General features: G+C 33.1%; 5 protein-coding genes across 11 annotated transcripts in view; 3 read left to right on the top strand and 2 right to left on the bottom strand.

Annotated features, from left to right (window-relative positions):
• LOC119606921 (membrane-associated protein Hem) overlaps positions 1 to 2468 on the top strand; it is a 3927-nt gene extending 1459 nt beyond the window's left edge. Inside the window, exons 1-3 of the mRNA XM_037960588.1 lie at positions 1 to 43; positions 114 to 1302; positions 1370 to 2468. The exon at positions 1 to 43 is cut by the window's left edge and continues 1459 nt beyond it. Of these exons, the coding sequence (XP_037816516.1) occupies positions 1 to 43; positions 114 to 1302; positions 1370 to 2372 (2235 nt within the window). The 3' untranslated portion in view covers positions 2373 to 2468. The remainder of the gene's footprint in view (positions 44 to 113; positions 1303 to 1369) is intronic.
• Positions 2469 to 3079: 611 nt separating this feature from the next.
• Positions 3080 to 7381, top strand: LOC119606917 (membrane-associated protein Hem-like). 3 transcript variants are annotated; one of them, XM_037960583.1, is made up of 4 exons: positions 3090 to 3167; positions 3284 to 4584; positions 4681 to 5869; positions 5930 to 7381. In XM_037960583.1, the coding sequence occupies exons 2-4, from the start codon at positions 3405 to 3407 to the stop codon at positions 6930 to 6932; spliced, it is 3372 nt and encodes a 1123-aa protein (XP_037816511.1). In that variant the 5' UTR covers positions 3090 to 3167; positions 3284 to 3404; the 3' UTR covers positions 6933 to 7381. The 3 variants fall into 3 exon arrangements, with proteins under 3 accessions (XP_037816510.1, XP_037816511.1, XP_037816512.1); XM_037960584.1 differs by having other exon boundaries at positions 3160 to 3189; XM_037960582.1 differs by having other exon boundaries at positions 3080 to 4584.
• Positions 7382 to 7387: 6 nt separating this feature from the next.
• LOC119606918 (transmembrane protein 161B) lies at positions 7388 to 10645 on the bottom strand. The gene is made up of 8 exons (XM_037960585.1): positions 10441 to 10645; positions 9893 to 10276; positions 9732 to 9811; positions 9442 to 9657; positions 8462 to 8719; positions 8232 to 8406; positions 7867 to 8163; positions 7388 to 7802 (listed from the first exon to the last, which is right to left on the bottom strand). Exons 1-8 carry the CDS (start codon positions 10441 to 10443, stop codon positions 7683 to 7685), a joined length of 1533 nt encoding a protein of 510 aa, XP_037816513.1. The 5' UTR covers positions 10444 to 10645; the 3' UTR covers positions 7388 to 7682.
• Positions 10646 to 16656: 6011 nt separating this feature from the next.
• LOC119606927 (heat shock 70 kDa protein cognate 4) lies at positions 16657 to 24775 on the top strand. Its single transcript, XM_037960597.1, has 3 exons — positions 16657 to 17238; positions 17322 to 17546; positions 22904 to 24775. The coding sequence occupies exons 2-3, from the start codon at positions 17342 to 17344 to the stop codon at positions 24622 to 24624; spliced, it is 1926 nt and encodes a 641-aa protein (XP_037816525.1). The 5' UTR covers positions 16657 to 17238; positions 17322 to 17341; the 3' UTR covers positions 24625 to 24775.
• An 11866-nt stretch (positions 24776 to 36641) lies between these two features.
• LOC119606925 lies at positions 36642 to 68807 on the bottom strand. Of its 5 annotated transcripts, none has more exons than XM_037960591.1 (7): positions 66972 to 68807; positions 56501 to 56647; positions 56062 to 56223; positions 52757 to 52933; positions 52352 to 52522; positions 45028 to 45350; positions 36642 to 36991 (listed from the first exon to the last, which is right to left on the bottom strand). In XM_037960591.1, exons 1-7 carry the CDS (start codon positions 68200 to 68202, stop codon positions 36761 to 36763), a joined length of 2442 nt encoding a protein of 813 aa, XP_037816519.1. In that variant the 5' UTR covers positions 68203 to 68807; the 3' UTR covers positions 36642 to 36760. The 5 variants fall into 5 exon arrangements, with proteins under 5 accessions (XP_037816519.1, XP_037816520.1, XP_037816523.1 ...); XM_037960592.1 differs by having other exon boundaries at positions 52352 to 52507; XM_037960595.1 differs by lacking the exon at positions 52352 to 52522.
• Between the last annotated feature and the right edge of the window lie 3282 nt (positions 68808 to 72089).

Here is a 72089-nt window from a genome sequence, read left to right as displayed (position 1 = left end):
TTGCTGAGACATAATGATAATCCTCCATTGTTGAAAAATAAAGGTAAGTGCACTGAACACTCATTGAAACCAGTTAAAATTGTTTACAAATAAATTAATTTCCTAACGCTTAGGCAAAAGTAATGAAGATCTTGTGGATCGTCAACTACCGGAGCTATTATTCCATATGGAAGAATTGCGTGCTTTAGTACGTAAATACAGTCAAGTGATGCAACGTTATTATGTGCAATATCTTTCGGGTTTTGATTCTACTGATCTAAACATACGCATGCAAAGTTTACAAATGTGTCCCGAAGATGAAAGTGTTATTTTCTCTTCACTCTACAATACCGCTTCCGGTTTGACCGTAAAACAAGTTGAAGAAAATGAACTGTTTGACTTTAGAGCATTCCGTTTAGATTGGTTCCGTTTGCAGACGTATATGAGCGTTAGTAAAGCTGTTTTACGCATACAAGAACATATTGAATTGGCTCGTTTGTTAGACTCGATGGTGTTCCATACTCGAGTGGTCGACAATTTAGATGAAATTCTAGTGGAGACATCAGACTTGAGTATCTTTTGTTTCTACAGTAAAATGTTTGATGATCAATTTCACATGTGTCTAGAATTTCCAGCACAAAATCGTTACATTATTGCATTTCCTCTAATATGTTCGCATTTCCAAAATTGTACCCATGAAATGTGTCCGGAGGAGAGACATCATATACGAGAAAGATCTTTGAGTGTGGTGAATATATTTTTAGAAGAAATGGCCAAGGAGGCTAAGAATATAATAACCACCATTTGTGACGAACAGTGTACAATGGCTGATGCTTTGTTGCCAAAACATTGCGCCAAAATCTTGTCGGTACAATCGGCTCGTAAGAAAAAAGACAAATCTAAGAAACAATTTGATGATATAAGAAAGCCAGGAGATGAATCGTATCGCAAGACACGTGAAGATCTAACAACTATGGATAAATTACACATGGCTTTAACAGAATTATGTTTTGCCATTAACTATTGTCCCACCGTTAATGTATGGGAATTTGCTTTTGCACCACGCGAATACTTGTGCCAGAATTTAGAACATCGCTTTTCACGAGATCTAGTTGTAATGGTTATGTTTAATCAAGAGACAATGGAGATTGCTAAACCCTCCGAGCTATTGGCTTCAGTAAGGGCCTACATGAATGTTTTACAAACTGTGGAGAATTATGTTCACATTGACATGACACGTGTATTTAACAATTGTCTTTTGCAGCAGACCCAGGCTTTAGATTCTCATGGAGAGAAAACTATAGCTGCTTTGTATAATACTTGGTAAGTTCGACAGGTTGTTTTGAACCGTTAAGCATGTTGACTAATTTATAATTTATGTTTTGTACAGGTACACCGAAGTTTTACTTAGACGTGTTTCAGCTGGCAATATAGTTTTTAGCAACAATCAAAAAGCATTTGTACCCATTTCGCCTGAAGGTTGGGTTCCATTCAATCCCCAAGAATTTTCCGATCTTAATGAATTGCGAGCTTTAGCCGAATTGGTTGGTCCCTATGGCATTAAGACTCTTAATGAAACTTTAATGTGGCATATAGCTAATCAAGTGCAAGAGCTAAAGGCTTTGGTGGGAGTAAACAAAGAGGTATTGATTACTTTACGCACCAGTTTCGATAAACCCGAAGTAATGAAAGAACAATTTAAACGTTTACAAGATGTGGATCGAGTATTACAAAGAATGACCATTATTGGAGTCATTTTGGGTTTTCGCAATTTAGTACATGAGGCTTTAGTGGATGTGTTGGAAAAACGTATACCTTTCTTATTGAGTTCGGTAAAAGATTTCCAAGAACATTTACCGGGTGGTGATCAAATACGCGTTGCCTCCGAAATGGCGGCAGCAGCTGGTCTTATGTGTAAAGTAGATCCTACTTTAGCGGCAACATTAAAAACGAAAAAGCCCGAATTTGATGAAGGAGAACATCTCACAGCTTGCCTTTTAATGGTGTTTGTAGCCGTTTCCATACCCAAATTGGCTAGAAATGAAAATTCATTCTATCGTGCCTCCATCGATGGTCATTCCAATAACACTCATTGCATGTCAGTGGCTATAAATAATATTTTTGGTGCACTCTTTACTATCTGTGGGCAAAATGACATTGAGGATCGTATGAAAGAGTTTTTGGCTTTAGCCAGTTCTTCTCTTTTAAGATTGGGTCAAGAATCGGATCGTGAGGCTACACGTAATCGAGAATCCATTTATTTGTTGTTAGATGAAATTGTTAAGCAATCACCTTTCTTAACAATGGATTTATTGGAGTCATGCTTCCCTTATGTTTTAATACGTAATGCTTATCATGCTGTCTATAAACAGGAACAGATATTGGGCCTTTAAGTTGAATATTGAAACGAAATAGTATTAAGATTGCAGTACACAAGAAAATTAATTATGTATCAAGTTTTTTATATGATTTAAATTTAAGAATCACTAGAAACACTTTTTTTAATTGAAAAATAAGATCTTTTCATTTCGTATTTGAAAAAGAACGGAGAATGATATAATAATGAGAATAAACTTTAAAATATTTAAAATATGGAGATAATAACGGAACAACCAGCAGTTTTAGAGGAGTTGCTTTTGGATAAAATTCGACTCCTTGTCGAAATTCTTGTTCAATGGTTTAAAGAATAAAAAATGCATAAATAAATCTGTTGGCAAAGAAAAGACTTGTAATTAAAACATTATATAACCTAATTAAATATCTTTACACGTTAAACTCCTTTTAATAACCTAAAAATGTTATCACTACAAGCATTTTTCAAAGCTCTCTATATAAATAAAAAAGTATTACACAAATTAAATAAATGTGTTCATAATTCAGTGTTTTAGTAACCAATTTTTTTGCATTTGTGCTGCTTTATTATAGACTCTGCTATATTTTTATGCAATCCTGATTTAAATCAAAATATACTATAATTCTACAAAAAGTGCTTATTGGGTTAAACACAAAGAATAATTTTTAGCACATAAATTACAATATTTATTAATCACCCTGTGTACAATGTTTTGATAAACTGTAAACAAAACAACACAGTTACTCTCATATACAGAGAATATTTTGATACAAACGTCAAAATTTTGTCATCAATTGTTTATGTGCAGTAAAAAATTATTTTTCTTGAGAAAAATGTAAAATTTACCATTTAAATAAGTAAATTAGCGAAAAAAGTTATAATAAATATGTTAACACAGTTATAAACTATAAGAAAAACAAATAGTTTTTAAAAATCGTTGTTTTTTTTTAGAAAACAGTGCAAAGAAACTTTTCAAGGTGGGGCCGGTTGACAATTGCGACTTCCGCAATTTATGTGTATCATAATAAATTTGCAAAAAAAAACTTAATTGGAAAATAAAATATTTTGCACCATGGCTAGACCAATTTATCCCAATCAGCAAAAAATTGCTGAAAAATTAATTATACTCAATGATCGTGGTTTGGGTATATTGACTAGAGTCTACAACATCAAAAAAGCCTGTGGGGATACTAAATCTAAACCTGGGTTTCTATCGGAAAAGTCTTTGGAATCTACGATAAAATTTATAGTGAAAAGATTTCCCAATACCGAAGTTAAAGGCTTAAATGCCATTGTGAATATAAAAGCAGAAATAACCAAGTCATTATCTTTATATTATCATACTTTTGTGGATTTGTTGGATTTTAAGGATAATGTTTGTGAATTACTTACTACCATGGATGCTTGCCAAATTCATCTGGATATTTCGCAAAATTTTGAACTAACCAAAAACTATCTGGATTTAGTAGTTACTTATGTTTCTTTGATGATTCTTTTGTCGAGAGTTGAAGATCGTAAAGCTGTTTTGGGTCTTTATAATGCTGCTTATGAATTGCAAAACAGCCAGTCTGATCCTGGTTTTCCTCGACTGGGTCAAATGATTTTAGATTATGAAGTTCCCTTGAAAAAATTGTCGGAGGAATTTATACCCCATCAACGTCTATTAACAAATGCTTTGCGTTCTCTGACCACGGTTTATCCACTGCGTAATCTTTCGGCTGACAAGTGGCGTGAAATGCAAAAACTTAGTTTAGTGGGCAATCCAGCTATTCTTCTTAAGGCTGTGCGCACTGATACAATGTCTTGTGAATATTTATCTTTGGAGGCCATGGATCGTTGGATCATATTTGGTCTACTTTTAAATCATTCTATGTTGACTCAGTATCCTGATGTCAATAAAATTTGGATTTCTGCTTTAGAGTCTAGCTGGGTTATTGCTCTCTTTCGAGATGAAGTTTTGCAAATACATCAATATATACAATCATTTTTCGATGGCATTAAGGGCTACAGTAAACGTATAAATGAGGTCAAAGAGGCCTATACAAATGCTGTACAGAAAGCTGCACTCATGCATCGTGAACGTAGGAAGTTTTTACGTACAGCTTTAAAGGAATTGGCATTAATAATGACCGATCAACCGGGCTTATTGGGTCCTAAAGCTATATTTATATTTATTGGTTTGTGCTTGGCTAGAGATGAGATTTTGTGGCTGCTGAGACATAATGATAATCCTCCTTTGTTGAAGAATAAAGGTAAGTTTGGTTGAAACTAAAATAAAAAATCATTGAACAAGGTTTAAATTAACAAGATAAAATTGTTTACAAATAAATTAATTTCCCAACCTTTAGGCAAAAGTAATGAAGATCTTGTTGATCGCCAACTGCCGGAGCTATTATTCCATATGGAAGAATTACGTGCTTTAGTACGTAAATACAGTCAAGTGATGCAACGTTATTATGTGCAATATCTTTCGGGTTTTGATTCTACTGATCTTAATATACGCATGCAAAGTTTACAAATGTGTCCTGAAGATGAAAGTGTTATATTATCTTCACTTTATAATACCGCTTCCAGTTTGACTGTTAAACAAGTTGAAGAAAATGAACTTTTTGACTTTAGAGCATTCCGTTTGGATTGGTTCCGTTTGCAGACGTATATGAGTGTTAGTAAAGCCGTACTACGCATCCAAGAGCATATTGAATTAGCTCGCCTGTTAGACTCGATGGTATTCCATACTCGTGTGGTTGATAATTTGGATGAAATTCTAGTGGAGACTTCAGATTTGAGTATCTTTTGCTTTTACAGCAAAATGTTTGATGATCAATTTCACATGTGTCTAGAATTTCCAGCACAAAATCGTTATATTATTGCTTTCCCTCTAATATGCTCGCATTTTCAAAATTGTACACATGAAATGTGTCCTGAGGAGAGACACCATATACGTGAGAGATCTTTAAGTGTGGTGAATATATTTTTAGAAGAAATGGCCAAGGAGGCTAAGAATATTATTAATACAATATGTGATGAACAGTGTACTATGACAGATGCTTTGTTGCCAAAACATTGTGCCAAAATTTTGTCTGTGCAATCGGCCCGCAAGAAGAAAGATAAATCTAAGAAACAATTTGATGATATGAGAAAACCAGGAGATGAATCTTATCGTAAAACACGTGAAGATTTAACAACTATGGATAAATTACACATGGCTTTAACAGAATTGTGTTACGCCATTAATTACTGTCCCACCGTTAATGTATGGGAATTTGCTTTTGCACCACGCGAGTATTTGTGTCAAAATCTAGAACATCGCTTTTCTCGCGACTTGGTAGGCATGGTAATGTTTAATCAGGAGACCATGGAGATAGCTAAACCCTCTGAGTTGTTGGCTTCTGTAAGAGCCTATATGAATGTTTTACAAACTGTGGAGAATTATGTTCACATTGACATGACACGCGTATTTAACAATTGTCTTTTGCAGCAGACCCAGGCTTTAGATTCTCATGGAGAGAAAACTATAGCTGCTTTGTATAACACTTGGTAAGTTAGCTAGGTTGTTTATGTGGAATTAAGAACTAAAGGCTTATGATTTATTTTTAGGTACACCGAAGTTTTACTGAGACGTGTTTCAGCCGGCAATATTGTTTTTAGCAATAATCAAAAAGCATTTGTACCCATTTCCCCGGAAGGTTGGGTACCCTTCAATCCCCAAGAATTTTCCGATCTTAATGAATTGAGAGCTTTAGCCGAATTGGTGGGTCCTTATGGCATCAAGACCCTTAATGAAACTTTAATGTGGCATATAGCCAATCAAGTGCAGGAGTTGAAGTCATTGGTGGGTGTAAACAAAGAGGTATTGATTACCTTACGCACCAGTTTCGATAAACCTGAGGTTATGAAAGAACAATTTAAACGTTTACAGGATGTGGATCGTGTTTTACAAAGAATGACTATTATAGGAGTTATACTGTGTTTCCGTAATTTAGTACATGAGGCTTTGGTGGATGTATTGGAAAAACGTATACCTTTCTTGTTAAGTTCGGTAAAAGATTTCCAAGAACATTTGCCGGGAGGTGATCAAATACGTGTTGCTTCTGAAATGGCGGCAGCAGCTGGTCTTATGTGTAAAGTGGATCCTACTTTGGCAGCAACTCTAAAATCTAAAAAGCCAGAGTTTGATGAAGGAGAACATCTTATAGCTTGTCTTTTAATGGTGTTTGTAGCGGTTTCCATACCCAAATTGGCTAGAAATGAAAATTCTTTCTATCGTGCCACCATTGATGGTCATTCCAATAATACACACTGCATGTCGGTGGCAATTAATTATATTTTTGGTGCTCTCTTTACCATTTGTGGACAAAACGATATGGAAGATCGCATGAAGGAATTTCTGGCTTTAGCTAGTTCTTCTTTATTGAGATTGGGTCAAGAATCAGATCGTGAGGCTACACGTAATCGTGAATCTATTTATTTGTTGTTGGATGAAATTGTTAAGCAATCACCTTTCTTAACTATGGATTTATTGGAGTCATGCTTCCCTTATGTTTTAATACGTAATGCTTATCATGCTGTCTATAAACAGGAACAGATAATGGGTCTTTAAGTGAAATATTTGAATATATTATTAGTATTAGTTTTGTGCTACACAAGGAAATTAATTTATAAAATTTTTTAGTTAAGTCGAAATTTAGTTATTAAACAATGAAAAGATGAAAAAGAAAACAAACTAAAACTAAATAGTAAGTGCAGTAGAAAAGTACAGCAAACTAGTTGGCCAAAAATAACTCCAGTGTCAAAACTAACAAAATTAATAAACAATTATTAAACTATGCCAAACTATGCTATATGCCAAATCATTAAAAGCTCGAAATTTTTGAAATTTATTAAAAAATTATTCACTTTTTATAATAACTTTTCTCTTTTTATATACATTTAAGTATATAATTAAAAAATTATTAAATATAATCATATCGTGTCTAAGTAAAATATATATGTCTAAAATAAAAGCCAAAAAAAGAAACGTACATTAACGAACACAATTTAAAACAACAATTTGCATAAAATTTTTATAATTATAATTCTTTTATGTATGAAAATATCTTTTCAATTTTTATACAAAGTATAAATAATAAATAAAACACACAGAATATATGGCAAAGATTTGTTAAAAAGGACTTGTTTACAAATGTTTGATTTGATGAAATTTAACAAATGAAGAAGTTAAAACTTAATCTCAAATTTTTTACTAACTAATGACTTTTTTTCTTTAAAATTTGAAGTGTTAACTTTACAAATTCTTATAAAATAAATTATGTATTGCTTTTCGGGAGTTGGGAGATGGGTTTAAATAGATTTAGGTTTTGTTGAAATAGGACTGATAAACAATGCCCAAAGATGAGGTGGCAAATAAGGTGAAATAACTCCACCAGGTGGCAAAACCCAAGAAACCTTTATAAACCTCTGTGCTGAACACCTGAAAATAATAAAAGAAACTTATGAGATATACAGTTAAATAATTCGTAAAAAAGAAAACTTACATTCTTTAAACTCATGATAGAGTTTTGTAGATTTTGTGCCGATTCTAAAATATTAAATTCATTATCAGTTTCTTCTGTTAAGAGAGGCGCACCGCTGCCTTCCATAAAGTCTTGTGACATGTCCAAAGCAGGTTCTAGATCTGCTGAACATTCATGCTGTAAAACTGATTCCGTAAATATGCCAGTCCAGCTATAGCCACCCAAACTCTTGTACATTAAAGTAAGATACAGGCACAAAATCAAAGGTGCCGCAAATTGTAAAGTAACCACACATAAATAATAGAAAATGGAAGAAATCTAAACGAAAAAAAAAACAAACTTCAATAAATTAAACGTTTCCATTTTTAATCCCTTTAAAAACTAACCTTTTTCTGATATTCGAAATTAGTTATACGTCCTGCTTCTTTGCGTAAATCCATAATTTTATCATGAGCCAAATTGAGATACGATTGCAAATAAATGGGCATTAAGGCAAATCGTAATATCACCACAAATACTACCAATAACAAGCGCAGGGTTTCAAATATATGAGGTTTAAGTCTAAAAGTATAGTTTTATTAATATCAATCCTTTTTGAAAAGCTACTAATACTTACAAAGGTTCTTCCATTCCTTGAAATACACGCACCGTTAGGTAATCTCTACTAATGGGTCTAATCCATAGGATTACCAAAATGAAGGGCAAAACAAAACTGATGTTTAAGAGTATTTGTAAAAATTTATTTTCACGACAATATCTCAAAGAATCCCAATGCATTTTTGCCATACGCAGACCGGGAAAGGTAAATAATGAACCCAAAACACCACAACCCAGAGCCATAAAGAATTTAACAACTATTTTTGAGGCAGGACCACTGAAAGAAAAGTATGATTTTGGCATAAAGTTAAAATATATAATAATTTCGACGGTAATTCAATCCAAAATACTAAGTGTCACACTCTATAGCGTGCTAATGCCCTCGCCACACTCCACTGAAATCTACTATCTATAAAACGATTGGTCGGTGAGTTGTAAACTACGCAGCGACTGTGCGGACTCCGAGAGTTAGCGACTCACAGGAGAAGAAGCTCCAAAGCTGTCAAAACACAGACCTTAGAACCCTAACGGGTTGTATCCAACTGACGTTAGAGCAAATTATGCATGATGACATGAAGACGTTTACTGTTAAGGAAACAAACGACTCGGCTACTAGTTTTAGGCCTGATTTGAATAACCAGAGCAAAAAAGAAGAACTGTAGCAAGTACTTCCCCATATCAGAAGTGTAAGAAGATTTCTAAATGAAATTTAAATCTAGCGAAAGATTTCTATAGGAAATTTGAGGCTAGCGAAAGATTTCTATAGGAGATTTTGATATAGCGAAAGATTTCTATAGAAAATTTTGAAGCGAGCGATAGATTTCTAAAGGAAATCTTGAAGCAAGCGATAGATTTCTATAGGAAATTTTGAGCTGCCGATAAATTTCTTTAATAAACTTTCTGATATTAGAATGTAGTCTGCTACATACAGCCTTATATGAGTAACACTTGTAAACATCATCTATTTAACTCACAACTTTGAAGAACTGAAATACTTACGATGATTGCAATCCCTGTTCGCCTAAAAATTTGGAAGCATTAGCATTAAAACTAGCATAAGCATCTTCTAAGCCTGTCTCCAATATACTTTCATCTATAATTAAAACAATCATGGCTATTAGCAAATAAACCAGACAAGCAACAATGACCATGGAACGTTCACCGATAGATTCTTCACTTTGAAAATATAAAACGGTCAAAGAAGACAGCAATTTTCTAAAATAACAAAAAATAAACAAAAATATAACAGATTTCTATCAGAAAAAGATAATGATTACAAAATAACTTACATGGCAAAGAATATCACCAACAAGCACCACACCATACTTAAGTTGACCTCGTTCTTAAGAGGAACGAAATAATGATAAACCTATAAGATAAAACAAAAATAAAAAGCAAACATTTAATTAACAACATTATGAGAAATACGTTTGTTTTTTCTTTAACTTACCTCTGAAATTATATAAACTATAGCTGCATATACGCTAAAATCCACCAACCATTGATATTCGGTAAAATATCTTAAATATATAACATCCTTAGCAACCACCGGCGTGGTTTCCAAATCAATCTCTATGCTACGTGGTATATGAAATTGACCCTCTTTACTTTTAACCGTACCATTCTGTTGATGTTTGTTGCCTTTATAGCCGCCTTTTTGTGGTTTCTCCTTGGGCACACCTCCCTTCGTCCTCAGTTCATCGTCGGTGGGGTGTAAGTAACGATATAAGCCGGTTGAACACAAAATCCATTTGGCAAATGAAAAGTGTGGATTTAGTTTTTGTATTACACTGACCATAATCAGTGTAATCACCAATTGAGCTCCTAAAACTGCCTGTAATCAATCATTGGAATGTTCAGTTTTCTATACATACTTCATTTTAAGAGAACCCAAAAATTTTGGGTCAAAATCTATTTTTGGTTCATAATTCATAATGCAATGCGTGATTTGTCCAAAGCATTGAAATGTTCTTTTCTTTAAATTTTTCTTTTACTTACCATAATGCTGAAGTTATTTCCTTGCTTTTTGCTAAATGCTTTTGATTGTGTGTTAAATTATCTACTTTAATTAATTAATACATCTCTTGTTTTCTTTTAAAAATTAAAAAGTTTCTTAATTAAAAACGGAAATAGTCTTTAACAAAAAATTGTACAGAAAATTTTCTTCGGAACGTCTTCGATCAGCTGTAACAACTGTGTTACTAAATTTAGTTTGACACTGGGTGAGTGGTAAAATGTCATTGGTTTTTCATGAGCGGGTAGTTTTTGGGCCGTGTGTGACAATTGTTTAAATGCTCAGCTGATAAATATGAAGCAGCATTTCCGTTAATTTCAAATTATTATGTTAAAATGCAATAACATTAAAATCGGTTCAAAACTAGACTTTAGACTAGACTATATACTAGACTTTATGTTAAACTAAAGACTAGACTTTAGACTAAACTATAGACTAGACTATAGACTAGACTATAGACTAGACTAAAGACTAGACTATAAACTAGACTGTAGACTATACTAGACTATAGACTAGACTAAAGACTAGACTATAAACTAGACTGTAGACTATACTAGACTATAGACTAGACAATAGCCTAGACTATAAACTAGACTATAGACTAGACTATAGACTAGACTATAGACTAGACTATAGACTAGACTATAGACTAGACTATAGACTAGACTATAGACTAGACTATAGACTAGACTATAGACTAGACTATAGACTAGACTATAGGACTAGACTATAGACTAGACTATAGACTAGACTATAGACTAGACTATAGACTAGACTATAGACTAGGACTATAGACTAGACTATAGACTAGACTATAGACTAGACTATAGACTAGACTATAGACTAGACTATAGACTAGACTATAGACTAGACTATAGACTAGACTATAGACTAGACTATAGACTAGACTATAGACTAGACTATAGACTAGGACTATAGACTAGACTATAGACTAGACTATAGACTAGACTATAGACTAGACTACTAGACTAGACTATAGACTAGACTATAGACTAGACTATAGACTAGACTATAGACTAGACTATAGACTAGACTATAGACTAGACTATAGACTAGACTATAGACTAGACTATAGACTAGACTATAGACTAGACTATAGACTAGGACTATTAGACTAGACTATAGACTAGACTATGACTAAGACTATGACTAGACTATAGACTAGGACTATAGACTAGACTATAGACTAGACTATAGACTAGACTATAGACTAGACTATAGACTAGACTATAGACTAGACTATAGACTAGACTATAGACTAGACTATAGACTAGACTATAGACTAGACTATAGACTAGACTATAGACTAGACTATAGACTAGACTATAGACTAGACTATAGACTAGACTATAGACTAGACTATAGACTAGACTATAGACTAGACTATAGACTAGACTATAGACTAGACTATAGACTAGACTATAGACTAGACTATAGACTAGACTATAGACTAGACTATAGACTAGACTATAGACTAGACTATAGACTAGACTATAGACTAGACTATAGACTAGACTATAGACTAGACTATAGACTAGACTATAGACTAGACTATAGACTAGACTATAGACTAGACTATAGACTAGACTATAGACTAGACTATAGACTAGACTATAGACTAGACTATAGACTAGACTATAGACTAGACTATAGACTAGACTATAGACTAGACTATAGACTAGACTATAGACTAGATTGTAGACTACACTATAGACTAGACTATAGACTAGACTATAGACTAGATTGTAGACTACACTATAGACTAGACTATTTTAACCTGACCACGAAACACGAGCGTTCAGTCTAATCGAGTTAAGGGCTGAATGGTATTTAAGATAGCTGCTAACCAATTTGTAATGCGATTGTGCCAATATGAATTTCTGGAACATCTTCTCCCATTCGCTCTACTTAATCCTTGTTGCGATTAGGTATGAGAGTCGTATCTTTGTATTCTAATTGAATGTTAAAAGTTCCTAATTGTAATAAATAGACCTGATCCTTGCCATGATTACATTCAGTTTATCGACTATACTGGATAGACATTCTCTCATATTAGGACATTTACCTCTATTTTATTAATTCGAGATATGTAAGTCATCAATCAGTCTATCGTTTTCCATAAACACACTGATTGGAGTATAGATTAGATTTTGCATAATAATTATCTAATTATATGTAAAATTTTGTATATGTATATACAATTTATGTAAACATATTATAATATGTATGTATGTGTGTATATAATATTAAATTTGGCAATGAGCGGAAGTCGATTTGACACTGATGCAAATGTGTTTTTTAACACAAGTCTTTGACCGACATTCAAAATGTACAAATTATTGTTATTAGTTAGTATTTATGTCGTTATGAATGAATCACAGGTGTTGGCCATTTAAAATTGTGGGAAATTTGAAAAGAAAACATGTATTCAGTTTTTTTCGTTGGTTGTAATGAAAGTGAAAATTAATAAACAAATTAAATTAATTATGTGCATTATAGGAGATATAGCCAAAACTATAGACTATAGATTAGACTATAGACTAGACTATAGACTAGACCATAGACTAGACTATAGACTAGACCATAGACTAGATTCTAGACTGGACCATAGACTAGACTATAGACTAGACTATAAACTATACTATAGACTGGACTATAGACTAGACTATAGACTAGAATAAACTATAGACTAGACCAGACTATAGACTAGACTATAGACTAGACTATAGACTAGACTATAGACTAGACTATAGACTAGACTATAGACTAGACTATAGACTAGACTATAGACTAGACTATAGACTAGACTATAGACTAGACTATAGACTAGACTATAGACTAGACTATAGACTAGACTATAGACTAGACTATAGACTAGACTATAGACTAGACTATAGACTAGACTATAGACTAGACTATAGACTAGACTATAGACTAGACTATAGACTAGACTATAGACTAGACTATAGACTAGACTATAGACTAGACTATAGACTAGACTATAGACTAGACTATAGACTAGACTATAGACCTAGACTATAGACTAGACTATAGACTAGACTACAGACTAGACTAGACTATAGACTAGACTACAGACTAGACTACAGACTAGACTATAGACTAGACTAGACTACTAGACTAGAATAGACTATAGACTAGACTATAGACTAGACTATAGACTAGACTATAGACTAGACTATAGACTAGACTATAGACTATAGACTAGACTATAGACTAGACTATAGACTAGACTATAGACTAGACTATAGACTAGACTATAGACTAGACTATAGACCAGACTATAGACTAGACTACAGACTAGACTACAGACTAGACTACAGACTAGACTACAGCCTAGACTACAGACTAGACTACAGACTAGACTATAGACTAGACTATAGACTATAGACTAGACTATAGACTAGACTATAGACTAGACTATAGACTAGACTATAGACTAGACTATAGACTAGACTATAGACTAGACTCTAGACTAGACTATAGACTAAACTATAGACTAGACTATAGACTAGACTATAGACTAGACTATAGACTAGACTATAGACTAGACTATAGACTAGACTATAGACTACACTATAGACTAGACTATAGACTAGACTATAGACTACACTATAGACTAGACTATAGACTAGACTATAGACTAGACTATAGACTAGACTATAGACTAGACTATAGACTAGACTATAGACTAGACTATAGACTAGACTATAGACTAGACTATAGACTAGACTATAGACTAGACTATAGACTAGACTATAGACTAGACTATAGACTAGACTATAGACTAGACTATAGACTAGACTATAGACTAGACTATAGACTAGACTATAGACTAGACTATAGACTAGACTATAGACTAGACTATAGACTAGACTATAGACTAGACTATAGACTAGACTATAGACTAGACTATAGACTAGACTATAGACTAGACTATAGACTAGACTATAGACTAGACTAGACTATAGACTAGACTATAGACTAGACTATAGACTAGACTATAGACTAGACTATAGACTAGACTATAGACTAGACTATAGACTAGACTATAGACTAGACTATAGACTAGACTATAGACTAGACTATAGACTAGACTATAGACTAGACTATAGACTAGACTATAGACTAGACTATAGACTAGACTATAGACTAGACTATAGACTAGACTATAGACTAGACTATAGACTAGACTATAGACTAGACTATAGACTAGACTATAGACTAGACTATAGACTAGACTATAGACTAGACTATAGACTAGACTATAGACTAGACTATAGACTAGACTATAGACTAGACTATAGACTAGACTATAGACTAGACTATAGACTAGATAGACTAGACTATAGACTAGACTATAGACTAGACTATAGACTAGACTATAGACTAGACTATAGACTAGACTAAGACTAGACTAGACTATAGACTAGACTATAGACTAGACTATAGACTAGACTATAGACTAGACTATAGACTAGACTATAGACTAGACTATAGACTAGACTATAGACTAGACTATAGACTAGACTATAGACTAGACTAGACTAGACTATAGACTAGACTATAGACTAGACTATAGACTAGACTATAGACTAGACTATAGACTAGACTATAGACTAGACTATAGACTAGACTATAGACTAGACTATAGACTAGACTATAGACTAGACTATAGACTGACTAGACTATAGACTAGACTATAGACTAGACTATAGACTAGACTATAGACTAGACTATAGACTAGACTATAGACTAGACTATAGACTAGACTATAGACTAGACTATAGACTAAGACTATAGACTAGAACTATAGACTAGACTATAGACTAGACTATAGACTAGACTATAGACTAGGCTATAGACTAGGCTATAGACTAGACTAGAAACAATCCAAGGATCAATCAGATATATTACAAATGGTAATAGACAGATTAAAAATTCTTGGATTTAGCCTTAGGCTTCCGAGCTTGGCGATGACTAATCGGACAGTGCATTTTGTATACATACATACATACATACATACATACATATATACATATTTAATAATAAACTACGTAAAACTACATACATACGTACATTAATTTTTATGTAAAAATTATTTTATATTTGAAAATGTAACACAAAGAACATATGCAGTCAAATAGCGTAGTAAACTCGTTCAAAGTGGGGCGTTGAAAATAGTTCGAAATAAAGATCTGCAAATGGAAATATTTTTTTTTATATGGGTGATATTCTGAACAATTATCTGATCAACCCAGCTAGCATTTGGAAGATTGTTGGATGATGAATCAGTAAACTGACTAATTTTTGACTCATTTTGATGGCCTAAATGTTATTAACAAGTTAAGCGCTTAAAAAATGATTCAAAAATGATACCGATATATGATTTAAAACTGATTATTTGAAAAACAATAATAAAATGTATAGCAATCATAAATTGATCATTCTGGTGTTTAAAAACTTATTTTGTGATCATATTTCGAGTAGTTGGAAGCACAAAAATTATTTCTTATGTAATTGTTTTTGTTTGCAATGGAATAGCAACACTTACAATTAAAAATGGCTTTAAAACGATTCAAAAATGAGTCGAAACTTATTAGAAAATGGAATCAGAAAAGAATCTTTTAGAAGAGTTGGCAAAAAATTTTGTGTGGCCTAAAATGAGTTGATATAATTCTCATTTCGTTTATAAAATTAAATGTATAAGTATTTCAATTTGTGTGATATTTATAAAGTCGATTTTTTGTGAAAGAAATTGAAATTGAGTCGCGGGTGTGGTACCATTTTCTCTCGACGAATGTATCATTTATGATTAGAAAATGAGCGCATATATGATCATTTTAATCGTGCAGAAGAATCATAAATGACTCGAATGTTATCAAAGATTTCAAAAAATGCTAGCTGGGAATTACAATTACTCTGATCCAAAAGTTCAACATCGAAACTTTTGATCGTATCTGTAGTATATAAGTTCAATTAAATGAATATTCTAAACGAAATTTAAGCCAACGTTTGACTAATCCCAATCAGTCCTAAATAGAACATCTTGAATTCAACTCAACCCCCTCAATTCTGCGCATCTGCCTACTGAAAAACTCATTGCAATTTATGTTGCCGATAAAAGAAAAAAATCTGAAACGTTAAATGTAAAATGTGCATGCATTAACTGAAAATTTATCAAACGACAAATAGCCACGATCGAGAACGGAACAAAACAAGAAAATCTGAAATATTTTTTTTAAATAAAATTCGTTTACAAATTGAAAAATAACAAACAGCAACAACAATAAGAAGAAATTAAATAAAAAACACAACAAAATTTTCTAAAAATTCAAATGTTCTGAAATAACTAAAAATAAATTAATGAAAAAAAATCTAGAAATTTCAAAAATACAAAAAGAAATAAATCAATTTTGCAAAAAAATAGTGTTTAAATAAAAAATATAAAAGTCACACAAGCTCAAACTCAGTCTTCAATCTGTTACCAATTGTTTATTACAAAAGTTTAAGAGAACTAGTGACGCTGTGGAGCTACAAAGGGATAAAGCACTTGAATTCCTGCGCATTTTAACATTTGTTTTAATTTTCTTAATAATTTCCCTATATCTGTATCGTTTTGCCTTTTAAATTCTCGAGCATCATCCACCATCCCCTTTTCCTTAAAAAAAAAACTCTTTTTTCGGGAACTTTCTACCGATTTTTACTTAAAGAACTGTTGTGTTAAATTTTAAAAATTAAAGGTAATTTTAAAGAAATATTAGCTAATTTCGAACGTTATGTAATGTGTGTTTCTTGCTTTGTTTTTGCCCGTTCAAAAAAAAAGGTTAACTTTTATTTTTAAAAATGGCTAAAGTTCCTGCCGTTGGTATTGATCTTGGTACTACATATTCATGTGTGGGTGTCTTTCAACATGGCAAAGTTGAGATCATTGCCAATGATCAAGGTAATCGTGTTACACCCTCATATGTGGCCTTCACCGATACCGAACGTCTGATTGGTGATGCTGCTAAAAATCAAGTTGCTATGAATCCCAATAATACGATTTTTGGTAAGTTGTTCTTTTCTTGGTCAATTCCATTTAGAATTTTATTAATGAACCCATCATTTTTATCCAAATTCCTTTTTAAACAAATCTTTGTGTAAAATCGACATAATATTTTATAGTTCATAAACATCTACACTCAGAAAAATGTTATTAGATCCAAGTGCTTAATTTCGTGATATGTTTAAAATTGTCCATTTTACTTGCAATATTTGGAAAACTTATTATCACATAGAGATTTTAGGATCTCAAGGCGTTACGCGAATTTTCTTACATCTTCAATGCAATCAATCTTTCAAAGTCCTAACTTTCGAAAAAGCAGAAGACCTTGATACATTTGACCCTTGATCAAATCCTATAAGAACTCAGACTAAGATAACTTGGAACAAGTTTCATTCATGATCTGTACCTTTTGAAAGATGAAGTATTTTTTGTACTTTTGGAGACCACCGGACTTACAGCAGTAGGACTATAGAAGTGGTATGATATTAACAAGATAAGATCAATTGAGATTGAGGCGATTAGATAAGCAATTGAAGATATTTTCATTCAAAATTTCTTAGTAGACTGGGACTTAAGCTGATAATAAACAAGTACAGAAATCGGAAAAAAAGCTTACGATTACCAGAAATTTATATTAAAGAACTTCCTCAGCAAAGGATTTATAATCATCGGAAATATCATGTAATTATAATTAAGGGAAGTAGGACGTGGTAAAGTGAAGAACTTCGACATATGGACTTGACTCTCTGCGACTTCCCTAGAACACTGACATCTCCAGAATATCATAAAGCTTTGAAACATTATGTTTGATTTAAGACTGATTTTAATGGATGCTGACAAAGGCAGTAGAATTTGTTACAGGTAGATCGGAAACTCAAGAAAGTGGGGAATCGAATGTCTGAAGCTATGATTTAGTTAAATAGTTAATTCCCACCAGTTACTGGAGCGAATGGAATCAAAACTAGAATACTAACCACTTACCTATCGGAGTAGCTATGATTTAACATTGTTAAAAATTTCTATATGAAGAAAACCAATGAAACCTTTTCTAAATCCTTATAAGATCTGTGTCCTTAAAATAATATAAGGATCTACTTATGTTCGTCAGTCTTTTAGTTTGTCTATCTGTTAAAAGCGCATTAGGGGTTTAACGGGATTAACATATGGCATCCACAAAAATGTATCGGTAGTAATAAAATGTAGTCCCGGTATACTGTTGAAACACAGCTGCTATTATGATAGTGTGAATGGAGGATGTATGAAACATTAGATCTTAGGTCACTATGGGACCCGTTGTGCACTCCCTTACCAGAGTCTCTGATGGGAATCGAACCCACGATTTTCAGAATGACAGAACCAACCAACTGCACCCGCAATCAAGACAAATTTTGCGCAATCGTTTAAAGCACCCAGAAATTACACTTATGTCCACAATAAGACCATATTTGGACCTTGTCTCCATTAAGGTTTCCTTCAGAAAATACTGACTTTAATTGAATTTCAATTCTTAATATCGGGATTAAACTGAATATATAGCTTTTTGTGAACCTTAATATCTTAGTAAAAATTTGAGAATCGTTCCTTAATTGACCCATTAAAATCTGTTTCTTACAAAAACAATTGTTAAAATATAATAGATAATGATTTAAATTCAGTAGAGTCCGGTCCATTATTGATTCTAGTTGCCATGGAAGGATCTCTTACGAAATCATTTTGATTTTCGATATTATGTAAAATATGATATTAATAAGTACTATATTATCATAAATGATTGATTTCTCGTAATTCTTTAAGGATTGGGCCTTCGTAGGATCCAGATCTAATATTAGGCATTGATACTATAATTTAGCCAAATTCTTATATACAGAGATCGCCCTTACTCATTACTGTGTAGGGTACAAGGTCGATTATGTCTTACTATATTTTTAATCGTTTTCGTTTCGATACATCCGAATTAAAAACGAAGCTCAGTTTATAATCAATATCGGAAACCAATCGCACGACCTAAAATTCGATGAAAAATTGGAATATTTTGTAAAATTCGATGGCCTTTTTTCAAAATTTTTAAAAGTAGACGTAGTACATAGTATAACCTAGTAAAATATGCATTTGAACTTGAAAAAATTCAAAAAAAAAAAAACGTCTAAAACAAAATATTTACAAAATTTACTTAAACAATTCTTTGAGTGTATGTAAGTATGTGTGGAATATTAACGTGTTAACGCAATGAATAAATTTTGAATATTGAAAATTTTATTTATTTACAAGTAGATTTTCTCTTGAAGCATGTTTGTCCTCAATTAATTCATGCATAGACACTTCGTTCAGTGCATCTCCCACCCATTTGCTAAATAATAAAAAAATGTGTTCTGTTTATATATTTTCTTCTTATTTTTTTGCCAAGAATACATTTTTAAATCTACTATACAAATTATTTATTTATATATGAATAGTGGACGGACTGACTGACTGACTATGGGCTGCATTTCATTTTCTTCACGTCATGACTCGTTCGCTCATGTTGTTTATTTTTATTGTTAATGTCTTTTTTGTTGTTATTGTTGTTGTTTTTGCTTTCATTTTGCATTATTTTTAGTTGCCAAAATCATTGTGATATCTAATGTTAATTTGATTTGAATTTGATTTAAAACAATGTGTGTTTTTGTTGTTTCTGTTTTACATTAAATATCATAATAAGGTTGCGGGGTATGTTCAGTGTGTAAACAAATTGTTTGTTTATTTGAAATAAACTATTTTTAATTACGATTGCACTGTGGTATCCATTAATCAATTTGTTTTTCAAATTACATTCGCTTTTATATGAAAGAAAATTTCCCTTTTTTTCTGTTTGTCTTTTTAAATTATGATGTGGTAATTGATTTAATTATATTGTCATGATTTAAGTACTTATAATGAAGATACTTTACCTTACAATTGTATAAAAAACGAGGGCTTATTGGTCATGTTGTTTAAATAATAAGGGTCTGATTTATCAGACCCCAAAGGAAATAATTGTGAGATGTCAAATAGTACGAACTTGAAATTCAATTGCCCGCTTTCATGCGGTAAAACACTTATTCTGCTCAAATCAGATAGTCCACAACGTCCAACTGTTCGACAGCCAGGCTTACTTGGCCACTATATAATAACCGTAGATCGTTGACGCTGATAGAGCTTTCATGTCTATGACTAAGGCTGCCGACAGTCGTGTTGAAATGTCATTGGCTTTTAGGTGCTCAAGCTAGGAAATTGAATCTTCCGTTTAATTATTTCTGCTGAAGTTGCAATAAGGAGGATGAGGAGAAAATGGTCGGCAACATCCTTTGTCTGTATTCTGCTTTGTATGACCTTAGAATGGTCACCATAGACTGCGCTTGTTTGCACTAGTTGGGAAATCTCGCTGACGTTGACGATCGCCAGATAGATGCCTTTATTCGTGGCAAAGGTTGATTCGCCACGTTTCCTACCATAGATACATATGTATATAGAAGTCGAATCGCAAGATCGAGGTTATGAGAAGTTCGGGTAATATAACTGGAACTGGTTTCCTAAATCAAATCAGTTTGTCGCACGTATATAGCAGTCTATTATTCGATTATCAACCACCGATATATCCGTTAAGTCATGCAAGAAGTAGCTACCTAGCAGATTCATTCTATGATCTGCTAGGACGGGACAATAACAGAGAAAGTGAGTTATACTCTCTTCTTCCTCTTCATCATGGCAACTCTTGCCGAAGTCTTTACTGGGAGCCCAAAGGGCCAGTGGCCAGTTACCACCGCCGTTCAGTTCCGTAGATTAACTCTCGGAATATAAAGAAGGGCTTGTGATCTTTCTGGGTTGAAAGATGGCCACATGATCCTCTCCTGTCTGCAGGTGGCTTAGGTCGACCATCTGTATTGCGCAAGCTCATATAGTTTTTCACGTGTAGAGCGTTTGCAGGTTGAGATCGTGTTGGATAGTTACTGAAAAGCTTCTATCAGAAGATGGTTTGGCGATACAATAGTCAATGTTGAGAATGGTAGAGTTATCTGGCTGAATCATATGCCACATACCAATTGTGTTGAGTCTAATCGCCCGCGTTGAGGGCAACCTCTTGAGCCATTAGATCAATAGGTAACCATCCCATCATGACAGCAAGAGCCTTTGATGGGGTGATGCGAAGGGTCCCCGTTATCAGCAAAGGTGGTGAGCGAAGGATTCCTTAAAAGCTTTTACGGTGTTAGTCTTTTTGTACAGACTTCCACCAGACCAGAGTGCACCATATCATAGTATGGTATTCTTGGGATTTATGCCACATGACTTACCTATTGCTCTCCTACAGGAGTATAAGGCCGCAGTCTCTTTGGACACCCTAGATAGGGTATTTAAATGTCATGATAGTTTTGAATCCAAAATGACTCCTAGATGTTTAGCACTATCAGATAACTTCAATTCTGTCCCATTTAACCGTGGAAAAGTGAAGATGGGTACCTTGTACTTCTTAGTGAAGAGAACATGTCCCGTTTTCGATGGATTTACACCAAGGCCACTACTAGTGCTCCAAGTGCTGAGTAACTTGAGTGCAATCTCTATCCTTTGCGATATAGCATCCAGATACGACTACAAACACATCATCCGTATACGCAATGACCCTAAAGTCCATAGATCTAATATCCATGAGAATGATTTTTCTAGGATTTTGTCATTAAAGACCTAAGGTCAAATATATAGACCGATTAACATTAAACAAACCTTATAAATTGAGAATATTGGGGAAAAATCTCTGACCTATGGCTTTTACCGAGTTTTCAATAGACAGACGGACATTATTAAAATTGTATATCAAAGCAAATTTTGCAATGAAAGTTCAAATGGGTCACTCTTCTCATTATTATAGATTATACATCATCATTTCCAAACCTATTACCATTCCAACCTATATCCCATTAAAAATACTTCAAATCCCTATTAAAAACAAAGTATTTGATTGGAATGTTAAATTATTTTGAATTTTTTATTTAATTTCAGTCCTGTAACATTGAATATATTGAATGACTCTTCTTGTGCTCCTCCCGTGTCCGTATTTTGTTTATAATAAAATACTATATATATATTTTTTTGTTTTTAATCCTTATTACCTGTGTGTGTGTATATTTTTTGTTTAAATTATGTATCCTTTTCAAGATTTAAATATATTTTTTGAAAAGAAACACAAATTTGATTACAAATTATTCCTTCGCCGACTATTTAAGATTGAAAGGTAAATAGTTTGCGATTGAATAAATTGTTTAGATTTTAATTTGGAAATGATGGGTCTGTTAGTTGGTGTAATTATTTATTGTTAAATGGCTTTTCTCATAAATATATTTTGTTTTTAGATGCTAAGCGTTTAATTGGTCGTAAATTTGAAGATGCTACCGTACAAAGTGATATGAAGCATTGGCCTTTTGAGGTTGTTAGTGATGGCGGTAAACCAAAGATACGAGTGGAGTATAAGGGTGAAAAGAAAACCTTCTTTCCCGAAGAGGTTTCATCTATGGTCTTGACGAAAATGAAGGAAACTGCTGAGGCTTATTTGGGTAGGAATGTTACTGATGCTGTGGTCACCGTACCCGCCTACTTTAATGATTCCCAGAGGCAGGCTACCAAAGATGCTGGAGCTATAGCTGGTTTAAATGTTTTGCGTATTATCAATGAACCTACGGCAGCTGCCATAGCTTATGGTTTAGATAAGAAGGGCACTAGCGAGAGAAATGTGTTGATTTTCGATTTGGGCGGCGGTACTTTTGATGTCTCCATTTTGACCATTGAAGATGGTATATTTGAAGTAAAGTCCACGGCCGGTGATACCCATTTGGGTGGTGAAGATTTTGACAATCGTATGGTCAATCATTTTGTGCAGGAGTTTCAACGTAAACATAAAAAGGATTTGGCCAGCAATAAAAGGGCCTTGAGACGCTTGCGCACTGCTTGTGAGAGAGCTAAACGTACACTCTCGGCTTCGTCCCAGGCTAGCATAGAAATAGATTCTTTATTTGATGGTATTGATTTCTATACCTCCATTACTCGAGCCCGTTTTGAGGAGTTGAATGGCGATTTGTTTAGAGGCACTATGGAACCGGTAGCTAAAGCCTTGCGTGATGCCAAAATGGATAAGGGTCAAATACACGATATAGTTTTGGTGGGTGGTTCTACTCGTATACCTAGAGTACAAAAACTTTTGCAAGACTTTTTCAATGGCAAAGAGTTGAATAAGTCCATTAATCCTGATGAGGCTGTAGCTTATGGTGCCGCTGTACAAGCTGCCATTTTACATGGTGACAAGTCGGAGGCGGTACAAGATCTATTACTTTTGGATGTTACTCCCCTTTCGTTGGGTATAGAGACCGCTGGCGGAGTTATGACAGTGCTTATCAAACGCAATACCACCATACCTACCAAACAAACCCAAGTTTTTACCACCTATTCCGATAATCAGCCGGGTGTTTTGATTCAGGTCTTTGAAGGTGAAAGAGCCATGACTAAGGATAACAATATCTTGGGTAAATTTGAATTGAGTGGCATACCCCCAGCTCCACGGGGTGTTCCTCAAATTGAGGTTACTTTCGATATCGACGCCAATGGTATTTTAAATGTCACGGCTGTAGAAAAATCCACCGGCAAGGAAAACAAAATCACCATAACCAATGACAAGGGACGTTTGGGCAAAGAAGACATCGAACGTATGGTCAATGAAGCTGAGGCCTACCGCAATGAAGATGAGAAACAACGTGAACGCATAAATGCCAAAAATGCTTTGGAATCTTATTGTTTCCAAATGAAATCCACCATTGATGATGACAACATCAAAGCGAAAGTATCGGAAAGTGATCGTAAAATGATCATGGATAAATGTAATGAAACTATTTCCTGGTTAGATGGCAATCAACAAGCCGAAAAGGAAGAGTATGAATATAAACAAAAGGAATTACAAAATATTTGCAATCCCATTATTACCAGACTCTATCAGGGTGGTGCTCCACCACCACCAGGAGGTATGCCTGGTGCTGGTGGTGCAGGTCCCTCTGGCGGTGGTCCAACTATTGAGGAAGTTGATTAAACGAAAGAGATAAAATTGAATTTGTTATTTTGATGGTTGGTTAAATAACTTAACATTTGATCTTATTGAAATTATCGAAAAGCTTTGTTGATATTTTTATTGAAAATATATATTTTTTTTAAATAAAAGCAAATAAATCTTATATAATGGACATCTAGTAAAGTTTAATTTCGCAAGTAATTTGGTTGTGTGAGTATATAAATTGAGTCAAAACCAAGGGCGGAAAGATCGAATAAGCTTTCGTATCGAAAACACAATTAGATCTCGATATTAGATTTCTTGTTCGATATCTAAAGTTTGCTCGATATCAAGTAAGAAAATTACGATTAATTTTACTCGACCACGAATACGGTAATGAGGGTTTAGTTCTTATATACTATTAAATGTATTGAATAGGTCCATTACAATAAATTTTAATCGATCATAAACTGTGCAGGTATTTTACTTAGACCAGCAACACAAGAAGTACTTACAACGTCTGTTTGTACGATATAAATGAAAGCCATTTTTGCATATGTATAATGATTATAATACTATACTATAATACTATACTATAATCAATGCAAATTCCTTTAATTAAGACTTAAAAAATATAGATAAAATAGAATGACAGAAGAATTAAATATAAGTATGGTCTTAGGTCCTAAATCATTAGATTCAGGTCTCGAAGTAGTGGACGAATTTGAATTTTCGCAGTAATTTCCAATCGAGAATGAGCTTATTAGTTAGTTAGTTAGTAGTTAGTTGGTTAGTTAGTTAGTCAGTTAGTTAGTTAGTTAGTTAGTAGTGTAGTCAGTAGTTAGTAGTTAGTAGTCAGTTAGTTAGTTAGTTAGTTAGTAGTAGTTAGTTAGTAGTTAGTTAGTTAGTTAGTTAGTAGTTAGTTAGTTAGTTAGTTAGTTAGTAGTTAGTTAGTTAGTTAGTTAGTTAGTTAGTTAGTTAGTTAGTTAGTGTAGTTAGTTAGTAGTTAGTTAGTTAGTTAGTTAGTTAGTTAGTTAGTTAGTTAGTTAGTTAGTTAGTTGGTTAGTTAGTTTGTTAGTTGTTAGTTTGTTAGTTAGTTAGTTAGTTAGTAGTTAGTTAGTTAGTTAGTTAGTTAGTTAGTTAGTTAGTTAGTTAGTTAGTTAGTTAGTTAGTTAGTTAGTTAGTTAGTTAGTTAGTAGTTAGTTAGTTAGTTAGTTAGTTAGTTAGTTAGTTAGTAGTTGTTAGTTAGTTAGTTAGTTAGTTAGTTAGTTAGTTAGTTAGTTAGTTAGTAGTTAGTTAGTTACTTAGTTAGTTACTTAGTTAGTTACTTAGTTAGTTAGTTAGTTAGTTAGTTAGTTAGTTAGTTAGTTAGTTAGTTAGTTAGTAGTTAGTTAGTTAGTTAGTAGTTAGTTAGAGTAGTTAGTTAGTTAGTTAGTTAGTTAGTTAGTTAGTTAGTTAGTTAGTTAGTAGTTAGTTAGTTAGTAGTTAGTTTAGTTAGTTAGTAGTTAGTTAGTTAGTTAGTTAGTTAGTTAGTAGTTAGTTAGTTAGTTAGTTAGTTAGTAGTTAGTTAGTTAGTAGTTAGTTAGTTAGTTAGTTAGTTAGTTAGTTAGTTAGTTAGTTAGTTAGTAGTTAGTTAGTTAGTTAGTTAGTTAGTTAGTTAGTTAGTTAGTTAGTTAGTTAGTTAGTTAGTTAGTTAGTTAGTTAGTTAGTAGTTAGTTAGTTAGTTAGTTAGTTAGTTAGTTAGTTAGTTAGTTAGTTAGTTAGTTAGTTAGTTAGTTAGTTAGTTAGTTAGTTAGTTAGTTAGTTAGTTAGTTAGTTAGTTAGTTAGTTAGTTAGTTAGTAGTTAGTTAGTTAGTTAGTTAGTTAGTTAGTTAGTTAGTTAGTTAGTAGTTAGTTAGTTAGTTAGTTAGTTAGTTAGTTAGTTAGTTAGTTAGTTAGTTAGTTAGTTAGTTAGTTAGTTAGTTAGTTAGTTAGTTAGTTAGTTAGTTAGTTAGTTAGTTAGTAGTTAGTTAGTTAGTTAGTTAGTTAGTTAGTTAGTTAGTTAGTTAGTTAGTTAGTTAGTTAGTTAGTTAGTTAGTTAGTTAGTTAGTTAGTTAGTTAGTTAGTTAGTTAGTTAGTTAGTTAGTTAGTTAGTTAGTTAGTTAGTTAGTTAGTTAGTTAGTTAGTTAGTTAGTTAGTTAGTTAGTTAGTTAGTTAGTTAGTAGTTAGTTAGTTAGTTAGTTAGTAGTTAGTTAGTTAGTTAGTTAGTTAGTTAGTTAGTAGTTAGTTAGTTAGTTAGTTAGTTAGTTAGTAGTTAGTTAGTTAGTTAGTAGTTAGTTAGTTAGTTAGTTAGTTAGTTAGTTAGTAGTTAGTTAGTTAGTTAGTTAGTTAGTTAGTTAGTTAGTTAGTTAGTTAGTTAGTTAGTTAGTTAGTTAGTTAGTTAGTTAGTTAGTTAGTTAGTTAGTTAGTTAGTTAGTTAGTTAGTTAGTTAGTTAGTTAGTTAGTTAGTTAGTTAGTTAGTTAGTAGTTAGTTAGTTAGTTAGTTAGTTAGTTAGTTAGTTAGTTAGTTAGTTAGTTAGTTAGTTAGTTAGTTAGTTAGTTAGTTAGTTAGTTAGTTAGTTAGTTAGTTAGTTAGTTAGTTAGTTAGTTAGTTAGTTAGTTAGTTAGTTAGTTAGTTAGTTAGTTAGTTAGTTAGTTAGTTAGTTAGTTAGTTAGTTAGTTAGTTAGTTAGTTAGTTAGTTAGTTAGTTAGTTAGTTAGTTAGTTAGTTAGTTAGTTAGTTAGTTAGTAGTTAGTTAGTTAGTTAGTAGTTAGTTAGTTAGTTAGTTAGTTAGTTAGTTAGTTAGTTAGTTAGTTAGTTAGTTAGTTAGTTAGTTAGTTAGTTAGTTAGTTAGTTAGTTAGTTAGTTAGTTAGTTAGTTAGTTAGTTAGTTAGTTAGTTAGTTAGTTAGTTAGTTAGTTAGTAGTTAGTTAGTTAGTTAGTTAGTTAGTTAGTTAGTTAGTTAGTTAGTTAGTTAGTTAGTTAGTTAGTTAGTTAGTTAGTTAGTTAGTTAGTTAGTTAGTTAGTTAGTTAGTTAGTTAGTTAGTTAGTTAGTAGTTAGTTAGTAGTTAGTTAGTTAGTTAGTTAGTTAGTTAGTTAGTTAGTTAGTTAGTTAGTTAGTTAGTTAGTTAGTTAGTTAGTTAGTTAGTTAGTTAGTTAGTTAGTTAGTTAGTTAGTTAGTTAGTTAGTTAGTTAGTTAGTTAGTTAGTTAGTTAGTTAGTTAGTTAGTTAGTTAGTTAGTTAGTTAGTTAGTTAGTTAGTTAGTTAGTTAGTTAGTTAGTTAGTTAGTTAGTTAGTAGTTAGTTAGTTAGTTAGTTAGTTAGTTAGTTAGTTAGTTAGTTAGTTAGTTAGTTAGTTAGTTAGTTAGTTAGTTAGTAGTTAGTTAGTTAGTTAGTTAGTTAGTTAGTTAGTTAGTAGTTAGTTAGTTAGTTAGTTAGTAGTTAGTTAGTTAGTTAGTTAGTTAGTTAGTTAGTTAGTTAGTTAGTTAGTTAGTTAGTTAGTTAGTTAGTTAGTTAGTTAGTTAGTTAGTTAGTTAGTTAGTTAGTTAGTTAGTTAGTTAGTTAGTTAGTTAGTTAGTTAGTTAGTTAGTTAGTTAGTTAGTTAGTTAGTTAGTTAGTTAGTTAGTTAGTTAGTTAGTTAGTTAGTTAGTTAGTTAGTTAGTTAGTTAGTTAGTTAGTTAGTTAGTTAGTTAGTTAGTTAGTTAGTTAGTTAGTTAGTTAGTTAGTTAGTTAGTTAGTTAGTTAGTTAGTTAGTTAGTTAGTAGTTAGTTAGTAGTTAGTTAGTTAGTTAGTTAGTTAGTTAGTTAGTTAGTTAGTTAGTTATCTCTTACCTGATCCAATAAAACCTTTTCTTAACCACAGAAATTCTCCTTAAATAAACTTGTGAAAATTCTTTAATTTAAAACTATTTAAACAATATACTTTTTATTTAGTTTGATTTATTTTTCAACATTTACAACTCTATAAAAACAATATTAAAATTAAATATTTTCTTTATCTAAATTCCTAAAAAACAATAATAATAATAAGAATATTTATAAAAGAGAAGATTAAATAATATAAAACATTTGTACCCATAAAAAGAAAAAAGTAACTATTTTCGATATGTACTAAATAGTTGGAAAATTTGCTTTGGATTTTTCTTTTAAATTTTAACAGTTTTTTTTATTTTGTTGGATTTATTATTATTAAATTTACTGTTTATATTAAACGCTATACAAATACTATAAATAAATACAAGTACACGGTTGTTTTCAAACAATTAATATTTCAAATAAATATTTAAATAAACAAATATACATGTAATTAATAATATTTTACGTAAATAATACATTTTCGTTTATTTCTTTTTTTATTTGTTAAGCAATTTTATTATATTGTTTTTTATGTTATTTTGTATCTTACACCTTTGTATTTGAAATTAAGTATAGAATTGAATAGTTTTAGAATTAGTTTCAGTACTTTAACCCAGGTTTAAAATAATTACAACTTTTTTAGATTTCAACTTATCACATTTCTTTGTTGTTAGGTCTTCGAAAAGGATCTGAATATATGTAACTGCAATTTGGAAATGTTAGGTACGATTAGAATAAAATGTCATATGTCTACAGGGAAAGTGTTTTCGGGATAAAGTTTAAATTTTAGCCTTACTTATAAACTAAACGGGTCCTGCTCAGAATGAAATTTACACCATCTATACGGCCGCGATGACCACCAACTTTAATGTATATACGAAGACAATTTTCCATTTCTAAAAACATCTTATTTAAGGGTCTCACCTCGAACGTTATAAGCCAAATTTTCTGCCTCATCTATGTAGAATGAAACTTTGTCGAAATGATTTGGGTTCCACCAAATGTGTAATTAACGGATCTTTTTGCAGTTTTTGTAGACGAGTAGAAAGAGGAATAGGTACAATAACTTATATGTGAAATTAGGGAGAAAGAATAATGTTAAGAGTATCATAATGCGCTAAATGGACTCTGAGAGTTCTGAGAGTTCATTAAATAATTTTAAGTGAGGTTAGGTAGTTAGGAGGATGTTAACTACATCAAGTTTGAAGAGATATTGGTAGCACCTCTTTTCTGCGGGATATTTCAATAACACCAAGATGGAGATGTCAACAAGGTAACATGTTCCCTTAGCCAGGAAATAGGTTCCATTCGTGTGAAAAGATAGATTTCAGATATCATTGAACCCTCTCGTTTGAGTCCACTTTAAGGCCGTGATCAGACGATCTGCATACTAGACAGGTCTAAATCCGTTCTCGGTTGGAGTGCTTAGGAGGCTATAAATCGCGTTTATCCAGAGTAACGGGGACAAATGCCTCTCTGTGGTGTACCGTGAAATACCATTTTCCCGATAGTTATATCTTACATCTCGCTCCCGCCCCGGGGCATGTTTTCATGATGAAATGTCCCATCATGGGTATTGTAATCTCGGGGTAAAGAGGTGCTACCAGTACCTCTAGTCTGCCGGGACTATAAACTGGCATTTACATTTCACTGCCTGGCCTATTCCTTGCATGATTTGAAAAGGGGTCTAACCAGAGAACCACATAATCTGGTACTACGGGTGGTCAGTTGTCCACAGAACTTTTCCTGGCTGGTCAGATGGTTGAGGTTCCTACGGGATCGACGTAGTGGCTGTGTTTTAAACCCAAATTCGCGGGAAGAGATTGTTGTTTTAAGGGCTGATATACCCATATATAATGTTCTGAACCCGATTGGTATTTCTTACCGGTAGTGTAGTAGGGAACCGGTATATGCTGTGGAATTGGCAGGTTAGCGTCCAGAAATTGCCTGTCATTTCGTAGAGAGATCTTTATAATCATGGGAATGGAACTGCGAAGATTGGCGAAAGATCGGGGAAGTCTTGATATATTGGAGATTAGTACAGATTTAGTATGCCTTTCTACGCTTCGGGGACGTTTCTCGGTGCTGTTGTCATCACAACAGGATATATTGATTCATGCTACGCGACTAATTGTCGGGACAATTATTGGGTTCAGTTGATTTGGGAAATTCCTACATCCTTTGTTACAGATCGGTTCAAGAAGAGGGATCTTGATTCATTATTTTGGGTATTTCGGCCTGCCAAAGGTGTTGTTGCCAAACCAACAGAAGTCATCTCAGTAGTGTGGTTGGGAGACTGGGGTGAGTTTTAAGATGATGAGAATGTTTATAGGGTGTTTTCATCTGATGTTGGGTCCGCCTCTTCTATCAATTGCCTTCTCCTTTGTCGGGTTTGGATTGAGCTTGTCTCATTGCACTTAGTTATTCCCCAAAGGGTCTACTATGGCAAGATATTAGATAGCTCGAGTACTTCAGCAAAGTGCTTGTGCTTCGACCGGCTCAGCCATGTACAAAAATTGCCACCTGATTTCTTTATAGAAGGATTCAGGGGCGATGTTAGGCCGTTCTCAAGTCTACCCAGTGGATGAAAAAGACCACCATTTCGACATTCGTACAACTCGCTACTTATCCATTTGTTCTTTATTAATGCTCCGATCTACACTTTTGATGGAAGATATTCTTTACCCCCTATCAAGTAGTCCAGTAGCAACAATTGAGTCGTTTCAAAATTTCGATATATTTAAAAATGTTGTTATCAAATATTTCGACACTCGTAATAAGTGGCATCCCCCTAATGGTAAGCATTCTTTACAAATAATTTCAGTTACAAATTAGGTGTAAGATACTAATTTGGACAATCGATTATGACCGACCAAATAGTTTTTTCAAAATTATATTTATTAAAAAAAAGATACTTTAACTAGCAAAATGTTTGTTGTGATTCTTAGTTAGTTTGTTTTATATTTTTTAAGATTTCAGTTGTTTTTTTTGTTAAATTTTTTGTTTTATTTAAATACTATTGAAAATTTAGTTTTGTCTAGTGTTTTTATTTCGTTTTGTTTTTAGTTGCTATTAAATATTTGTAAATTTTTATTACTAATTTATTTATTTTTTTTGTTTTTTGTCAATAAGATTTTGTTTTATAACTATTTCTTTTTCGTAGTTGTTGTTGTTTGAATTAGTTTTTGTTAAATATTTAGCTAAATTGTATTTTAATTTTAGTTTTATTATTTTTGTGTTATTTTTTTTAAAGGACAACCAAATTTATTTTTTAATAGTTTTTTACTGCAGAGTTGTATAAGTGTTTTTTATTTGAATTAATTTGTTATAGTTTTTTTATTTTTGTTGTAATTTTTTTTGTTCTCTAAACGTTTAATGTATGTAGTAAGGGGCTAGGTAGGCTATATTAATTATTGTTTTGATTTTGAAATGAAACTCTTGGAAGAGGTCTTCTTTATTTTTGTCTAGAAAATTTTCTAAAAATAAACTAAGAAAATTAAAACTTTAGATTTGAGATTTTTTTTTAACTAATTGTTTTCTTTTTTTCTTTAAACTTTTCTTTACAAAAGGAACATACATATTAAGGAAATATATATATTGTATAATTTTGCTTTTTTTTTCAATATTTATTTAAGTTTTTTGTAATAATAAAAAAAAACTTCAATGTTTGTTTTTTAAACCTTATTGTGTAAATTCATTTCTGTTTTTTTTTTCTGGGTTTTTATTTTAAATTCTTTACAAGTCTACACGTTGTATAATTAACTTACATACATACATTTTTCTTGAATTTTTATTAATATTTTTTTTTTACAATTTACTGTGTATTTTGTTGGTTTTTCATTTATTCATTCTTTTATTTAATTTTAATTTCAGTTATAAATTATTGTAGTCCTTATTGAAAATGAAATTTCGATTTTTTCTTTCAGTTTTTGTGAAATGTTTTTGTGCGCGATAACATTTGACAAAATGTAATAGTAGTGGTCCTTCGCCCACCTTAAACTACAGATAACCTTGTAATCAATCTGTAGTTAAAAATTTTAAAATAATTTTGAACCAAAAATAAATTCTACTGCAAATAGTGGGAATCGTTCCATTTAAAAGTTTTCCTGAACTGGTTATTAAAGTCCATATAAAGTAGTGATATACATATAGCCACATAAAATATATTATTTTATAGCAATATTTTGTTCAGATTATTCCACACTTAGATGTAGATACCACTTCTCGCTTTATATAGAAAATCTTAATTGTACCTAATTTCATAATTATCAATCAATAATTGGAAATAGGTCATAAGTTGTGCCACACCCCTGTAAAACACTTTTACTCAACTAAAACTAAATAATAGGCTAGTCTGGACTATACTCTGTTATCTAATCCATAATCTGCACTATATTTTAGTTCCATAATCTGTAATACATATATATTTATTAAAAGTATACTATCTTCAGGTATTTTCTTTAAAATAATAGAAAAATAGATAGAATAATTTAGACAGATGTATGGGTACCAAATTAATGTAGTCTTCTTTCGACAAGAAACACAGTAGGCAACTTATTAGCCAACTGATATAAATATCTCCTAGGTCAATATTTCCTCAAATTTTGTTACAGCTGCAATGACAGTGAGAAAGATGAAACGATGTGTTCAGCCTTCTCTGTTAATGCCCGGGTATCTAGCTATTAAAAGGAGTAGATTTTTTGGCAAATACTTTAAATAAATCTTGATAATTATCCGGTGATACCTCAAGGCTATACGCACTACATAAGATAACATTTCGATACATATGACGATTGATGTCGTCTTATCAAAACGGGGAACCTCCGACTCTATATGACTCATAACCATTGTCTCCATAGTCAGATTTATAGTCTAGTCTATAGTATAAACTATAGTCTAAGCGGTAGTTTTTTGTAATGTATTCTGGCTCTTGTCTGAACTATGGAGTGGCCTGAATCTGGACTAAGGTCTAGTCTATAGTATGATTTATAATATAAACCATAGTTAGAACTATAATCTATTCAATAGTCTGAATTATAGTCTCGTCTATACAAGATTATAGGCCACATCGCGTTATTGATTTGGATATTTTGTTATGGAATGATCTAACGCTCGATACACCCTACTTTAGAATTTCTCAACCAGAATCGATGAGCACCAGTGTGTTAGCCATAGAATTTGGTTTTTAGTCTAAAGTCCCAAATAAAGTCATGTTTATAATATGCTTATGTTCATAATATGCACTATAATCTAGTTTATCGTTCGAACTATAATTATATCAATAGTCCAACCATTAGTCTGGGCTAAAACCTAGTCTATAATCTGGACTATATATATATTTAGTATATATTATAGTATATACTCTGGTCTATGGTTTAGTGTATAGTCTGGGTAATAGTCTAGTCTATAGTCTAAATTACAGTCTCGCCTATAGTCAGTAGTATATTGTTAACCGTAGAATATGAACTAATCTAGTTCATGGTCCGAACTCTAATTTTATGAATAGTTCAACCAATAATCTGGACTATAGTCTAATCTATAATCTGGACTTTAGTTTAGTCTATATTTTAGTTCATACTATAGTCTAGTCTATAGACACGACTACCGTCGAGTCTATAGGCAGGACTATAATCTAGTCCATAGACTGGACTATAGTGTAGTCTGAACTATAGTCTAGTCTATAGTTTGTGCTACAGTCTGATCTATATAGTTTATAGTCTATAGTCTGGACTATAGTCTAGTCTATAATCTAGTATATAGACTATAGATCATACAATAGCCTATATATGTATGTATATAGGCTGGACTATAGTCTACACTAAGGACCGATTATAATCTAGTCTATAGTCTGGACTATAGTATTGTCTTTAGTCTAGACCATAGTCTGTTCTTTGAGTATATAGTCTCGATTATAGTGTAATCTATCGTTTGGACTATAGTCTATATTATGGACTATAGTCAAGCTGGACTATAGTCAAGTCTATAGTTTGTACTATAGTCTGGTCTATTTTCTAGATTATAGTTTAGTCTATAGTCTGGACTATAGTCTAGTCCATAGTCTAACCTATAGTCTAGTCTATAGACTATATAACAGCCAATAGCCTATATATGTATATAGGGTGGACTATAGTCTACACTAATTATAATCTAGTCTATAGTCTGGACTATAGTATTGTCTTTAGTCTAGACTACAGTCTGTTCTGTTCGAGTATATAGCCTAGATTGTCTAGGTTTTGGTCTGAACTTTAAATAAGTATAAGTATAATCTAAATTATAATATAGTCCATAGCTTTGAATATAGTTTGGTCTATAGCCTTGACAATAATTAAGTCTATAATATGGACTACAATAGACAAGTGGACTAGACAGTATTTACCACTATTGTCTAGTCTATAGTCTGTAATATTAGTATATAGTCCGGACTATATTCTAGTCCGTAGTCTATAGTAAAGATTAGTTTGGACTATGGTCAAGTCTATAGTCTAGACTATAGACTAGTCTGTACTATAGTCTAGTCTGCACTATAGTTTGAACTATAGACAAGACTATATTCTAAACTATAGACTAAACTATAGACAAGTCTATAGTCTAAACTATAGACAAGTTTATAGTCTAAACTATAGACAAGTCTAAAGTCTAAACTATAGACAAGTCTAAAGTCTAAACTATAAACAAGTATATATTCTAAACTATAGACAAGTCTATAGCCTAAACTATAGCCAAGTCTATAGTCTAAACTATAGATAAGTCTATAGTCCATACCATAGACAAGTCTATAGTCCAAACTATAGACAAGTGTATAGTCCAAACTATAGACAAGTGTATAGTCCAAACTATAGACAAGTCTATAGTCCAAACTATAGACAAATCTATAGTCCAAACTATAGACAAGCCTATTGTCTAAACTGTAGACAAGTCTATAGTCGAAACTCTAGACTAGTCTGCACTATAATCTGAAATATAGACAAGTCTGTAAACTATATTCTAGTCCAGAGTCTAGAGTATGGACTAGTTTGGATTATGGTCAAGTCTATAGTCTAGACTATAGCCTAGTGTGGACTGTAGTCTAAACTATAGACAAGTCAATAGTGAAAACTATAGACTTGTCTGGACTACAATCTAGGCTATAGGGTAGACTGAACTATAGACTAGTCTAGGCTATAGGCTAGAGTCTGGAATATAGACCAGTCTAGACTTTAGACTAGTCTGGACTATAGACTAGTCTGGACTATAGACTAGGCTATACTAAAGACTTGTGTATACTAAAGACTACTATGGACTAGTCTGGACTATAGTCTACTCGATACACTAGTCTGGACTATAGGCAAGTCTTTAGTCTGAATTATAATTCAGTCTATAGTCTGGACTAGTTTGGTCTATAGTCTGGATTATAGTCTAGTTTATAGTGTTGACTACTGTCTAGTTCATAGTCTGATTTATAAATTAGTCCATAATAGTATTGTCAAGATTAAAGTCTAATATTATAGTCTAGTCTATACACTAGTCTGGACTATAGGCAAGTCTTTAGTGTGAATTATAATCCAGTCTAAACTATAGTCTAAACTATATTCTAATCTATAGTCTGGACTAGTTTGGTCTATAGTCTGGATTATAGTCTAGTTTATATTGTTGACTATAGTCTAATTCATAGTCTGATTTATAAATTAGTCCATAAGAATTTAATAAAATTTTGCTATAAAATCATCAATCGACACAAAGTAGAATATAAATCAGCTTTAGATAAAGGATGTCTGGTCACATTATCTGAGGTTAAACATACAGTTTGGTCCATCACGCACATAATGAGCATTGTGTAGTTAATGACTTCGATATAATTTCTCAAAAGTAATGGGTTTTAAATGAGTTTTCATAAGTGATTTGCTTTGTATGTAAATTTTGTAATAAATTTTTAAATACTGAATTTTGTGTTAATTTTTATCTTTTTTTCTTATTCTTGTTGTTAATCAGTTTTCTATAAATTCTATAAGTTTGTATAAAAAATATTAAACTTTTTATTTTTTCAATTAAATAAACATAAAAATAATGTTGCAATAATAATTACACTAAATATTTCTTATATATTTTTTTTTAAATTTTTAAGGGATCTGTTTTGTTATATACAAATATAAAATGCAAAATAGCATATTTTTTTATAATTTTCATATTCTATACGTAATACGTTTTGCTTATTATTATTAAACTTATGTTTATTTCTAAGATAATTTGCATTTAAATTTAACATTTATTCATTAATTTATATATTTGTTTTGTGTATAAATACTGTTTTATTTTTTTTGTTTAAATTAATTTAAAGCGCTTCATTTGAAGAACTGCAGGGTCCAATATAAGCAGCAGCACTAGCCAGATCCATACCAGTAGCAGACGTTGACGTAGAAGCAATAGCTGCGGCATTAGTTGTACTGGTCATATTTTGATTCGTACCCGAAGAGGCAGCAACATTTTTTATAGCACTTATGGTAGCAGAAGCAACCGATTCTGCGTATGGCGGTTTTGTGATTATATCAGATTTGGGTAAATACTAGAAAAGAATTGAAAATGAAAATAGGGAGAGTTATTTAAAAGAGTACTTAAGGAAACAATAGTTAAAAAAACTTTCATGGATGATATAGAACCAAATTGATCTGAATAATTGATATTTTTAAACATACAAATCTTACTTCTGAACATCGAGATAAAATAATGTTAAATAATGATAAATATTGACAGTTAATTGTATTAATTTGATCAGATTTTAGTTGTTTCATCAATTAAAATTTACCACAATCATGTATTTTTAATTGTAAATTACATTTGCATGTAATATTTGTGATTTACATCTAGATAAGTTAAGAATTCTAAGCAGTATTGTCTTAAGGGTTTGAGTTTAGATGCGGTTGTTTGAATTGCACATTTTGCTCAATGACTAATTTTAGTTGAAAAACGGTAGCGGGGTAAAGGCTTCAAAATCACGAAAGTCTAATTTTATATAAGGATATTTGACATTCGTATGCATTCTCTTGGATGTAAGGTGACTGATACATGTCCCTCGGAAGGAAGGCTGAAATATTTCTTTCTCTGGATTCGAGTGTCTGCATACTTTCCTGTCTATTTATTCGCCACATTCACTAAACTGCCGGATTATAGATATAGATTCTAAATCCTCTCTTCTCTAGTACCTTGCTATGAAATCATTATTCATAGATCTTGAGTCAATGGGCTTTAAAACTATTTCTCATGCGAATGATATTATCTTATGCAGCTGTGTAGCATCTGTCAAATATCTGGTTGAAAAAGCTGAACATTTTTACTTCCTTCTTTTTTTAAGTCTATACTAGTCCGAAACCTAAACTAATTAATTTGACAAGACTTATGTATATCGTTACCACAGAGACACATGTTACCCCTGGGCTATGTTATCATGATGAACCTATCATCATCTTGTTATAACTCTCGGGGCATAGAGGTGCTAACTCTAGTCTGCCGGAACCATAAACTAGAGGTCTCAAATGTTTCCTCAACCTTTCCTTGGAATAATTTGATCTGGAATCGAACCAGAGAACCACATAATTTGTTAAAACGAAACCAATTGCCAGCAGCACTTGTCCTGTCTTATCAATGGTTGAGGTTCTTTCAGGGTTCTTGGAATGATTTGATCTGGGATCGAAACTTAGAACCACATAATCTGATAATACAGGGACCTGTTGCCAGCAAGACATGTCCTGGCTAATCGTTGGTAGTGGTCTCTTCAGGGTCTGTGGTTTAAAGTCATGGCAGAAACATAGCCATGCAACAGATGCATTGTTTCTATTGCTCTGGCTAGAAATAAGCTTCTAATTGTCTGGGTATAGTATCAAATATATTCTCGGGCTTTCTTTGGTAGGATTTGATGTGAAGTCGAAGCTGAGAACTGCAGAATCTGGTAGTATGGGTACCAGTTGCACTCAGGACTTGTCCTGACAGATCATTAGTTGAGCTCTACATAATGGCTGTGGTTTACAGTCATTGCAGAGATATAATGATGCAACAGACGCATTGTTGGGGTTTGTTGGAATACCTCTCTATTGATATATATCCTTTTTATACCCATCATCAAAAAAGATGGGGGTATATTGATTTTGTCATTCCGTTTGTAACACATCCAAATATTGGTCATAGACCCATAAAAGTATATATATTCTGGGTCCTCATTAAATGTCTGTCCCTCTGTCCGTCCGTCCGTCTGTCTGTCTGTCTGTCTGTCTGTCTGTCTGTCTGTTGAAAGCACGATAGAGTCCGAATGGAAAGAGCTAGAGGGTTGAAATTTCACATAAATATTTCTTATAGGTAAGGTTTGTTTGGTTTTGAAAATGGGCAATATCGGTCCACGTTTTCGGATAGCCCCCATACAAGTGGCCCCTCGAAAAGCAGCTTTAACAGCCATAACTTGTTTAAAAATACGAATCCAAAATCACTATGCAAAATTTTAATTGACCCTACCCTCCATATAAGGTCCCCTTCAGAAAATGACTTTAACGCTCATTACTGGCTTAAAATACTAGTATATAGATGAAATTCGACATAAGTAAGTTTCATGCGAGTCAAAATCTATCTCAAAAATTTTATGTTGATCGGTCCATGATTGACCCTATCCCCCATATAAGGTCCCCTTCAGAAAATGACTGCAACGCTCATTAATGGCTTAAAAATACGAGTGTAGCGATGGAATTCGACACAAATAAATTTAATACGAACCAATTTCTGTCTACCAAATTTTATGAGGATCGACCCATAATTGACCCTACCCCCCTATATAAGGTCCCCTTCAGAAAATTACTTTAACGCTTACAACTAACCTAAAAATACGAGTATATATAAATGAAATTCGACATAAGTAAGTTTCATTCGAGTCAAACGAGGTTTGATGGTGGGTATATAAGATTCGGCATAGCCGAATATAACACTCTTACTTGTTTGTATTGATTTGATCCCGGGTCGAACCCGAGGTGGAATCAGTTGCCCACAGGACTTGTACTGGCTGTTCATTGCTTGAGGTCTCTTCGGAGTCCATATAGTTGCTGTGTTTTAAAGTCGGCCTTTCATTGGAATGATTTGATCTGGCCTAGAACCAGAAAACCACATAATGTCCGAGATACAGTGATACCACAGGTGCAACAATGGAATTTTTCGGAACCCCACTCTATTGGTTTGGCTAGCTATTATCCCCTGCTTGTCGGGATATGTATTGAGATTGGTCTCATACTGCATGTCATTCCGCTCAGAGAATCTCATAAATGAGAAATGAAGACAATGGCAAGATTATCTTTTTCAGACCATTAGTATAAGTCTACGACTAGCAATTTTTTTTACTAGCAAACAGGTAATATTTACAAATACAACAGAAATATAGTCATTGCAACTAGCTTGATCAAGGGGCAATCAAGAGTTATGGGCCATATAAAGCTGCGGGAATGGAAAATATTTTCCGGTATTCTTGTGGATGGATTTAGTCTCAATATGTCTGTCTTTTAGATGGCATGTTGCTTGGATTGTATTAATTCCTAAAAGTAAAATGTCAAGCTACGCTCTTTCTACACCAAACTTTGAAACCGTTAGTCGATTATATGGGATCTACAATGAAATCCCAGAAGCCCAGATATACTATCCTCTTTGCTGTCTCAATACGAGAACACGACATTCGTGCTATTATCCACTCGACCTTTTGGAATAATAGAATATGTCGTATGGACCAAACTTGAGGGGTACGAGAAGTATTACGGGAGAAAGTCCGTGGTTGGTAGATGGTATATTTCTGACTGGACACAAAGAACTACGGGCATAACTATTTCAATTTGGATGAGCGGGGTTTGGGGAGGGTATTGAAGCACTGGAACACTTTCTTTGTCATTGCCAATTTTTCCATAATACGTGATAATGATTAGTATCTGTCCGACCAAAAGTTAAGTTCGGTATGTATTCCAAATTTTACCCGAACCCTAATTTTCCAATTTCAAAAAACTTATGAGGTTTGGAAAACTTTTTGGCCTGATCTACATATAATAATCAAATTGACATCTGTCATCGATGATGTATTGTCGGTTTAATTAAATATTGAAATTTAAACTAAAGATCACACAAGTTTTACCTTAAAGTTAAACTCTGGAAGCACTGCAGCCAATGTAATAAATAATTTAAGTTTGGATTTTTTAATTTATCAAATTATAAAAATGAAACTAAATGTTACACACGATTTTAACCACACGAAAAGCGACCACAATTTAAAAGAGATCTAGTAATTTGACTTTTCTTATCAAGTTTTAAAGTATTTGTATCGAATAATAGTAATAAAATTACTAGATAAAACGTTACAAATATAATTAATTCGCGCAACATTGTGTCTACTTTATTATTTGGTAATATCTTTTGAACTAACTACTGTTGTCAATATATATTGCTATATTATATAGCAATGTATTAGAGAGATTTTATCAATTGAAATTGACCACAGAATTATTTATTTATAACTGTAAATTACATTTGCAAAATTATGTGAGTGATTTACACGAATAAAGAATTTCAATAATTTATGATAAATTTAGATTGAGAATTATAAATGATTTCTATTCTAACCATCAAGTTTTAAAATTATCATGCAAGTCGGTACTTTTGTTTGTTGGAAGTTTCTAAAAATGTTTGGTTTATTAATGGAAGAAAGTTCTATTTAGGGTCGATCAGAATGGGATATATATTTTTCGGCCGCTTTGTGAATGGTCAACCACATGTTAAGTAATAGATTATATCCCCTTTATTCTGATTATGACCCCTTTACTGAACTCTGTTTCTTGAGAAAGAAAATGAAAAACCTCGAAGAGAAAACATCTTGAAAAGTTTATGAGATCTTGCAAATGGAACAGCTGATCTAGTATATAGTTTATTGTCTATAGTCTAGTTCTCAGACTAGCCTATAGTCTAATCTATAGTCTAGTCTATAGTCTAGTCTATATTATAGTCTATAGTCTAGTCTATAGTCTAGTCTATAGTCTAGTCTATAGTCTAGTCTATAGTCTAGTCTATAGTCTAGTCTATAGTCTAGTCTATAGTCTAGTCTATAGTCTAGTCTATAGTCTAGTCTATAGTCTAGTCTATAGTCTAGTCTAAAGTCTAGTCTATAGTCTAGTCTATAGTCTAGTCTATAGTCTAGTCTATAGTCTAGTCTATAGTCTAGTCTATAGTCTAGTCTATAGTCTAGTCTATAGTCTAGTCTATAGTCTAGTCTATAGTCTAGTCTATAGTCTAGTCTATAGTCTAGTCTATAGTCTAGTCTATAGTCTAGTCTATAGTCTAGTCTATAGTCTAGTCTAGTCTATAGTCATAGTCTATAGTCTAGTCCTATAGTCTAGTCTATAGTCTAGTCTATAGTCTAGTCCTAGAGTCTAGTCCTATAGTCGAGTCTATAGTCCTAGTCTATAGTCCTAGTCTATAGTCATAGTCTATAGTCTAGTCTAGAGTCTAGTCTATAGTCTAGTCTATAGTCTAGTCTATAGTCCTAGTCTATAGTCTAGCTATAGTCTAGTCTATATCTAGTCTATAGTCATAGTCTATAGTCTAGTCTATAGTCTAGTCTATAGTCCTAGTCTATAGTATATCTATAGTCTATTCTCCAAGTCTAGTCTATAGTCTAGTTCTATAGTCCTAGATCTATAGTCCTATCTATGTCTAGTCTATAGTCTATTCTATAGTCTAGTCTATAGTTAGTCTATATCTAGTCTATAGCCTATTCTATAGTCTAGTCTATAGTCTATCATAGTCTAAGTGCAGTCGAAGTCTAGTCTATAGTCTAGTCTATAGCAGTCTATATTCTAGTCCTATAGTTCCTAGTCTATGTCCTAGTCTATAGTATAGTCATAGTCATGTCTATAGTCTAGTCTATAGTCTAGTCTATAGTCTAGTCTATAGTCTAGTCTATAGTCTAGTCTATAGTCTAGTCTATAGTCTAGTCTATAGTCTAGTCTATAGTCTAGTCTATAGTCTAGTCTATAGTCTAGTCTATAGTCTAGTCTATAGTCTAGTCTATAGTCTAGTCTATAGTCTAGTCTATAGTCAGTCTATTCGTCTGTCTATAGTCTAGTCTATAGTCCTAGTCTATAGTCTAGTCTATAGTCTAGTCTATAGTCTATATGTCTAGTTATCGTCTAGTCTATAGTCTAGGTCATAAGTCTAGGTCTATAGTCTAGTCTATAGTCTAGTCTATAGTCTAGTCTATAGTCTAGTCTATAGTCTAGTCTATAGTCTAGTCTATAGTCCTAGTCCTATAGTCTAGGGTCTATATCCTAGTCTATAGTCTAGTCTATAGTCTAGTCCTATAGTCCTAGTCTATAGTCCTAGTCTATAGTCTAGTCTATAGTCTAGTCTATAGTCTAGCCTCTAGTCTAGTCTCGTCTAGTCTATAGTCTAGTCTATAGTCTAGTCTATAGTCTAGTCTATAGTCTAGTCTATAGTCTAGTCTATAGTCTATAGTCTAGTCTATAGTCTAGTCTATAGTCTAGTAGTCTATAGTCTAGTCTATAGTCTAGTCTATAGTCTAGTCTATAGTATAGTCTATAGTCTAGTCTATAGTCTAGTCTATAGTCTAGGTCTATAGTCTAGTCTATAGTCTAGTCTATAGTCTAGTCTATAGTCAGTCTATAGTCTAGTCTATAGTCTAGTCTATAGTCTAGTCTATAGTCTAGTCTATAGTCTAGTCTATAGTCTAGTCTATAGTCTAGTCTATAGTCTAGTCTATAGTCTAGTCTATAGTCTAGTCTATAGTCTAGTCTATAGTCTAGTCTAGTAGTCTATAGTCTATAGTCTAGTCTATAGTCTAGTCTATAGTCTAGTCTATAGTCTAGTCTATAGTCTAGTCTATAGTCTAGTCTATAGTCTAGTCTATAGTCTAGTCTATAGTCTAGTCTATAGTCTAGTCTATAGTCTAGTCTATAGTCTAGTCTATAGTCTAGTCTATAGTCTAGTCTATAGTCTAGTCTATAGTCTAGTCTATAGTCTAGTCTATAGTCTAGTCTATAGTCTAGTCTAGTCTATAGTCTAGTCTATAGTCTAGTCTATAGTCTAGTCTATAGTCTAGTCTATAGTCTAGTCTATAGTCTAGTCTATAGTCTAGTCTATAGTCTAGTCTATAGTCTAGTCTATAGTCTAGTCTATAGTCTAGTCTATAGTCTATAGTCTAGTCTATAGTCTAGTCTATAGTCTAGTCTATTGTCTATTCTATAGTCTATAGTCTAGTCTATAGTCTAGTCCTATAGTCTAGTCTATAGTCTAGTCTATAGTCTAGTCTATAGTCTAGTCTATAGTCTAGTCTATAGTCTAGTCCTATAGTCTAGTCCTATAGTCTAGTCTATAGTCTAGTCTATAGTCTAGTCTATAGTCTAGTCTATAGTCTAGTCTATAGTCTAGTCTATAGTCTAGTCTATAGTCTAGTCTATAGTCTAGTCTATAGTCTAGTCTATAGTCTAGTCTATAGTCTAGTCTATAGTCTAGTCTATAGTCTAGACTATGTCTAGTCTATAGTCTAGTCTATAGTCTAGTCTATAGTCTAGTCTATAGTCTAGTCTATAGTCTAGTCTATAATCTTGTCTATAGTCTAGTCTATAGTCTAGTCTATAGTCTAGTCTATAGACTAGTCTATAGTCTAGTCTATAGTCTAGTCTATAGTCTAGGCTATAGTCTAGTCTATAGTCTAGTCTATAGTCTAGTCTATAGTCTAGTCTATAGTCTAGTCTATAGTCTAGTCTATAGTCTAGTCTATAGTCTAGTCTATAGTCTAGTCTATAGTCTAGTCTATAGTCTAGTCTATAGTCTAGTCGATAGTCTAGTCGATAGTCTAGTCTATAGTCTAGTCTATAGTCTAGTCTATAGTCTAGTCTATAGTCTAGTCTATAGTCTAGTCTATAGTCTAGTCGATAGTCTAGTCTATAGTCTAATCTATAGTCTAATCTGTAGTCTAGTCTATAGTCTAGTCTATAGTCTAGTCTATAGTCTAGTCTATAGTCTAGTCTATAGTCTAGTCTATAGTCTAGTCTATAGTCTAGTCTATAGTCTAGTCTATAGTCTAGTCTATAGTCTAGTCTATAGTCTATAGTCTAGTCTAAGTCTAGTCTATATAATCTAGTCTATAGTCTAGTCTATAGTCTAGTCTATAGTCTAGTCTATAGTCTAGTCTATAGTCTAGTCTATAGTCTAGTCTATAGTCTAGTCTATAGTCTAGTCTATAGTCTAGTCTATAGTCTAGTCTATAGTCTAGTCTATAGTCTAGTCTATAGTCTAGTCTATAGTCTAGTCTATAGTCTAGTCTATAGTCTAGTCTATAGTCTAGTCTATAGTCTAGCCTATAGTCTAATCTATACTCTAGTCTATAGTCTAATCTATAGTTTAGTCTATAGTTTAGTCTTTTGTCTAGTCTATAGTCTGGTATATGGTCTAATCTATAGTCTAGTCTATAGTCTAGTCTATAGTCTTGTCTATAGTCTAATCTATAGTATAGACTATTACGATACTAATTAAATTATTCAAAACCTTTCGAACGTACGTTCAGTAATGACTCACCTCTTGACTTTCATCGACCGCTGGTAAAAGTTCATCCGTTGAATTGGGTGTTATTGGACTAGGCGTAGCCATGGTAATGCGACTCAATGCAACACCATGTTGCATGGAAACAGCAGTATCGCCGATAATGATTTGTGGTTTATATTCCCTCAAATGTTGTTGATGTTGTTGCTGATGCTGATGTTGTTGCAGACGAGCCAAACGTAATTTCATCTCTTGGCGGATTTCCTTCTGCTGTTGTTCCTTTTCGAAACGCATCATGCTATAGCTACGTACGGATGAACTCGTACTGTGTACCGACGCTAGACTTGGTCTTCGAGAACCTAAATTTTTGTTGGTTTTTAGGTTTATGTTTAAGAAAGTTAACGAGGAGACAAAGAAAGAGAGAGAGAATAAAAAAATGCAAATATAAATTAAACACAAAATAAAATTAATTAAATTTCCAATATTTTTGTTTTAATAATAAAAATGGAATTGATTATTTGAGTTAAAAATATGAAATTAAGCGGTATTTTAAAAAATGCGTTTTTGTTGGTTTTGTTTAAGGAACAACTGGGTTTTTGATTTTGAAAGCAACAAGCTAAAGGCCTTTGACAGATTCAAAGAAAACAAGTATGAAATTTTGATTTTATAGAGAAAATTTTGTGACACATAAGAATAATTTATAAAAGAAATTTTGAATGCAAGATGCAGCTTAATTTGGTTTTACATGGTTTTTTTTTCATAATTTAGTTTGAGGAAAAAAGCCAACAAATAATATGAAAATTTTGAAAAATACAAATAATTAAATTAAATACAAAAAAACATAAATTAAGAAAACATATTACAGAAAAAAATTGTGTTTTTAAAACAATTACAATATTATTAAAAGTTAAATACTTGATTTAAAAAGAATAATTAAAATTGTGTTTTTGGTATTTGTTAATGTGTAATTTAAGGAAAATATTATTAATTAGTATTTCATTTAAATTATTATTATTAGTAAGTAAGTATTTAATCAATTTAATAAAAACATTTCTTTAAAAATATTTTATAAATAAATAAAAGCAGCCCTGAAGTATGAAGGTCAATGATGTCAAAGTTCAAAGCTGCTTTTATTTGTTTATGTGTGAAATATTTTTAAATTTGTTAATAGTTTTTTTTTTAGTAATTAGTACAAGCAATTTAATATTAAAAAAATTACATTCTTTTAAAAAAATTACTCAATAATAAAAAAACAAGATTCATTTTTTTTGGTTTAATAAAAACTTGGACTCAGTCACCGCCATATTGCTTTTTTATGATCACTAACGCTTTTTCTTAAAATTTAGTTTTAGTTTCTTTTACCTTTTTGTTTGACCTGTGTACAAAATAAATATATAATTTCTTTTTTTTTCAGTTTTCCTCTAAATCATAAAAAATTGTTTTGAATTTTGAATTTTTTTTTTAAATGTTCAACTGGTGGTGGTGAGATTTCTTTTGTGTTTAAGGTTTGTAGTGTTTTGATTTCATTTTTCAAAAAATAAAATTAAAAAAGAACATTAATTAAACAAATTAAATAGTTATACAAGTTAAAAGACAACATAATAAATAGACATGTATATAAATAGTTCAATAAACATCGATTTCAAATCAGAAGAAGGCAGCAAATAACAAAATTTACACTTAGTTTAGTTCTAATCTAATTTAGTTACACATAGTTAATATTTCAGAGTAAAATTTTTCTTGTGTTAGTATAAGAGACAATTGACAATACAAGAATTCAATATGTGTATTTGAGTAAGTGTTAATAATTTGTATCTAAACTACAAAATTTAATTAAACAAAATAGTGTCTTAAAAGTAACACAAATATAATAGATGTAGTGTAATTCTGCATTAATTGCGAGAAAAGTTTTATCAAGTTAATAACTTTAACCACCTTTAGATTACTAGTACCTCAATGTAAATCTAAATTTTGAAATATGTAGTACTAACTATAACCAAGACAGTAGTCTTTAGGTTTTAGGGTACAAAACTAAGTTTCCACTAAATTGGACTATGTATAGACTAAACTATAGACTAGAGTATAGACAAGACTATAGACTAGACTATAGACTAGACTATAAACTAGACTATAGACTAGACTATAGACTGGACTATAGACTAGACTATAGACTAGACTATAGATTAGACTATAGACTAGACTATAGACTAGACTATAGACTAGACTATAGACTAGACTATAGACTAGACTATAGACTAGACTATCGACTAGACTATAGACTAGACTATAGACTAGACTATAGACTAGACTATAGACTAGACTATAGACTAGACTATAGACTAGACTATAGACTAGACTATAGACTAGACTATCGACTAGACTATAGACTAGACTATAGACTAGACTATAGACTAGACTATAGACTAGACTATAGACTAGACTATAGACTAGACTATAGACTAGACTATAGACTAGACTATAGACTAGACTATAGACTAGACTATAGACTAGATAGACTAGACTATAGACTAGACTATAGACTAGACTATAGACTAGACTATAGACTAGACTATAGACTAGACTAGACTAGACTAGACTAGACTATAGACTAGACTATAGACTAGACTATAGACTAGACTATAGACTAGACTATAGACTAGACTATAGACTAGACTATAGACTAGACTATAGACTAGACTATAGACTAGACTATAGACTAGACTATAGACTAGACTATAGACTAGACTATAGACTAGACTATAGACTAGACTATAGACTAGACTATAGACTAGACTATAGACTAGACTATAGACTAGACTATAGACTAGACTATAGACTAGACTATAGACTAGACTATAGACTAGACTATAGACTAGACTATAGACTAGACTATAGACTAGACTATAGACTAGACTATAGACTAGACTATAGACTAGACTATAGACTAGACTATAGACTAGACTATAGACTAGACTATAGACTAGACTATAGACTAGACTATAGACTAGACTATAGACTAGACTATAGACTAGACTATAGACTAGACTATAGACTAGACTATAGACTAGACTATAGACTAGACTATAGACTAGACTATAGACTAGACTATAGACTAGACTATAGACTAGACTATAGACTAGACTATAGACTAGACTATGGACTAGACTATAGACTAGACTATAGACTAGACTATAGACTAGACTATAGACTAGACTATAGACTAGACTATAGACTAGACTATAGACTAGACTATAGACTAGACTATAGACTAGACTATAGACTAGACTATAGACTAGACTATAGACTAGACTATAGACTAGACTATAGACTAGACTATAGACTAGACTATAGACTAGACTATAGACTAGACTATAGACTAGACTATAGACTAGACTATAGACTAGACTATAGACTAGACTATAGACTAGACTATAGACTAGACTATAGACTAGACTATAGACTAGACTATAGACTAGACTATAGACTAGACTATAGACTAGACTATAGACTAGACTATAGACTAGACTATAGACTAGACTATAGACTAGACTATAGACTAGACTATAGACTAGACTATAGACTAGACTATAGACTAGACTATAGACTAGACTATAGACTAGACTATAGACTAGACTATAGACTAGACTATAGACTAGACTATAGACTAGACTATAGACTAGACTATAGACTAGACTATAGACTAGACTATCGACTAGACTATAGACTAGACTATAGACTAGACTATAGACTAGACTATCGACTAGACTATAGACTAGACTATAGACTAGACTATAGACTAGACTATAGACTAGACTATAGACTAGACTATCGACTAGACTATAGACTAGACTATAGACTAGACTATAGACTAGACTATAGACTAGACTATAGACTAGACTATAGACTAGACTATAGACTAGACTATAGACTAGACTATAGACTAGACTATAGACTAGACTATAGACTAGACTATAGAGACTAGACTATAGACTAGACTATAGACTAGACTATAGACTAGACTATAGACTAGACTATAGACTAGACTATAGACTAGACTATAGACTAGACTATAGACTAGACTATAGACTAGACTATAGACTAGACTATAGACTAGACTATAGACTAGACTATAGACTAGACTATAGACTAGACTATAGACAGATATAGACTAGACTATAGACTAGACTATAGACTAGACTATAGACTAGACTATAGACTAGACTATAGACTAGACTATAGACTAGACTATAGACTAGACTATAGACTAGACTATAGACTAGACTATAGACTAGACTATAGACTAGACTATAGACTAGACTATAGACTAGACTATAGACTAGACTATAGACTAGACTATAGACTAGACTATAGACTAGACTATAGACTAGACTATAGACTAGAATAGAATAGAAACCGGCACAAAACAAAGTCCAAAACTCTCTCTAGCTGGCAGACAAGTTCTCTGCTTCGACCCCATGTCATATCAATCCAATGTATTATCACAACCTGTTTATTGACATGGACAGATAAAAAGTTGAACCTCACTATACTATTTTGCAGAGCCTTTGCAAGGTATTCGGTTAAGGTATCGGTCAACGAAAATGTAAATATTCAAATGTTTTATCAATTTCCATAATAATATTATCTTAGGTTTTCTAGCCATGAAAATGTTTTCATAATTTCTGAAGGTCTTATTACTACGGCCTTCAGGGATAGTAAGCATAACTGATTTATTATTGATTCAAATAATAATGCAAATTAGTTAATACCAATATAGTTTTGTCGTCCATTCTTTAATTTATTTCTGGCAAGGATCAACTAATATCGAACTTTTGCAGAGATCAAGATATACGATTTGGTATTTCAAGACAAGCTCATTAGGATGTTACTCCTATATTAGGAACAAATTTGTTGAGGCGTCATTACATTCGACGTTACATATTTTCCTCGAATAATGATGCCATGAGCACTTAGTCAACCAAAGCTCTGGAAATATTGCCAGCTAATTGACCAAAGTGGATTACAAGACAGGTTATCAACTCTTGCTGGACATATTTGACAAACACCAAACGTGTCCGATCGTATAGAGGAAATTGTCGAGAACTGTAAGACATAGACATAGATAGAGGATCATGTTAATGGCAAACATTATAGAAAGCCTTTGCGGGAATCTATTGCTGGCTCTAAACAGTTATAGAATACTACAACAAGGAGTTCAGCATTCATGTTACTTTGGTATAAGTGGTGGCATGAGCACTATGTAAACTAAAGCTCTGGAAACATTTTTAAGATATCCTTCCAATTGAAATATATGTATATAGCTGTCCTTATCTCTAGGAGAATTGATCAATGCCGGTTGTTGGACATGTTATTAATGTATACTGGACAAACATCGGAAATTAACGGGCATTGTGAAATATTATCTCCACATAAGAGATTGTGGTCAAGTGGAACATTAGAGAATGCTTCAGTGGTAGGGCTCTTAATGGGGAGACAAATCAATATCTTCCAGGCAGATGTCCGAGCTATTATGGGATGTATAAATTGGATTGGATTAAATATGACGCCAACAGAAATTTATACATTTAGAGCCTACCAGAAGCGAATACTATTTCAGTGGTAAGCTCTGCTTCATATCGGAATCTGGTCACTTGGTGAGAAGTGCAATGAAAGAACGAATGTATTTGCTATAAAAGGAAGGGAGCTTGATGGTGTTAATCTGATGCCATTTTTGGAAAAAATTATCATTTTTAAAAGCTCATATCATGCAAACAGTTTGAAATTTTGATTTACTCTCCAAGGTAAAGTTGTAGCTCTTATTATAAGGAACAAAAACTGTTAATATATAATCAGTCAAAAAAACCTAATCTTAATATTTTTCATTTCAAGTGGAAACCACTTATATTATTAACCACATCGATACGTATACGTGTTAATGATTTATTGATATTACAAATATTAAGTATACGCCTTTTTTAGAGAAGAGTCCTTAGTACCTACTATTGACTGAATAAAACTAAGTCTTTTAAATTAGAAATTAAATATCTACATAATCTACTTTTAAGGCCAATGTGTGTACACAGCTTAAGTTAAATTTTAAATTTAACACATTATTTAAACAGTTATCAAACGATTATAAAGGAAGTAAAAGAAATAAAAAAAGGAAAATACTAATTGAAAAAATGTATAAGTATTAGTATGTAAAGAGAACAATACTTAGATCTGAATAGAATACAAAGTAGATTTAACCATCATTAACAATTAGAGAAAAAATAGAATATATTTATAATAAGAATATTATTAATTTAAACATTTTGTATGGCGTATGTGTTTATTGTCATTTTAATTAATTTGCTAATTAATTAAAATGCAGCACATACCTAAACAAACACGCACACACACACAGAAAACAACATCAATTATAATGATATAGAGAGATGTTTTGTTTTTTTTTTGTTAGAAAAATTAATAACAACAATTAATTAATTAATTAAATATTTAATACTAAAACACAAATAACACACACGCACGCACACTAAAAAAATTTGCTATAATTTAGTTAGTCTAGTTAACAGATACAATAACAAATTGTTTAAATAGAGATTTTGTTGTTGTAAGTTTTAATTGTTAAATAGTAGTTTATATGTTGTTGTTTTGTTGTAAATTAAAAGAGGATTTGGATTTGAAAGAAAAGAAAAACTCAAGGAACAATTTTCAAAAAGAAATAGTTGGAGTATTTGAGAGAGAAAAATTATCAAATATAAAATGGTTTTTGTTAAAATTAGTTTTTTGGAAATTTTGGTGGTTTTTACGTCATATTGATTAAACTGATTGATAAAAAAATTTTGTTTGATTTAATTGGTTGTTTGATTGATTGTTTGTTGTAGTAGTAGTAGGTATTTTTTTTATTTTTTTTGGATTTTGTTTGTTTTGTTTTTTTAAGAAATGTTTACCGCAAATCTTGGGGTTTCACTGGCCGGTGTAGGAAGTGCACCAATTTCTAAAAGACCATTATCTAAACTATTTAACGCATCATCATCGCTACGATAATTATCGATTCCATTTAGGCCCAACAATGCTCTAACTCTATCGTGATTTTTTGTTTTGGCCGGCGATAGTTCGAAGCTCAATAGATGACGCTGATGATTTAATTGCTTTTGCAGATGACGCGTCATCGATAGTGTACTATCGCAACTTCGACTACCCGGATCTGAACCGTTCTCATCAAGATTATCTCGAGAATTGGCACTGCAACCAGCGCCACTAGTTTGACGCGATGAGACGCGTGACGCGGCCGTTTGTTTAGATAAGGTTGTTAAGTGACACGATATAAGCAATATGGCGGCTGATCTAGCCGCACCTGTGCGTGATGTTGAGACAAGTATACCCTTGGAGCCAGCTGTCGCACTATTATTGCCGCCTACGCCTCCCGTTGACGAACGACGATTACCATAGGAACCGATTGAGCCGCCACTAGAGCGTATACTTGAACGTGAGGAGGGACGACCGGATTGCACTGTCAATGGTATACCTGGTAAATGTGAAGGCATATCAGATTCACAATAGCCAAAATCATATAATAATAATAATAGTAATTTATAATAATAATAAGTAATAATAAAAATATTAAATAGCAGGTGTTTTTTTTATAATAATATTTATATAGATAATAATAACAACAATATACAACACAACACTACACCAAATACATGGCTTAGTAGGTCATTGGTTGGACACTTGCTTGCTTAACATGGATTAATATTACCTGTTTCACTTGAATACATTATAGGTGGCGGTAAATTTGCATCACCGAAATTACGATGACGTGGATATTTTGTTTTACTAAACAAATGGAGTACCATACAGATAAGACCAGCCAGTACACCAATGCCGATACATACGCCCAGCAGTGTTGGTAAATCCGAATTTAATTCGTCGATATCTGTGGATTGAAAGGGAGGAAATATTAATTGAGTAAGTTTTTGCTTCGAACAGGCCAGCAAATTTCGAAACCCCGAGTCTAGCCTCAGAATTTCGCTATCACATCAAGTTTTCGAGATATTTTTAAAATCGAAAGAAAACTCCTTTTTGACCATATTTGAGACACTATAACGGCCCTAAGATCTCTTTATTTATAAATTTTGTTATGTTGTTCCAAAGTTCAATCTGTCGACTTTAAAAGAAAGGTTTAACCCCTGTTATATTTTTTTCTTATTCAAGTTATTTCAACCTAAATTTTGAACAAAAATGTTTTATTTTCAATTTTTATAACATGTTATCTTGAAAACCTGATGTGATGGAATAAATTCTGAGACCAGATTCGGTTTCAGCGCTGCTCAGTCCTTTAAAAAAGTTTATTTTGTTTTCAGGGTTTCGACACTTTTAAAATCCTGTTGGTCCGTGTAATTTGTACAGAAATTCGATTCTCCCTTGTTATACCCTTAACCTTCGTGAAAATGGTATATTTAAGTTTGTCATTCCGTTTTAAATTTCTATAATATAATTTTCCCACCCTATAAAGTATATATATTCTGGATCCTTATAGATAGCGGAGTCGATTTAGACATGTCCGTCTGTCTGTCTGTGTGTATGTTGAAATCAGTTTTCCGAGGGTTCTGTATCAAGATCCAGTCTTAAAACTAGTGCTACTTTTAACCGATTATTCCTTAAATTGAAACAAACGACATTAATTCTGATCCATACCGAACGTAGAATTACTCTTGTTTTAAAAGTCGGGTTTTCTATCCTTACCTTGAGTGTGATGTTCGCTGGACCAAACATATATTTCGAGTGTCGAAAGAAGCATTCAAGTGTCTCGGTTTTCTCAAAAGGTGTAAGACATATTTCACTCCCTCTGACATCCTTACTATCTACACCACCTACATCCGAACTAAAATGGAATAAAACTCTCATGTATGGGCCGGCGCTTCAAAGTCTATTTTGGGGCTACTCTACCGCGTACAGGTGACAATAGGGTATCCAACTTTATTGATTCACTGGAGCATCGTCGCAATGTGGGATGCGTTACTCTGTCCTATCGATACTATAATGGAATGTGTTCTTATAAAATTAGGGAACTTGTTCTCGGAACCCGCATATTGACACGTAACCCACGACATTCAGCAAGAGCACAACCATTTGTGGTCGATTGGCCAGTGGATCGCACAATGCACTACAGAGAGAACTCGTTCTTTAGTCATACTGTCCGTATATGAAACAAACTTCCCCAGAAGTCTTTCCTGTCACTTGCAATGTGGGTAGGTTTAAATCGAATGTCCACAAACACTACTCCCTCTATTCTCCCTCCCATAATCTATTTTCCTAGTTGCAACACAATGTACTGCATGAGTAGGGGTCATCCCCTGAGTGCTGGTTCTAACAACAAAAACTACTCTTGTTTTAAAAGTCGGGTTTTCTATTGCATCTGTTGTAGGCGGTGGGGAACTTCCGCGAAGAATTTGTTGTCAGACAAATGTTAAGTTCTTTGTCTTGAAGAACCTTCTTTCTTCGTACAGCGATTATAAGCATGCAGCCCGTGACACCCCTCAGAACATTATTTCGGCAGATTTAAGATTTATCTCAATTGTAGAGTTTATAAAGGGCGTTGTTAAAGACTTTACTCATGATAACTGCAGGTTAAGCGTAGAAAAAAAGTTGTGTAATTCTACTGTTAAGTTTTCGAAGGGAGCAAATACGAACTCTGCTATCGGTAATAACGGGACACTGTGCTATTTTCAATCATGCCAGAAGAATGTGTCTCCAATACAATGACTGCTGCAGAAGTTGTCACAATGAGGGGGATACTATATCTCCTCTGTTAATGTGGAACAACATTAGCTGGGAGCAGAGAACTCTATTTTGGATCTGCTGTTCTCTCTTGTATGGAGGATATATCTGGGATAAATCTTAAAAAAATCCTAAATTTCATGAATCGAACCTGTTGGTTTAACTCTGGAAGTAGTGAGTATTATTTTTTTATATAAAATAACTTCTACGACCAACAGGGTATCACAACGGGACTGAATCAGACGGGCCCACGTAAGCGACTTTAATTTGTTTGAGTAGCTAACCTTCTACTTCGTTGTATATTTGTGGTAAATGGAAAATGAAATCGGTGAATTGAATTGAAGTAATTACAGGGTTCAGAGACAATAAAATCGCTGGTTCAATCGAAAATAACAGTCTGATCGAAGAGATACTCGTCAGGTTCCATAGTTTATCAGATCTGGTAACACTACTACACTATCTGGTGAGTTTGCGCAGCTTCATTTGAAGATAATATTTTCAACACCCATGAATAGTATTCGTCAGTGTTAATTTTACCCTTCTCAAGGTAATCCATGACAGATATAATCAGGACATGACCTTGTAAATATCCTGAACTGTGGATGTTAAGGACCTTCTTTAACAGACTTCGTAGGTATAAGTTTACGTTTATTACCAATTTATTTCAGTGTCATTTTATATTATCATCCATTAAAGAACACAAATATATTACTAAGTCACTCCCTAGAAAGATACAAACTGTGCAGTGGTTGGCAGCTATATAATCCAGGGACCAAGAACTATAACATTTTTGCAAGTAAATAATACTAATACAATCGTAAATCTTAACAAACACTCGTTTTTAACTTTTAGCAACGACGTTTGTTTGGCATGTTCTCTTTGTGCCGACCACTAGTTCAAATATTTGATATTTTTGTCATCTGTTACTTTCGCAAAAACACAATGGAATGGTAAGAATGGTAATAACATTTCTGTAACATCATTTCATATTACATGTGATTGAGATATATCTTGAAAACGAAAAATGCAACTTTGTCAAAAACTGACAAACATCTTGTATATTTAAATAAAAGAAATTGTAAAAGATACCGTTGCAATCTACTATTATTTACAAAAAATGCTTCATCTTGTAATAAATTATAAGTGTTACGGTGCTCACTGCCAACAGCTTAAGTTACAGAGCCATTGGCTTTATTTAGTGGTCGGTTGTTAGGTCGGTCGAATGGTCGGTTGATACTACAAAATACTTACAATTTTGAGAATGGCAATTGTATACACACTTACCTTGAGTACAAAATACTCGTCGTGTTGGTTTTGTATAGCTAACCGAATGGAAACCACCCGCACACTGACACATGGCATTATGACGCACCTGAACACAAAGGGAATTTTCATCATTGTACTGGCATGTCTCATCGTAGAAACATTGTTCACCTAGTTTTTTAGCTGTTGCAACGAGAGAACGTGATAAAATAAAACACACAATAGAAAAAAGAAATCCAAACCAGCACCGGCATCATCATCACTACTCCCAACCATCACACACCATCATCATCAATACATACAACATATGTATATAAAAATGGATTTCAATCATAAATCTTTTCAGATGTCTCAGTTATATACAGACAAACGTATGTATGTATATGTTTTTAGTGTGAAAGTGGTTGTATGGATGAATGGCTAACTGGCTGCCTGGTAGTTCAATGTATAAAATACTTACGTTTATCGCACCCCCTGGTTAAACCCAGTTGTACGGGATAGTTTTTTTCACAGCCGCATGTATTTGTATCCTTTTCACAGACGACATGCAATAGAGTGGACTCACATTTCGAATTGTTACATGGAGCTCCTATATATTTACCTAAAGCTGTAAGTTAAATTTATAATGTTAATAGAAAAAGTGTCAATAGAGAGCTTTAAATTATAGTGGATTTAAAGTTGAAAGTAGAACAAATTTATTTGGGGGAAAGAATTAACACTAATTTAAAACATTAACGCTAATGATTAGATTTGTTGGGAACATCAATGGACACATAAACATACGCAAATAAAACCCATACGACAATTTGGAATGATGGAACGATAGGTAGGGCTACTAAAATTATATGTGTGACCGCAACGAAAAGCCTCATTAGAGCTTGGGTTTCAGGACTTCCTGATGAAGTGGATAGTCTGCATGCTTAGAAGCAGAATTAAAAAATCGAACCTTGGGTATCATTGCAATAAAAGAAGGGTTACCAGGGGTACTCGACAGGGGGTGTTTTATCTTTTCTATTGTGAGCTCTTGATATAGACAAATCAATCCTGAGCGATTGGGCGTTAAACATTGTAAGGCAACTAAAGGCTGCCAATGTTAGATGACGTCAAACTAAGTTAATTTAGAGCTAAGTATTCATAGACTTTACTTGATAACAAACTTTCATGGGATAAAAAATACTCAAGAAAGAATGGAAATTCTATAGAAAAGATTTGAGGTCTGCAACCAGATGTGGTAAACTGAATTTACATATCGGCAGAAATTATACGGAAACATATCGATAGTCGGTTGTTACAGTTTATGTCATATATTATGTCATAGTTAAGCTGCTCTTAGAGCATTTCCATGTTATACGGTACATTGTCGCCTGATTGTAGATTGTGACTAGATTGTGTTAGACTGTGCTGGGTGAAGGGGGAACTTCAATGTGAAAAGTAATGAAGTTGCGGGCGAATTAGCTAGATTTGGTTCGAACTATTACATAGATGATAGGGATATAAAAGTGAAAAGTTTTGGGGTCTGCAACCAGATGTGGTAAGCTGTACTTACATATCGGTATAATTTCGGTGAAAATTATACGGAATCATATCGATCTATAGTCAGTTGTGACAGTTTATGTCCTAGATTATGTTATAGTTAAGCTGCTCTTAGAGCATTTTTATGTTATTCGGTACATTCGCGCCTGGTTGTAGATTGTTTTACTTACTATTAGACTGTGCTGTGTGAAGGGGAACTTCAATGTGAAAAGTAATAAAGTTGCGGGCGAATTAGCTAGATTACGTTCGAACTATTACATAGATGATAGGGATATAAAAGTGAAAACACCCATCTATTACTATTGTAGGTTGATTTTCGAAAGAAGCTGTAACATTATCAGCCAGTCCTGGAATAGTAGAATAGATGGCAGAATATCAATTGCCATTTGGCTAACACTTGATGTGAGGCCAAGAAACTTCTATAATTGGATAGTAGCAGACTAAGAATGCTGACGATATTTGAAGAGGGTATTTCTTAATTAATGCATTTGACAGTAAGAGAAACAGTAATACAATATAGGAGGATATGTGGAGATGCAGAGGAATTAGAGACGATTCAGCACATAATTTGCCACAGTCCTAGAATAGGTACATGTTGAAAATGGCTAAGAAATAGGTTCCTTGATTACTGGGAGAAATTGCGGGACTCAGCCCTCGCAGTCTACAAGGTTTTATCAGTGGAATTAGAAATATCTTCAAATAGATTTCATAGGAAGACTCAGATTCTCTTACAATTCTTCCAAGTTGAAACCTGTTTTTGTTCCTCTCTCCTACTTCTGATCGTTCGTTTCTTTCTAAAGTCGTTTCGTTTTCTTCTAAAGTCCTAAAGCAACAACAACCAGTTAGTAAGTTAGTTAGTTAGTTAGTTAGTTAGTTAGTTAGTTAGTTAGTTAGGTTAGTTAGTTAGTTCGTTAGTTAGTTAGTTAGTTAGTTAGTTAGTTAGTTAGTTAGTTAGTTAGTTAGTTAGTTAGTTAGTTAGTTAGTTAGTTAGTTAGTTAGTTAGTTAGTTAGTTATTAGTTTATTAGTTCGTTCGTTCGTTAGTTCGTTAGTTCGTTCGTTCGTTAGTTCGTTCGTTCTTAGTTCGTTCGTTCTTCGTTCGTTCGTTCGTTCGTTCGTTCGTTCGTTCGTTCGTTCGTTCGTTCGTTCGTTCGTTCGTTCGTTTCGTTCGTTGTTCGTTCGTTCGTTCGTTCGTTCGTTCGTTTCGTTCGTTTCGTTCGTTTTCGTTCGTTCGTTCGTTCGTTCGTTCGTTCGTTTTGTTCGTTTCGTTTGTTCGTTCGTTCGTTCGTTGTTCGTTCGTTCGTTCGTTCGTTCGTTTCGTTCGTTCGTTCGTTCGTTTCGTTCGTTCGTTCGTTCGTTCGTTCGTTCTTCGTTCGTTTTTCGTTCTCGTTCGTTCGTTCGTTCGTTCGTTTCGTTCGTTCGTTCGTTCGTCGTTCGTTCGTTCGTTCGTTCGTTCGTTCGTTCGTTCGTTCGTTCGTTTCGTTCGTTAGTTCGTTCGTTTTTCGTTCGTTCGTTCGTTCGTTTCGTTCGTTCGTTCGTTCGTTCGTTCGTTCGTTCGTTCGTTCGTTCGTTGTTCGTTCGTTCGTTCGTTCGTTCGTTTTCGTTCGTTCGTTCGTTCGTTCGTTCGTTCGTTCGTTCGTTCGTTCGTTCGTTTCGTTCGTTCGTTCGTTCGTTCGTTCGTTCGTTCGTCGTTCGTTCGTTCTTCGTTCGTTCGTTTTCGTTCGTTCGTTCGTTCGTTCGTTCGTTCGTTCGTTCGTTCTTGTTCGTTTCGTTCGTTCGTTTTCGTTCGTTCGTTCGTTCGTTCGTTTTCGTTCGTTCGTTGTTCGTTCGTTCGTTCGTTCGTTCGTTTTTCGTTCGTTCGTTCGTTTCGTTCGTTCGTTCGTTCGTTCGTTCGTTCGTTCGTTCGTTTCGTTCGTTCGTTCGTTCGTTCGTTCTTCGTTCGTTCGTTCGTTCGTTCGTTCGTTCGTTCGTTCGTTTCGTTCGTTTCGTTCGTTTCGTTTCGTTCGTTGTTTCGTTCGTTCGTTCGTTCTTTCGTCGTTCGTTCGTTCGTTCGTTCGTTTCGTTCGTTTCGTTTCGTTCGTTTCGTTCGTTCGTTCGTTCGTTCCGCCCCTGTGTTCCCCCCCCCTCCCCCCTTTTGCGGCTCCCCTTCTCCTTCTTAAATAAAAGGTTTAAAACTGTTTTCAAACTATTGCCACTGATAGCTTTTTCAGTTAGTAGCCCATCAATGTCTCCTATACTATAGTTGTTAGAAATAGATTTAAGCCGAATTAATATATTATTTCAGTTTCTGGTTTAGCTCCATTGTAGTAAACAAATTTTGGCTGAAACTCTATCTGATTGGCTGGTGGGTTGACCGAATAGTTTGGTCTGTTGGTTTTGGTGGTACAAATATACACAAAGAGAACAATATTCATGTGCACTTTGCGGATAGTTTTTAGTAAATATATAAAATATATTTAAAAATATTTTGCAAGGAATTGACAATTTTTTATACGCTCCATTATATTGCAGTATTATACATATGTATATACATATGTACGTTCATACAAATGTGTGTATATTTTTAAAAAATACATGAATTTGTAATAAATATTTTATTATGAGCATTTTATACTTATATACAGATATAATATAAATATAGAGTGTACGAGGTCAGGCTTGAATGTCTTTTAAAAGTAATTACAAATTAAGTTTCTCTCAATATTTATAAAGATTTTATTAAAAATTTCCAAACATGTTATTCTATCCAAGAATCCTTTCCATAAGAATTAAAATCAGGAAATCTTTGTAAGTTCTATAATGTTTGGTATTGTGATTTATCCATTTAAAAAACAAAATTGCTTTTTCATCTTTTTTTTGACTACCCTCATACATAAATAAACAAAATGTGTGTGATAATCTGAATATAAGTAATTTCCTTTTATTCTAAAGGTCAAGGAATTATAGCAAATATGCAAATATTTCAAAAATATTCCAAACCAAACGACACCAAATGAAAACACTGAAACAAAAATCGGATTATACAAGATTAGATATTAAAGAGAATAAAAATAAAACAATAGACAATAAATGGATTACAAAATTTTTTCTTGAACATTCACTTACAAAATTACATACTAACATCAGTATTCATTATTATATACATTTGGTCTTGAATTTTGAACTTTTAAAAAGAAAAACGCTTTAGTAAAACAAATACTTTTGTTATTCGTACTTTTCGCTTAACAATGAAATCCCGTCTTCATTCAGTTGCATTAAAATATTAAATTAATGTTCTATTATTCTATTGCTATCATTATTGAATTGAACTTGATTTATGATTTTTGGCATTTTTTGGAAACTTTATAAATGTTATAAATCATAATTTAACAAAGACATGATATTTACCTCTTTAGACACATATTATACATATTTCATTGAACACATCTTTGTTAAGAAACATTTGCGTCAACCTTAACAGGAACATCATCAAGAATGTCTTTTGAAAACAATAGTATGAATAATAGTGATTTTAAGGTATGTGGTCTTTATACAGTAGGCAACTGCATAACCATGAAGAAAGACACTATCTTATATAGCAACTGAAATAAGGTGTTTAAAACAAAGCCGCTGTGTTAATGAGAGCACCTAATATTATGGATTTTATATACAAAAACTAAAGCCCTACCAGTACAGTCGAATTTCGGAGCAAATATTAACGTATTCATATGTACATACATATATTGATGCTAAACAGCGAACAGATTACTGATGTCAGGCGTAAGAACATAATTTTTCACATTCCCAGGAAAATTGAATAAGTTCCACATCTAGACAAATGCTTTTTATTAACCTGACACCTTCCGAACGGGTTCAGTGTTATGGAGTCGACACTCGTTCTTCGAAGCACCACACTAACTACTAACTAACTAACTACTAACTAACTAACTAACTAACTAACTAACTAACTAACTAACTAACTAACTACTAACTAACTAACTAACTAACTAACTAACTAACTAACTAACTAACTAACTAACTAACTAACTACTAACTAACTAACTAACTAACTAACTAACTACTAACTAACTAACTAACTAACTAACTACTAACTAACTAACTAACTAACTAACTACTAACTACTAACTAACTAACTAACTAACTAACTAACTAACTAACTAACTAACTAACTAACTAACTAACTAACTAACTAACTACTAACTAACTAACTAACTAACTAACTAACTACTAACTAACTAACTAACTACTAACTAACTAACTAACTAACTAACTAACTAACTAACTAACTACTAACTAACTAACTAACTAACTAACTAACTAACTAACTAACTAACTAACTAACTAACTAACTAACACTAACTAACTAACTACACTAACTAACTAACTAACTAACTACTACTAACTAACTAACTAACTAACTACTAACTAACTAACTAACTAACTACTAACTAACTAACTAACTAACTAACTAACTAACTAACTAACTAACTAACTAACTAACTAACTAACTAACTACTAACTAACTAACTACTAACTAACTAACTAACTAACTAACTAACTAACTACTAACTACTAACTAACTAACTACTAACTAACTAACTAACTAACTAACTAACTAACTAACTAACTACTACTAACTAACTAACTAACTAACTAACTAACTAACTAACTACTAACTAACTACTAACTAACTAACTACTAACTAACTAACTACTACTAACTAACTAACTAACTAACTAACTAACTAACTAACTAACTAACTAACTAACTAACTAACTAACTAACTAACTAACTAACTAACTAACTAACTAACTAACTAACTAACTAACTAACTAACTAACTAACTAACTACTAACTACTAACTAACTACTAACTAACTAACTACTAACTAACTAACTAACTAACTAACTAACTAACTAACTAACTAACTAACTAACTAACTAACTAACTAACTAACTAACTAACTAACTAACTAACTACTAACTAACTAACTAACTAACTAACTAACTAACTAACTAACTAACTAACTAACTAACTAACTAACTAACTAACTAACTAACTAACTAACTAACTAACTAACTAACTAACTAACTAACTAACTAACTAACTAACTAACTAACTAACTAACTAACTAACTAACTAACTAACTAACTAACTAACTAACTAACTACTACTAACTAACTAACTAACTAACTAACTAACTAACTAACTAACTAACTAACTAACTAACTACTAACTAACTAACTAACTAACTAACTAACTAACTAACTACGAACTAACTAACTAACTAACTAACGAACTAATAACTAACTACACTAACTAACTAACTAACTAACTACTAACTAACTACTAACTAACTAACTAACTAACTAACTAACTACAACTCTAACTAACTAACTAAACTAACTAACTAACTAACTACACTAACTAACTAACTAACTAACTACACTAACTAACTAACTAACTACCTACCTAACTAACTAACTAACTAACTAACTAAACTAACTAACTAACTAACTAACTAACTAACCATTACATGTTCCATTATCATTATAATTGCAACATATTCTTTGAAAGGGAGCCTATGCAGATATCTCTGTCCAAAACCCCATTAAAAGTGACTCCATTAATTCGGTCCCTATACATACATATATCCTGATTACACCATTTTGGTTAAGTCTTTTAAGAAAGAAACTGAAGATACTACTTTTAACATATCCCAACGGAGTTACGACTGAAAAATGGTTAGAAATATCCAAAGCTGATCTGATCTGGCTAGCTCTAGGACTTAGACAAGAATAATGTCAGACCCTGGGGTGTGGTAGTTTAAGTAAAATAAGTGCCGCCTGGATGTCAACAAAAATTCTTATATTACCACTAGTATTGAGATCTATCAGTGTCCCAGTGTGCATCCGGTTCTAAATTGTTAGAGTTCCAGTCTGTCAGACCGGAGGCTGTGGTTATTGATTTCCAGCATTGGTATATGTTGAGCCTTGTATCCGATCTTTCAGTGTCCCAGTGTGCATCCGGTATCATAATTGTTAGTGTTCCAGTCTATTAGACCGGAGGCTGTGGTCATTGATTTCCGGCATTCGGAGATGTTGAGCCTTGTATCTGATTGTTGATCGATAAAAATAAGGTGCAATATAGTACCTTTCTCCAATTAGCCGAAACATGGTTAAGGGAGAGGCATGGGAATGTATTTCCTCGGATTCGTCGTTATTATTCTTCCACAGTATTATAAATACTCTCTAAATAGTAGCCACTATTAAAACTGAAAGACCTTTATAGAGAAACCACAACGTTGTCCAATACATTGCAGGTAAAATTAATGGCTAAAACAATTGAAAAAAAAAACTAAAACTAATAATTTATTTTGTTGACCACAAAGTGTGTTTCTATATTTGCCACTATTTCATGTTCATGTTCAGAACAGTGTTGTGGATGATGTTGCATTAAGTACGTTTGTGTGTAGGAGAAGAAATGAATTTCATAATTATTATACAGTTTTCAAAGAGGAAAAAATATGTAAATACTTATTTGTTACAATTTATTCACTTTTGTTACTCACTTCTAAGTAATATGTTATATATTATGAAATTCTTGGAATGCATTAGAAATTTTCAGGAAGAATATGTAAAAAAGTATGTCAAAGTTCAATTTCATATATACATATTTTCATTTAGATTTCATTCGTTATTGACATAGGGGAGAAGTATTTGTCCCATAAATTCTTGAGAAGCGTTGCTCTCGGTTCCCAAAATTGGGTAACTCAGATAAGATAAGGAAGAAATTAGATAAAGATATATTTAGTTTAGACATTAGCAGAATGTGACAAATGAACACTCAGTTTAATCGTAACACCTTGGCATCAGAATGGAATATTAAGTTTCTCACATCTTTAGGGATCGAAACTGAGGTCACTGGAAATAGAAGAAGCGCCAAAGACTAACATGAAGACTAGCATATGTTGTAATACTATCTACATCAACAAATTTAGAATACGCAATGGCGATTAGGAAGACGCAAAGTCTTTTTGTTATCATGGTAGTTACGATGTGTTTTATCGAATATGTGAACCGTGGAACGCAGTGTGCAGGATTTTGCCGATATTATCTGGAGCTGGTCAGAAGTCTAGTACATTACAACTGACAAACGTCCTACTTCAAAGTGGAACATTTGCAATCACAAAGTGAGCTACGAACGACTCACCTTAGCCCCTTTGTGCCATGTAAAGACAGTTTTCTCGAGAACTTTAGCTATACATATTCCGACCATAGCTGGGATGCAAAAACATCATTTTCGTTTACAACCAAACAGATGAAATGGTATTTGATTTGGGAACAGCACCTAGAGTCGCAATCGGTAGACCGAAATACGAATCTATCAAATAATCCCCAGGTAAGTTCCTACTCACAAAGAACATACTGTGATGAATCTGGTATGAACAGAGGAAACTCTGAACATAGCCGGACAAGAAAGGAAAAGTCAATGGTATCACTTACATCCATCACCATTCAACCCAGCATAATTCTCATTCATTCGACACACATATTGAATAACACATCCGACACACTCACTCTAGATATACGGAGGAGGCCCCTATATCCATTCCGTATTATATACACTTTACACCCAACTCATTTTCACCCAACTCATTTTCAACGCTTAGCCTACCAGTCACTCCTCACCGGGATATCTGTTATCTCGGCAACAACACCGAACTTATCCGGAATTATAGACTTTACCGTGTATCTCACGAGTTTGAGTTTAAACCACAGCCACCATGTGCATACCGGAACCTCTCTAACAACCGGGACAAGACGAAGTCCGAAACTCAGCCCTAAGGGCTACCGGTTCCGTGATAACAGAATATGTGGTTCTCTGGTTGGACCCAATGCCAAATCGTTCCAAAGAAAGGCTGAGGATCATCACCAGTTTATAGTCTCGGCAGACTAGAAGTGTAGGTAGCATTGCAAAAACACCAAGATGGGGCCAGTTCATGAAGGTAACAAGTCTTTGGGGGGATCTGGAGAAGGAAAATTCAAGGCCAAAACAAAACATTTTAATTGAGATCTTACGCTATGCAAATTCCCTAGTATCAATGAAAAAACCGCCATAAACTGGGCACTGGACACAGCATCTAGCAGATATGAGTGGTGCCAATGTATAGTAGCCCTTCTTATATTATAGGTCTGATATAGTAAATGTTGTAAATAGTAAGAATTTCACACCGTATTCCCATGCTTAGAACTTCTGATACCTATAAATACATATAGATGAAGCAACATAGTCCAACGTGCATTTGTGTGTTTAAACATAATATTGAGTCATATAGTGGTTGAAATCGACTCCCCAGTCAGAGATTGTTTTTGGGTCTCAGTTAAGCAAGTCATGTTTGCCTCATTGAACCAATACTCTCAAGGATTGGCATATAATTGATTGAATACGATGTTGCTATCATCCATGAAAGAGTAGATAGTAGTTGGAAGTCTGAGATAGTAGGTTATTTCGATCTATTGGAAAGGGAATAGAAACAGATTCGTGCCGCACATCTGAAAAAATCTTGAACTCAGAACAATTTGCTATTGGGTGATTATTTTCAGGGTTGTTAGCCCCTCCTTTTTTAGAAATCATTGTTGCATTAGCAGCCTGATAGGAGCTTACCGGTATGTTATAAAATGCTTAAAAGATTAGCTAATGGACGAGCTAGTATCGAAGAACCTGGAGGACTTAGTTACGCTAAAGTCCACATAAACTTTATTAACTGCACTAGTTCGAAAAATATTTCTGTTGAAGTACTGATACTCTTTTGATCATCCATTAAAAGATTCAAAATTGTATAACTAGCATCATCCTTTACCCTTTTGATGAATGATCAGATGGTTTTATTGACCCGGGGAACAATAATAATGTTAGCACAGAGACGCTACTCGTTTAAAACTCTTTGACGTCTAAGCATTTGGGACCTTTTTGCGTAACGAATCATTTACGACATATTTGCGGTATCGCGAAATTCTGAATGCTTCTGTTTTGATTCCTCTACCATTATTGCCATGTCATTGACATGATTGTCTAAGAAATCAAGTTTCCGATTCAAATGCCTAATTTAATCCTTGAGCTCATTGTACCTTTTCGTATATAATGATTGACCGTTTTGTTGGTGATTTTGAAACGTTAAGGAAACGTGGAAAGGGAAAAGGGGGTAATGATTTGAGAATATTTACTTCAGACTTATTGGGGTGTGAAATAAGAAAAAAATCGTGTATATTATGTTGATATCCTTCTGTAAAAGAAAAAATCAGTCACGGAACTAGTTTGGTTTCCATATTTCCTACCCATATATTAAATTCACATTTAAATCCACTACAACATTAACAAGTTTATAATTGGTACTCACCAGATTTATTATTAATTAAAATCTCATATTCATCAAGTTCGTCATCATGATAGCTGGAATCATCTTCATCGAAATCAGGCACATTGGCGGCTTCACGACGCATTAGCAAACGTCGCTGGTAGTTAGTTAAAGTATCATCAGAAGTAAGTAATGAAATGGGAAGCTTTAAACTACTGTTACCCAATAGTGGCAGGGGTGGATCGCCGCCCTCACCATGAACAGCCCTAATGCCATTGGAGCTGTTGTGGGGTATGGTGCTGGTCTCTGCAGTTAAGTTCGAATAAAATATGGTTTTGGTATTTAACTCTTCCACATGACTGGTGGTGGTTGATGGTGGCGTTTGTGTAGTGGTTAAGTTTGTGGCAACAGCAGCTCGTATCATGACACCCCAGTAGAAGAAGGCCATCAGAATTAAATAGCAAATACTACGCATATCAGGATGACCACTCACATGCAGTAGTTTATTAAATTGTGTTTTGCGCTTCAGTTGCAATGTTGCAGCTTCGGCATAAGCCGTAAACATATTGTAGGTTAAGACACAACATGTTGAATAGTAGGTCGAATATGTGTTGGAGAGATTTAGATGCGATGAGGATAGGGGAGTAGAAGGAATGGAGAGAGTAGTAGAATTTAACGCTACGGTAGAGCAAGTTGGTGAAGAAGTTGATGTTGACGGAGGAGTAGGGGTATAGGAACATGTTGTTGACGGTGGTAGTGATAGTGATGTTGTTGTAGTTGTTGGTGGGGCTAATGAATGCACAAATGTTTTGTTGTTTGTGTTACTGTTAACATTATGAGATTTATTGATTTTTGAATTTCGATTTTTTAAAATACTAAAAGAGGAAACGGATGTTAGCTGTTGAAAATTTGCGTTGCTAATATGAAAATGTGTCGGTTGGTCATTAACAACATGTTGTTGCAATGTTCTATAGCTGATAAATTCATTGTTGTTGTTGTTGCTACTGTTGTTGTTGAAATGGCTGTGTTTATTATTGTTGTCATTGTTACTTTGATTTGTGGTTATTTGAGTTTGTCGTTGTTTTTGTTGCTGCTTTATTAGTCGTAGTTTTTGTTGTGTTAGTGGCTGTTGTTTTGGTTGTTCTATTTGTTCTTGTTGTTGTAGTTGTTGTTGCTGCTCCTGCTGCTGTTGTTGTTGACGACGACGATGATGATGACGATGGTCTGCTACATTTATTTTATGATACTTTGTGTAATTTAAAACTTTGGCCATCGCTCATTTACGATACACAACAGCCCATTTATTGAAAACTTTTTCTTTTATATCCTTTTACTTTTCCTTTTTCTTCTTTTTGCTTATTTTCTAATATATTCTCTTCCTAGCAAGCCACTTCCTGTGTGTTTTTTTGTCTATTCTTGAGCTAGTTGTGCTTGCAGTTGTTAGTGTCTCAGTGTCCCTTTGTGTGTGGGTGCTACTTTTGTTTTGAAATACGTAAGAACATTTAGTTCAATTTATAATTTTTGGCCAATGTTCAATTTCGGAATTTTACAAAAAAATCTATTCGTTTTATTCTAGTGTCGCATTGTAGTCTTCGTTTTGTTCGTTTTTTTTTTCAGTAGTTAGTTAATCGTTTTGATTTTGGAAGCCTCGTATATGTTTTTCATTTGGCTTTTGTGGTTCCACTGATGTGAGGGTGAATCGTTTTACTTTTTGACCCTTCATATGTAAGTACATATGTATGTGTTTTTTTAGTTATATGTATTTTAAAGTTGTACAACTTATGAATGTTTATAATATACCATATATTATTTGTTAAATATTTTATATCATCGCTTTTTTATTGTTCAGTGTTGTTCAATGTTGTAGCTGCACATTTTTCTATTGGAATACAACAAAAAAAAAATAATTTTAAATGAAAAATGAATCTGTGGAATGTTTAATATTAAATAATGAAATATTTCAGTTTAAGGGCCTTATTCATAAATAATATTTTATAAGGGGAAAAAATTGTTTCAAAAGTAATAAATTTATGGAGGACAACTGAATATCAGAATATCTTCATATTTCGTTAATTGGTTTAACTACTAAATATGTTCAAAAATCATTATAACAGGTTTTATATATAAGTAATAGAATTTTTATATAGTATTTATTATATAGAATTTTTATATGTAAACCCTGATAATTTGATGAAATTTGGCACATACTCTTCTTTTGACCCAAGGACGAAGCCTATTAGAAATGGTTAAAATCGGTACATTATTTCGTAAAGCCCCCATATAATCGTACCCCCCGAATAGGTCTTTTGAGCTCATAAATATGTTAAATGTTCTTGTATCATTTCAAAAATCGGCAAAAGTTAGTTTTATATAAGTCTTAATGATACTTTGTAATGATCGGGCCTTATTTGACCCTAGTTCCCATACAAAGTCTCCTTCAGAGAATGACCCGATGGTCAAAATTAACTTATAAACACTAATATCACGATGATATTCTGCATTAATAACTGATGTAGGTGTAAATCCTTCTACCAAAATTTATAAGTTTATTAATCCCTTGTCCCCATATAACCTCTCTTTTAGAAAATCCCGAGGTATCCTAGTTTCCGAAACTCTGATTTCGTTCCTGATGAGCCCATATGTCCAAATACAAATCCTTAACTCAAAAACACTTCCTCGTTATGCATATGAAAATTTGTTAGAGAAACCGTTTAGAGCAGAATTATTTCCCTCTTTTTCTTTTCTATACCACTGTGCAGCCTTTTACTGTTTCTCTGCACATGCTCTACACTCATATGAATCCGCTCGCCCCAAATTTGTATAGTTGTGACCGCAATCCTGAGTGTACCATCATTCTAAACCTGAACATACACATTCTAGGCCCCCTCTAGTTTGGGTCACTCCATAGAATCGTTGTGGTTCTAGCTACCTTTTCTAACTCGGCTCTGCTTCCATCAAACGTTATTGCATTCGTCAGGTTATTTTCCCTTCCCTTAATAAAGTTTATCCCCCAGTGTTCCCTCCGGGGTCATGTTACCTTGGTGAAATCTCCATCTTGGTGTTATTGCAATATCCCGGGGAAAAGAGGTGCTGCCAATACCTATACTCTGCCGGGACTATAAACTGGTGATGATCAAATATACCCTCTGTTTTTCCTTGGAATGATTTGACATGGGGTCGAATCAAAGCACCAGATAATCTGGTATTACTGGTGGTCAGTTGCCCGCAAGACTTTGTCCTGTCTGGCCAGTTGGTTATAGCCGAATTCGCGGAGAGGAAATGTTGGTTTAAGGACTTATATATCCTATGCCATATATATCGGGATTCTCTCTCCGGTGCTCGTGCTATCTCAACAGATGTCACTGAGTGATGTGACAGAGCAATTTATGCTGGATTCCTGGGTAACCGTTGAGTATATCTTACTCTTCGCGTAGTAGGGTGCCAGCATAAGCAGAGGAATTTTCAGGTTTACACTTGATAGTTGCTGTCATTTTGTAGATCGTTCTTTATGATCTGAGAATGGAACTGATGTAAGTTGGTGAACGCCCAGGAGACTAGTGCCCGATAGGAGACTAGTACTAATCTAGTACATCTTTTACTTAAGGAAAGTTCTGTTTTATGCTACTCGACTTATGGTTGAAGCCAACCACTTAACTTGTCGGGTTCGATTTGACTTTGGAAATTCCTTTTGGCTAGGGATTTCGGACTTCGGTGCTGTTTCCATGTGCAAAACCGTGTGATGTGATTGAGTGACTGAGAAACGGTAAATCTGCCTGAGCGGATGGTTAAATGATGGGTACGCTACGGGTTGCTCATGGCAACGCTATACCTGATTATAATCCTGAGATTATGGATTTATCGGGAACATCTATTGGGGTTTCGTTACCCCTCTTTTCTGAATCGAACGGCACTTCTCCGCCTGTCGGGGTAGTGTTCTTGCTACCTGTCACATCCCAACGTGATCCCTTGGCAAAAGATTATGTACAAAGTGCTTGTACATGGACCGGCACAGCCATGCACAAAAAATATCACCTGAGTGTTCTTCATCGAAGTCACTCGGGGGGCACGTGGTAGACCGTTCTCAAGTTTACCCAGTGGATGAAAAAGATCACCGTGTAATAGGGCAGTCGAGGCTTGGTCCTCGCAATGTCCTGGTACTATTGCAATGTAAAGTAATCGATTAGGGCTCTCTTACATTCCAATACGATTTAGTTGATATCGACTTAATCCCTTCGAAAAATATAGTAATACCTATTGGCGTCATATTTAATCCAGTATGACGATCGGCGTTTATGTTTAATTATCACGTCCCCGATTCACGATAATTTCACTTCTGGTATAGAAATGTGACAAGTCTGATATTTGTGTTTAAGTATTCCTGGAAGAAGGTTGTTTCCATCAATTTATTCAGGGATTGTTCTCATTTGGAAGTGATTACGTCATCCGATATTTTATTGTTGGACATATTTCATCGACCTCTCCAGCGTCATATACCAAAATAGCATGTTTGTTCGGTCGATAGATGAGCTATGTAGTCCCTATCCTTTTCCACCTTTGGTTCCACTTTATGCTTGTTGAGATTATGTATGATGGTGTTGTTGTCATCATTTTAGGATTTAGAGTTTGAACCTACACCTGATCAATGCTTGAGTACATCCTTCTTCTTTACATCTTAATTTTTGGCGAATGACTTAATAGCAAATGCCAATTAAGGTTCATTTTTCAACCGCTGCTGGGAATAAAATTTGTATTTCTTTTATTTTAACTCATCTGGATTTCGCTTGCAATGTCGGCTTAAGTTGGACACATCGTACGGGCATTTTCCTACTGAGACTGTCATTAGTCTCAGTAGGAAAATGTATGTCAAAGAATCCGCTGGGATATAGTGACTTCTTCTGAGTACCCTTGCAATGCAGAGTAACTATTCTGCATTCACACATTTTAAATCAAAACGATAATAATTATTCTTCTTTGTAAATACGAAACAACTCATATAAACTTTTATAAATTTTATAATTTGTTTTGTTTTACAGGCCATTGAATCGAAAGCATGTTTAACATAAACATTGTTGCCAAATTTAAATTAATATTTTTGAGCTTCTTAAAAGGTTTCTATAAATGTTTTGTAAATAGAAATAAATAACAAGTACTATTTAATTT

The sequence above is a fragment of the Lucilia sericata genome, unplaced genomic scaffold (assembly GCF_015586225.1).
Source record: "Lucilia sericata isolate MDLA Ls3-8-SP2 unplaced genomic scaffold, ASM1558622v1 Contig000635F_arrow, whole genome shotgun sequence".
NCBI lineage: Eukaryota > Metazoa > Arthropoda > Insecta > Diptera > Calliphoridae > Lucilia > Lucilia sericata.
The sequence above is the reverse complement of the archived record's forward strand: the minus strand, read 5'-3'. Positions and strand labels throughout refer to the sequence as shown.

Excerpts from the sequence above, each read along its gene's own strand:
- LOC119606917 (XM_037960582.1), top strand. The coding sequence starts at position 3,405 with ATGGCTAGACCAATTTATCCCAATCAGCAAAAAATTGCTGAAAAATTA. Across the intron at positions 4,585-4,680 it reads TCCTTTGTTGAAGAATAAAG|GCAAAAGTAATGAAGATCTT; the intron begins GTAAGTTTGGTT and ends CCCAACCTTTAG. Across the intron at positions 5,870-5,929 it reads GCTGCTTTGTATAACACTTG|GTACACCGAAGTTTTACTGA; the intron begins GTAAGTTAGCTA and ends ATTTATTTTTAG.
- LOC119606925 (XM_037960591.1), bottom strand. The coding sequence starts at position 68,202 with ATGGCCAAAGTTTTAAATTACACAAAGTATCATAAAATAAATGTAGCA. Across the intron at positions 56,224-56,500 it reads AACCAGGGGGTGCGATAAAC|CTAAAAAACTAGGTGAACAA; the intron begins GTAAGTATTTTA and ends TCGTTGCAACAG. Across the intron at positions 52,934-56,061 it reads ACGAGTATTTTGTACTCAAG|ATATCGACGAATTAAATTCG; the intron begins GTAAGTGTGTAT and ends TTCAATCCACAG.
- LOC119606927 (XM_037960597.1), top strand. The coding sequence starts at position 17,342 with ATGGCTAAAGTTCCTGCCGTTGGTATTGATCTTGGTACTACATATTCA. Across the intron at positions 17,547-22,903 it reads TCCCAATAATACGATTTTTG|ATGCTAAGCGTTTAATTGGT; the intron begins GTAAGTTGTTCT and ends TTTTGTTTTTAG.
- LOC119606918 (XM_037960585.1), bottom strand. Across the intron at positions 8,407-8,461 it reads CAAGGAATGGAAGAACCTTT|ACTTAAACCTCATATATTTG; the intron begins GTAAGTATTAGT and ends CTATACTTTTAG. Across the intron at positions 8,164-8,231 it reads ATTTCGAATATCAGAAAAAG|ATTTCTTCCATTTTCTATTA; the intron begins GTTAGTTTTTAA and ends TTTTTCGTTTAG.